We start from the raw sequence: 72,089 nt of genomic DNA, 5'->3' as shown, positions 1-72,089 counted from the left end.
AGATATTGATTAGGGTTAGAGAGTGATTGAGTTGAGTTCTTTACCCAGAGTTACATATTTATACTAACTTACCTTGGGTGTGAATTAACCCAAAACATGAGAATAGAAATATGGATGTCCACACTTATAGAACGTGAGACTTTACATATAGGACATATTCTAATACTCCCTCTCAAGTTGTAATGTCGCAAACTATGCAAATTACAGCTTGAATGGCAGAAATAAAAGATAAGAATACAGTTACTCCTTTTGCATATAACTGCCTTTAGTTGAAGAACTCAAACAACTATTGAGACGAGACGTTCTGAAAAGTGAAACTATCGGTGTAGACTAGGGGTGGGAATTTGGCCCTAACGACCCTAGCCCGGCCCTGACCGACCCGACCCTAAGCCCTATAAAGCCCTCACAGAGTTTAGTTTAGGGCAGGGCCGACCCGACCCTAAGGCCTTCTAGGGCAGGGTTAGGGCTAAGGTTCTGAAACATAGGCCCGACCCTAATTCAGCCCTAACCAAGCCCTAGTTATAGTTTCACATTTTCACTATAAATACACGTACCATAATTGTCCAACTCTTTGTTAAATATTTTAAATTAAAATAACATTGTCCTTTGTAATTTATCACTTACACCTAAGGGTACTTTCAATAACTTGTCTTATATAACAAAAACTTGTCAACCTATCTAGCAGCCATGAAGAACAATGAGCACTAGCCTAATAAAAAAATAAGACTTTATTCCTTTGATCATCAAATCAAAGTCTAGAACTTATTATTCTCAATTTATTTTCCCACTTACTTCTTATAAATTATATTTTTATTCTCATCCAAGCCAAGTCTAGAACTAAAGGTTTCCGTCCACACCATTAAAGCGAAATCTGAGTGAAATTTGTAAACACGTAAAACCAAAAAAATAATCTTTGTCTGAAAAATGGCATTTGTAAAACGAAGAAAATATATAGGCCCGGCCCTAAAACCCGATCCTAAAACCCGACCCTAAATCCTTTAAAGAGGGCTTAGGGTAGGGTCAGGGCTTGAGATTTAGACTTGTGACCCAGCCCGACCCGACCCTATGCTGACTTTAGGGCCGGGCCGACCCAGCCTTAATATCTAAAGGGTTTTTAAATGTTTAGGGCCGGGCTAGCCCGACCTGGCCCATTGCCCACCCCTAGTGTAGACAATGGCCTAACCTGAATATTGAAATTGTACCACAGGCACAAACTAGAAACAGAACACCTATGTGATGACTGCAACCTGAGAGATGGATGTCCACACTTATAGAACGTGGGACTTTACATATATGACATATTCTAATATTAATTTCATTAGGTGGAGCCCTCATAGTAGGGAGAAAAAAAATGTAAATAAAAAGTCTCTCTCTCTCTCTTTGTCTGTGTGTGTGGTGTGCGTGTTGTGTGAAGTATGTAAATTTAAGAGCTGAATTTGCAGGCATTGATTTTTAGTGGAAGTAAATAATAGAGTGTGTGTACAACACCTAAGGGAGATGTCTTCATTTCTTAGCATTTCTCAGCTTATATTTAAACTTACACTTACTCCTACTCTGTTTTTTGTATATTCTACTTTATCCGGTCCTAATTCTACCTTATTAGATGTCACTAGCATGTGTCCTGTGCTACGCATCAGTTCGCCAAGTTGTAAAGAACTAAAATGAAAATTGTTAAAAAAACTAAAGAGAGACAATTTTTTGTGAATCTCTCACTAAGAAAAGATAAACAATTTTCTAAAAATGGGAAAGATATACAATTCCTATACATAAATTTTAGCTTTTAAATTAAGACGACTATCCTACAATTATTGAAGAAGGAGGTGGTTCAATTTTAATAGAGATCAGGGAGCCAATTGTAATTATTAATAAATAGGAGAGATGTAATTTAAATAAACGTAGGGAGGTGGTTCTAAAATCTTAAAATTGAGAGATTAGAAATACACTGTTCGGTTGAGAAGTGTGGTTCCTACAAACTCGGCTATCATATAGTGTAGAGATATTTAGATGAGATTGGATAGATGATATGGTACCATTGTTGAAGGCGCAACAGCATAAGTGGAGTCTGATTCAATCTATACACCCCCTATCTCTCACTTCCAAGTTCTGTCCCTTCCAAGATGGCATTAACACATTCAGCTAAATTGCTAGAACCAATGCCTAATTAAGCTCTTGTAATACACTAATAGAAATTGGGTATAGTAATGTAGTGGCAGCTAGCAACACATGGTAAGGCTGACTATAACTCCATTGCATACATTGAATTACAAGGGGTAGAACAAGGTATGAGGCTTGCAAGAAGGAAGAACATCAAGAATGGGATAGGGAAAGCTTCATGGCTGCTAAGGTACATGTTGAACAATATTAGGACTATGAGAGACCAGATGGAGGAGTTTGAGGTAGAGCACACTTACAGGGAAGCGAATCAACTAGCTGATGTACGCACATGACATACCAACACAACCTTGTGTTGATATTGACCCTACATCTTTTAATGACGACATTAGGAAAATTGTAAACAATGATGCAGATGGTATTCTATACCTTAGAATGTAACCAGTTTTCATTTCAAATAAAAAGGGGTGAGGGACCTGACCTCTATAAAAACCCTGCTTTCTGACCTAAAAAAAAAGAAAGATTGATAAAAATTCACCCAAGAGTTTGTGTAGGTAGCACCAAAGCCTAATGGTCCTCAATTCTCCAAAAGATGCTCCATTAGTATTGAACTTGATGGCGTTGTTTTCTGGCCAATTACAGCTTTTGATCTTTGGCGCTTGTTTAAACTTGATATTCAAACTCCAACTTGTCAGAAACTTGTTACAATCTAGGCTTTACACTGCTGAATCTCAGATATGGCAACCATTATCAACAACTCTTGTTGCCTTCCAAAGTGTTTCAGGAGGGAAAGGTGTATATTGAACGAGACTTTGTTCCAATTCCGAACATGTACCACAAAAGCAGAGTACTAGCATTTCCTCACTCCCTCTACAGAGTATTTCTTGTTACAAGTCACGCATCTGTTGTTAGGTGGCCGCTAAATTTTGGAGTACTTTCAAGCTACAAATTTCACTTTTAGTTTATGGAACTGATGCACTTTCATGTAATTTCACTTTGATATCCAACTGATGCACTTTCGTCTAATTGAATGATATCTACTATCTACTATCAATATACTAAAGTAGTGACTTTTAAATGAGGATTTTCTCTCTCCTATGTGGCACTCTAATATGAGAGTTAGAATTTTCTCTTTTCTATGTGACACTCTAATATGAAATATAGTCTTTTTTAATAGCCTACAATCCCACAGAACCTCTTTGGAGAGTTTGAGTGTATTTCTAATTTTTATATTTGGAGAGTTGGTGTATTTCCAATTCTTATATATTTGATCAAATAAAAAAAAATTGCTAAAAAATAGGTGATTTGTAGAAGGTAATTTCCTATTACGAATCAAACACTTTTAGTGTTCCAATTCTTATATATTTGATCAAATAAAAAAAATTGCTAAAATAGGTGATTTGTATAAACTAATTTTCTATTACAAATCATACAATTTTAGTGTCTATGATAAAGAATTGACTTATTTCGAATATATCATTAACACGGCCTCAAAACATAGTTAAAAATAATTATACAAAAAATAACATCACAAAATATATAATAGAAAATGAAAAAAAAATAAAATAATGGCAAAGCAATAATGACAAATATTTTAAAATATGTATAATACTAATTGAAACTAACGTCAAAAAACAATTAATGGGGAACCGAAACTCACCTCAAAGAATAATTTACAAAAAATTAAAGATGCAAATACATTAAAAAATAATTGTCGGAAAATCAGAAATTGGATACAAATGCATTGAGCTAACCCTCAAAGATTAAATTAACGGAAAATCATAAACTGGATGCAACTGCATTGAACTAATCTCAAAGAAAAATTAATTATAAATTGGAAACATAATGCAAATGTGTGGAACTAATCTTAAAACATAATTAACGGGAAATCGGAAACCGGATGCAACTGCACTGAACTAATCTCAAAAAATACACTGGATGCAAAACCTCAAGAAATAATTAACGGGAAATCGAAAACTGGTTGCAAATTCATTTAACTAACCTCAAACAATGATTAACGGAAAATCGAAAACTAGATACAAATGCAACTTTATCAAATAATAAACGAGAAATCGGAAACTGGATGTAAATGCATTAAACTAATCTCACAGAATAATTAACGGGAAATCAGAAACTGGATGCAAATGTATTATATTGAACTGACATTAAAGAACAATTAACAGGAAATTGGATGCAAATGTATTGAACTAATCGAAAAGAATAATTAACGAGAAATCAGAAACTGGATGCAATTGCATTGAACTGATCTCAAAAAATAAATAACGGGAATTGGAAATTAGATGCAACTGCATTGAAGTAACCTCAAAATATAAATAACGGAAAATCAGAAACTGGATGTGAATGCATTGAACTAACCTAAAAACATAGTTGGGTTATATGTTGTGGAAATGTCTTGATAAGTATAGTTTTGCATTTAAAATGGTGTTTATCTTATCTCTTTCCGTATGATTGGAAACTCCTTGCTATTCAAGTAGCTTCAATATATATGAACTTCGCCTTATTAGGCAATCCCACAAAACTTCAATTAAACTTCTATTATTAAACAACAAAATGAAGTTGAAGGGTTTTATCAAAGGTGAGTTATTTTTTTTTAATGGAGAGTGAGGTTTTAACGTTATAAGAAATTTGGTTGAGTGATCAATATAATATTAATATATAATAGTTCTGCATATTTGTAAATATTTTTCAGAATAATTAATATAACAACACCCGTTTGTATATAATCTTTGAAGATTCCACATAGTGAGTCATGCATAATTTAAAGAATAATTAACAGGAAATTGGGAACTGGATAATCTTCGATGATCCAACATAGTAAATTAAACATAATTTACTTTTTATGTCATGTTTATAAGGACACTACAGATGGATCAGTATAAGTTGATATTACACACCATATTGGATAATTATAAAGAAATCAGAAACTGGATTCAAATACATAACTGAGCTCAAAGAGTAATTAAGGGAAAATTGAAAACTTTATGCAAATTACATTAAAATAATGATAGAGAATAACTAATGGGAAATTAGAAATTGGATGCAAGTCTTTGAAAAATATTTAATGGAAAATTGGAAACGGTATGCAAATACATCAAACAAACCAAAAATAATAATTAATGGGAAATCGAAACTGGATGCAAATGCATTGAACTTAACTCAAAAAATAATTAACAGAAAATCAAAAACCGAATGCAACTGCATTGAACTAACCTCATAGAATAATTAGTGGAAAATCGGAAACTAAATGCAAATGCATTGAAATAACCTCAAAGAATAGTTAACAGGAAATCAAAAACCGGATATAATTATATCAAACTAATCTCAAAACATAAATAATCAAAAACTAGATGCAAATGTATTAAACTAACCTTAAAGAGTTATTAACGAGAAATCGGAAACTGGATCCAAATGCAATGAACTAATCTCAAAGACTAATTACCGAAATATTGAAAAATGAATGAAACTGCACTGAACTAATCTAAATGAATAATTAACGGGAAATTATAAATTTGATGTAACTGCATTGAACTAACCTCAAAAAATAATTATCGGGAAATCGAAAACTTGATGCAAATGCATTGAACTAACCTTAAAAAATAATTATCGGGAAATCGAAAACTTGATGCAAATGCATTGAACTAACCTCAAAGAATAATTAACGGAAAACCAAAAACTGGATGCAACTGCATTAAACTAAAATTAGAGATTAACTAACGAGTAATCAGAAAATTGATGCAAATGCATTGAAATAACCTTAAAAAATAGTTAACTAGAAATCGAAAGTCAGATGTAACTGCATCGCATTAACCTCAAAGCATAAATGTCAACTTTTTTAGCGTTCTCACATGAGTAATTATGAGTAATTAGGAACCCAAAATGAAAGTGAGTTTATAAAAATAGACTCTTACATGTATGCAAATTGTATAGAAATTGTAAACTATCGAACTAATCTAGAAAAATAATTAACGAAAAATCAGAAACTGGATGCAGATCTATTAAACTAACCTCAAATAGTAATTAACGGGAGATTGGAACCTGGATGCAAATACAATGAACTAATCTCAAAAGCTAATTAATGAAACACCGAAAACTAGATGCAACTGTACTGAATTAACCTTAATGAATAACTAACGAGAAATCATAAAGTGGATGCAATTGCATTGAACTAACCTCAAATAATAATTAACGGGAAATCAGAAACTTGAGGCAACTGCATTGAACTAACCTCAAAGAATAATTAATGAGAAATTAGAAATTGGATGCAATGTACTACATTAAACTAACCTCAAAGAATAATTATTGGAAAATCAGAAACTTGATGCAAATGCATTGAACTAATAGCCCTAAAACATATTTGTATTATATGTAGGGGGAATAAATGTCTCGACAAATATAGTTTTGCATTTTAAATAGTGTTTATTATAATTTTTTTATTGTGATTGGGAATGTCTTGCTATTCAAGTAGCTTCAATATTATCTTCGCTGCATTGCCCATTCTCATAAAACTAGCTTCAATCAAAATTCTATTATTAAACCTAACAATAAAAAGAAGTCGATGAGTTTTATCAAAGTTTGGTGCTTTCTTTTTATAGAGAGTGGTGCAAGAAATTTAAATGAGTAATTAATATAATTTTTATATCTCATAGCTATGCATAGTTGCTAATATTTTTTAGAATAATTTAATATAATGGCACCAGTTCGTAGGACACGTTTATGTGATAAATCTTTTCAAGTAGGAGTAGTGTATTCTTTGAGGATATGGAAACAATCAATCTATTTTAGTGATTTGTACACATTACTACGTAAGCCGAACGGTGATGATTTACCGCTAAATCACCATAAATCTAATAAAACTATTATACAAGCTAGATTGAGTTTAAGATAATTCCATTTGAAAATTACATATTAATATTCTAAACCGGAAAGTGAAGAGGCTATCTCAATTTGATCTCTTAGTTTCCAAGTACTTATGCACTATAATCGTTGCTTGATAAGCACCCAAAAGTGTATTATGAAACCCCATTGAGACATATAAATTTGGTTAATTATGTGTTTAATAATCATGAAATAAATATGTTTTCATACTTTTGCAGGTATTCACAGTAAACATGGAAATATTATTTAAACCTACGATAAAGCACGAGGAACGACATATATATGAATTTTTCCAAATCCGCACAGAAGCATCAAACTTCCGAAGCTCCTACCTCTTGAACCAGGACTCCGAATGCGACAAGTGAGCTGCTCAGACAATCAGGGCGATGAACTCTACGCATAGGTGGGAAGTTGTAAAATTGCCCAAAGACCGGACCGTTTGGGATGCACATAGGACCCACTATCTTGGGCCCACAAGATTGGATGAGTCATCAATCATGGAGCATGTCAAGACAAAAATGACAAATTATTGGTGCAAAGTTGACACCTTGCATGTAATTAATTAGATTAGGTGTTAATAGTGAAAAAAAGGCAAGGTGTCACTTTGTTTTAATGTGATGGATAAAAATGAAGTAAATGTGGTTTGATGTTTCACATGGGAGGAAATGAGATGTCTCTCAAATGGAGAAGAAAACAAAACAAGGGGGGACACTCCATTTACTCCATTGACTTCTTTTTCCTTACCTTGTACTATTTTAGTTCCTTAGTCATTTTGGATTATTTTAGTTTTAGTTTGGTAAGAAAAGCTTGTAATAGTTTTAATGGAGGAAACTTTGGTTTTCTTCTAGTTGAAAATAAATCAAAAGCAAGTGAGTTAGATAATTAGTCTTCTTTTTTCTTTTTTTCTCTCTCTTTTTGTACTTTCTAACTTGTAATCCTTCATCCCAAGGATCATGAGCTAACTTCTCCTTGGGGAGTTAATCAAACTCATGTGAGGGAAAAAGCTTTGTTGTTGGTTTGGTGGGTTGTTTAAAAAGAACAACTAGACCTACACCATATCCCAAAATGATAGTTGGTGTAGTGTCTAGTTAGGGATCAAAGTGATGAGCTTAGAGATAAGTCATTGCTTTGGTTCCACTTGCTAGCATGTATGAGCTTAGAGATGAGCCATACATGTTAGGGATCAAGTTTTCTTCTATTAGACTTGTTTATGAGTTCTAGGAAGAATAAAATAAACTTATTAAAATCAACAACAAAAGTTAACTTCACATGAGGAGGATTAACTCTCCATATTTTCTTTTAGTAAATCGTATTGTGTTTTAGTTGCATTCACTTGAAACTTAATTTTTTTTATGTTTGTGTAAAAAAAGAAACCTAGTATTAGTATTTAAACTTACTCACTAGTTCCCTAAGAGTAAAAACCAAGTTGAAGTTGTCCTAGACTTTAGGTTAGATCGAATCTTTACTCCAACTATATGAACACGAAATTTTGTGAGTAAGGAAACTTTGAATTTGCACTTTTGGCAAATTAGAGAGACAATCTCTAACGTAGTAAAAAGTGGATATCAAAATGGCACCGCTGCTGTTCTAAAGGCATAGGACGAGTGCTACGGTTTGGACTTTACTCCAAGGGGAAACACCCCTTTCATCCTCCCTTGTTTTTCCTATTTTTCCGTTTTTTTTCTTATTTCTTCGTCGTCGAAAACCAAACGAACAGACCTGTCTAAAAATTTATTTTTCTGTACTTCCAGGTATCGAAAATTAGGACTGGGAAAGTACACTGCAGGCGATTCTAAGGGTTCTGTGAAAAGTTGAACTCATTGTGACATCATTGACACGCGTGCGCAGTATTGGGCACGCGTCCGCAGGTTTAACTCGCGTCCGCGGGTGTATTTGTTTTGTTGGTGCTCATAATTTACCTCCAGCATCCCTTGATCTATCTTGATCTATATCCAGGCCTCACTCTCTGGACCTGTAACTGAAAATTCGACTATTCTATTGGGATTAATCACGTCGACGATTTGAAACGTCTGTTTCATTTCTTTGGCAGACTAGCGGGAAGCTACAGGTTCCAAGTTTTTTTTTTTTTTTGCATGAATGCCATGTACGTAGTTATTATAAATTAGTTTATGGATTACTATTTACGTATTAGCCTAGAAATATGCATGTATCATTTTCAAACACCTGTAAATATTTATATACGTTTAACTGGGAATGAATTGCATATCAATGTATATATACATATAAATGGTACTGTTTTGCATGGTTATATGTCTGTCTACGTATAAGTGTCTATTGTTGCATGTTTAGTATTTATCTACGTATAAGTACAAGGTATTGTTTAATAAGTCGATTTTGTCAAGAAAGAGGAGAACATTCCAACGAGGGTTAAAATATGAGTTGGGTAAGTTGTTTCTAAACCCTACGGGGTGAAGATGCTCTCTATATGACACCCCCAATCTCTCAATGAGTATTGTCGAAATCGAATTATTATGCAATACAAGAGTCGTATTTTAGTTTATGTATAATACCTTGCATGTTTAGTTTTGTCATATTTATCTGCGTACGTATACTATATTTGCATGCTAATGTATTTGGATACGTATGAGTGATTCAAATTTGCCTGTTACTGTTGATATACGTCTACGTAATATCGATTTACAAATTAGCATACATATACGTATTACTGATGTATATTTGCCTGTACGTATAGAAGTATTTATCGGTGACACAAGCTTGCCTATTCGTATAGGTATACGTATGAGTAGAGTATCTTCACATGCTACTGCACCTAGTATTGTATGAGTAGATCGTATTTGCATGTTTGTATTTTCACCCTTGCATAAATCTTTAAAAAAAAAAAAATTAAATTAAAATTAATACCGACTTTGCATAAATTTTAATTCCATAAATCTTAATCATATTCCAACGGTGTCTAGGAAACTTGAAAGATTGAGGTTACTTAATTAGAACCGTGCTCGCACGGAAAGCCTCCCTCATATCTCTCTTGTGACCTGGCTGTTGGTTTATGCACACGTATTCCTAGCTTCACTGCTACGTTAGCAGCAGTTTAGGCCTACGTTGTTCAACTATAATGCTTAAAGATAATAATAAAATTCGAGTACTACTAAATTCCTTCTGTAAATTAGATCTAATTTTATGCTTGCATGAGATTAAGGTCTGGTTCCACTAAAGAAATTGAACATACCTATCGTCGAAAAAAATACGATAAGCAATTGCGTAAGTTCTCACCTAAAAATTGTTCTTCTTCTGTTAATTACCTTCATCACGATCCTTCGTCGCCATTAACTTCTGTCGTTATGGCCGACGATCCTCCACCAGCTGAGAAGCCCCTGTCGGACTTCTATCTTGCATTCTGGGAAGGACCTTCTTCCCCGCATCAAACTTGAGGACATTGTCGGTGATTTTTAGTATTCCACCAAACGTTTTTAGTTTGTTACCTATATATCATGGTTTGGATCACGAAAAACCTTACAATCATCTTCGTAGGCTGCAACAAGTGGCCACAACATTTCACCATCCAGCAGTCTCTAAGGAACAACTCTTGCTTCGGCTATTTCCATTCACTTTAGCGGAAAAAGCGTCAATTTGGCTAGCAGGACAACAGCCACAGTCCATAGACACATGGAATAAACTAGTTCAAGTTTTCATGCTTCAATTTTACACTCAGAAGAAAACAACTGAAATGCTTTAGAAAATTCAATTCTTTCGTCAAAATCCTCATGAATCCTTTACGGAAGCATGGAGTCGTTTTACTGATCTTCTGTTAGAATGTCCTCATCACCAACTAGACAAAGCTGTCCTTGTTCGTTCATTCTTTAATGGTCTTTCTGATCATCAAAAAGAAACTCTTGATATAATGAACGGCGGTTACTTCATGGACAAAGGAGCTACTGAAGCATATACTTTTCTTGAAAAACAAGAGAAAAAAGGTACACACTAGGGTAACACTGAGTCGTCTAGGTCATCAAAGGACAATGTTACAAAGGCCACATCTATTTTTGAGGTAAAACCCGATCCCGAATTAAAAAATTTGATAGAATCCCTAACTAAAAAATTAGATGCCCTTGTAGTTCAAGTAAACGATCAACTTCCAAAACAGGTCATGAAGGTTGACACATCCCCATGTGTTCTTTTTCTCAGTCCTGACCATCCTAATGTTTATTGTCCCTTGTTATATGCCTCCCCTTCTCAACAGTTGGAGGAGGCATGTGCATTCAACATTCTTAATGCACCTTGGAGACAACATCCGAATTTCGCTTGGCGCCAAAATAACCAACAGATGGGGGCTCCTCCAGGTTTCGCTAATCCACTTGTTCAACCTACCAACAATTTTATTCCATACCACCAAGGAAATAATCAACAATACCAACAAGGTCAATTTCAAAATAATTCCAATGCTAATTATCAAACCAACCGTAGCCTTATTCCAGCTAATCCAGATCCCAACTATAATCAGCAACTTCTAAGCAATAATCGAGAACTACTACTTTGCACAACTGCGCCACCCCAATTCTACGGATAGGACAAAGCGAGACTTTCTTAGCTTACATGAACCAACAGTCTCAAATTTTAACGTCTATCCAATAATCATTTCAACAATTGGCATAAGAAAAGAGTCAGAAAGGCGTGTTTCCTGCACAAGCAGTTCCAAACCCTAAACTAGCAAACACAGCCTTTGAACTCACCAATGCACCTAGTACAAGCACCCCCAACCAAGGTGAGGTGCATGCAATCACTACTCTACGATCTGGAAAAACTGTAGACAATCAAATACGTATGCTAGATGATCAACCAAAAGAATCCGAAGGATCAAATGAATCTATTTCCAATAATGAACCTACGGTGGATTCACCAGATCCAACAAAGTCAACATCTCCGAATGTAGGAAACAAGCAGGTAGACCCTTTGCCAAATTTCGCCCTAAGGCGTTTTTCTGCGCGCAGCAAAGAATAAACCTGATGAGAATTTTGCTGAAATTCGAGATACTTTTCAAAATTTGACAATCAACTTACCTTTTCTCGATGCCTTAAAACTATTACCAAAACATGCAAAATTTATGAAAGATATGTGCACCACGAAAAGGAGAACTAATGTTCCTCAACAAGCGTTCCTCACCGAACAGTTTCCCTCCATCACCGAACATAATGGTATAGTCAAATACAAGGACCCTAGTAGACCAACAGTTCCATGTACATTAGGTGACAAATATACCGCTACTGCGCTTCTAGACCTAGGAGCTAGTGTGAATTTACTTCCATATTACCTATTTAAACAACTAGGTCTTCATGAGCTCAAACCTACCACCATGACTCTACAGTTAGCCGACCGTTCCATAAAGTATCCAAAAGGAATTGTGGAAAACGTCCTCGTAAAAGTCCAAGACTTTTTCTATCTTGTAGACTTTGTTATTTTAGATACAGAAGTTGCATGTGATTCCATTCCTATCATCTTAAGACGTCCGTTCCTAGCAACTGCTAATGCTCCTATTAACTGTAGGGATGGTTCAATGACCATGTCCTTCGGAAATCTATCGGTCGAGGTGAATGTGTTCAAGTTGATGAAACAAATCCCAGAGCCTGACAATAATGGTGAGGTCAACAGGGTTGATAACATTACACAAGAGTATTTAACAAACTCTTTTCCAAAAGATGAAGTGTACCAATTTCTTTCCTTTAGGGAATCCGAGTTTGAGGACGATGATTATACACAGGAAGTAAATGAGTTATTAGAGTCAATACCATTATTTGACCCTACGACTGTGATGTCCAGTAACTTGGATGAACATCAATCTATTTATTGCATGGATGATGACTTTCCTCAAGAATCTTTAATACCCACTCCGCCCACCCCTGATTTAAAACCTCTTCTTTCGGAATTAAAATACGCATGACTTTGATCAAATGGTTGTCACCCGGTTATCATTTCTTCACAATTAAGCGACGATCGGGGAAGCTCGTTTAATTAATGTCATTCAACAACATCGTTCGCTATTGGATGGTCCCTCGATGACATTAAAGGTATTGAACCTCATTGTGTGCACCCATCGCATACACCTTGAAGAAAATGCTAAGGCGTCCGCGTGAACCGCATGGCGTCGCCTAAACCCTACCATGAAAGATGTGGTGCGAGAGGAAGTTTTAAAATTACTTTCGATCGCGGGTATTATTTACCCTATCTCGATAGTGTTTGGGTGAGTCCAATACACATTGTTCCCAAGAAATCTGGCATTACAGTTGTGCGAAATGATAAAGATGAATGCATTTCCTTTCGTGTCGATGAAATGGCTTAATATGCATTGACTATCGCAAACTTAATGCCATCACTCGTAAGGATCACTTTCCACTTCCATTCATCGATCAGATGCTCGAACGCTTAGCCGGTCATGCATATTACTGTTTTCTTGATGATTATTCAGGTTATTTTTAGATAGTCATAGACCCTGCTGATCAAGAAAAGACCACGTTCACGTGTCCATTTGGTACATTTGCATATAGACGAATGTCTTTCGGCCTTTGCAATGTACCTGGTACTTTCCAACGCTGCATGGTTCACATTTTTAGTGATATGGTTGAACGTTTTATGGAAGTATTCATGGACGACTTCTCAATATATAGAGATTCTTTCGATAGCTGTCTATCAAATCTTGAAAAGGTTTTTACACATTGTGAAGAGAAAAACCTTGTTCTCAATTGGGAAAAATGTCATTTCATGGTTACAAAAGGAATAGTTTTAGGACATATCGTTTCAAAGGACGGAATCGAAGTCGACAAAGCTAAAATAGAAAAAATTGCTTCACTTCCTATACCAAAATCGGTTCGAGACATTCGCGCATTCTTAGGACACGTAGGTTTCTATAGGAGATTTATTCAAGATTTCTCAAAGGTTGCTCGACCTTTAACCAATCTCCTACTTAAAGATGCCATTTTTTACTTCAGTTTCAATTGCAAACAAGCCTTTGAGATTTTAAAAACCACATTAACTACCGCTCCCATAATTCAACCACCTGATCGGTCTAAACCTTTTGAATTAATGTGTGGCGCGAGCGACTATGCTATTGGAGTTGTACTAGGGCAATGCCAAGAAGATAAGCCAGTTGTCATTTACTATGCGAGTAAAATCCTTAATGAAGCTCAACATAACTATACCACCACTGAGAAAGAGTTTCTCGCCGTTGTATATGCTTTGGATAAGTTTTGTCCTTACCTAGTGGGTTCTCCAACTATTGTCTACACTCGACCGACGCTGAACGGAACCGTTATCTATTAGCGAAAAAGATGTAAAACAAAGGTTGATCTGATGGATTCTCCTTTTGCAAGAGTTTACTCTAGAAATTAGAGATAAAAAAGGTTGCAAAAATGTGGTTGCAGATCATTTATCACGACTTGTCAGTGATGTTGATACTGATACCGAACCTATCTGTGATTCCTTTCCAGATGAACACTTGTACTCTATTTTTTCGTCCCCTTGGTGCGCTGACATAGTAAATTACTTAGTTACCGAAGAAGTCCCTTCATCTTGGTCTCGTAATGACCGGAAAAAGTTCTTATCCACTGTGAAATTTTATTTTTGGGATGATCCCTACCTCTTCAAGTATTGTTCCGACCAACTAATCCGCCGTTGCATTCCCGATTAGGAACACAATGATGTGTTATCCTTCTGTCATGAACAATCTTGTGGTGGTCATTTTAGTGGTAAGAAAACTGCGGCCAAGGTCCTACAATGTGGATTCTATTGGCCAACACTATTTAGAGATGCACATGAGCATTGCAAAGCATGCAATTACTGCCAGCAACTAGGACGCATTACTCAACGCAATATGATGCCCTTAAATCCCATTTTAATTGTGGAAATCTTTGATGTATGGGGCATCGACTTCATGGGTCCATTTCCAAATTCATATGGCTTCCTATACATACTAGTAGCAGCTGACTATGTGTCAAAATGGATTGAGACATTGGCATGTCGTGCTAATGATAAAAAAACGGTAGTTTTGTTCGTAAAAGAAAATATTTTCTCTCGATTTGGTGTTCCAAAAGCTATAATTAGTGATGGGGGAAAACATTTCTACAATAAATTTTTTGAATCTTTAGTAAAAAAATATGGAGTCACGCACAGAGTGGCAACGCCGTATCATCCTCAAACCAATGGTCAAATAGAAGTCTCTAATAGAGAGATCAAATCCATTTTGGAAAAAACTGTCAATCCATCTAGAAAAGACTGGTCTCTACGATTATCTGATGCCTTGTGGGCATACAGAACAGCTTTTAAGACACCTATAGGGATGTCTCCTTATCGCCTCGTTTTTGGAAAACCTTGTCATCTGTAGGTTGAACTTGAGCACAGTGCTCTATGGGCCATCAAAAGCCTCAATTATAATACTAACGCGGCAGGCGCGAAGAGAAAATTGCAGTTAAATGAGCTTGAGAAAATTCGGAGTGATGCCTATGATCTCTCGAAATCCTATAAAGCCAACATGAAAAGAGTGCATGACAATGATAGGATCTAGATCCTATATAGAACAATTGATCGCTTGATTGGTCGATCCACCACCTTTGATCTTTTGATTAGAAGATCTAACTACCAAACCTTAAGGCTTAAAAGAGATATATTTATTATCCTTCGTATTACAACCTAAAGCAACCTTATATAATGGTTGAGATATGCTAAATAAGGAATCCTACTATATTAGGAATCTAATAATAAGAAACTACTAAAATAAATATATGCCTATAGAACACGGTTTGCATGCATAGACCTAGTGGTCATGGTGCGTGTTGCACTGGCTGAGTTAGGGTTCCCAACATCCCCTCGCCCTTGAGAAGAGGCTTGTCCGCAAGCCTTAAACGATGGATAACGGTTCTGAATAGTAGCATCATCTTCCCAAGTAGCTTCTTCAACTGAAAAACCGTCCCACTGAATTAACCACTGTAACTCGGAGCCTTGGTATCTTGAGTCCAATACTGTCATTGGTACCCAGCTAAATTCATCTGCATGTACTGGTAACTCTGTAGAAACAATTGTTCTTGCTCCCAATGATTGCTTTAATGCCGAAACATGGAACACGGGGTGTATTTTGCATGTAGTAGGTAGATCCAATTTGTAGGCAACTGTACCAATTCTGCTTACTATTGGAAATGGCCCATAGAACTTTGGAGAAAGTTTTGAATACGATTGCATTGCTGCGGTGCTTTGTCGATATGGCTGGAGGCGTAAATATACCCAATCATTCACTGCAAACTCCCTTTCTGTTCTTTTAGCATCTGTATAAATCTTCATTCTATTTTGAGCTTCAGCCATGTTGGACTTGAGTAGTTGAAGTGTGCGGTCTCTATCTCTTAGAGTAATATCGACTGCATGAACTGCTGTTGAGCCTGGTATATGGGCTAAAATGGAGGGAGGTACACGGCTGTAGACTGCTTCAAATGGAGTCATTTTAATTGCTGAGTGATACGTGGTATTATACCACCATTCGGCCCAAGGAAGGCAATTCACCCAAGTGCTTGGACGTTCGCCTGCAAAGCATCTCAAATAACATTCTAATGTGCGATTTGTGACTTCAGTTTGTCCATCCGATTGAGGGTGATAGGCGGAACTGTGACACAGTTGTGTTCCTTGTGAACAGAAAAAAGCTTCCCGAAGGTCCGATGAAAATCGGATCTCTATCAGCGACTATTGAGCGAGGTGGCCCGTGCGGTTTAACTATGTCTCGGATGAAAACATTAGCAATAGAGCTTGCAAAGTGTAAGGATGTGCTAGAATTTGAAATGCGATATATTTTGAGTCCGTCTACTACCACAAGAATAACTGTTTTGTTGAGGGGCCGTGGAAGGCCTTCAATAAAATCCATGGATATATCGAGCCAAACGTCATCGGGGAATAGGTAATGGGTTGGGGGTGCGGGAGGAGAGATTGCTTGACTTTATTCTTTTGACATGTTACACATTGTGCTACAAAATTCTTCACTGCTTTGCTTTCATTCCTTGCCGGTAGAAACATGTTTGCGATCGTTTTAAATGCGTAAAATCACGAGTGTCCCATTTCTTTGGGGTAGCATGAAACTCAAAGAGAATGTTGTCGCACCATGCAGAGTTAGGGGCAACCACTATGCGTCCTTTATAACGCAAGATGCTTTGATCAAACGTAAAAAACTTACGTGCTGAGGAGTTGGCTTGGATAGCGATAATGATTTTTTTTCATTCTTTGGATCGTTGGTGCATTCTTTCGATGTCGACAATGCCTTCAAAGTTTGGAGTAGATAGCGCCAAATAGAGTATTTTCGAGAGAGGAGTCTTGAGAGAGGATGTTTGCTTTATTGAGGCTGCACGAGCGATTGCAGATTTAAATGTCGTAGCCAAGTAACTTTGAAACCCATTTTCTTTGCTCTAATGTAGAAAGCGGCGCTCTTGAAAATATTTTAAGGTACGATGATCTGTGAAAACTTTGAAATGTCTGCCAAGTAAGTAAGGTCTCCACTTGTGGACTGAAGCGATTATTGCCATCATCTCTTTATCATAGATAGGTAGATTAAGATTTTTCCCTGCCAGAGCTTTACTAAAATATGCTAAGGGTCGGCCTTGTTGCATAAGGACTGCGCCTAAGCCAGAGCCACAAGCATCACATTCAATAGAGAATTCGAGTGAGAAATCAGGGAGTGCTAAGACTGGTGTTGTGGTCATTGCGACTTTGAGAGTGTTGAACGCTTCTGTAGCTTCAACCGTCCACTTGTACGAGTCTTTCTTGAGTAACTGTGTTAACGGTGCGCTTATTTTACCATAATCTTTAACAAATTTCCTGTAATAACCTGTCAAGCCAAGAAATCCCCGTAATCCTTTGAGAGATGTAGGTACTGGCCAGTTTGTCACAGCGCTGATTTTGTCATTGTCAACTGATACACCTGAGGCCCCAATGATATGTCCTAGGTACGAAATTGAGGTTTGAGCAAACGAGCATTTAGAAGCCTTAACAAACAACGCATGTTTGCGTAGAATTTCCATGACCGCAGTGAGGTGCTGCAAGTGAGTCTCAAGGGATTTGCTGTAGACCAATATATCATCGAAAAAGACTAGAACAAACTTCCGTAAATAAGGTCGAAACAACTCGTTCATTAAGCTTTGGAAGGTCGATGGTGCATTTGAAAGTCCGAAGGGCATCACAAGGAATTCATAGTGTCCATCGTGTGTACGAAAGGTTGTCTTATGTATATCTCCCTCATGGACCCTTATTAGGTGATATCCAGCCCGAAGATCTAATTTGGAGAATATTGTTGCACCGTTGAGCTCATCTAATAGTTCATCCACGATAGGAATAGGAAATTTATCTTTAATGGTTATGTTGTTTAAAGCTCGATAATCAACACAAAGTCTCCAAGATCCATCTTTCTTCTTAACTAGTAACACTGGAGATGAAAACGGGCTAACGCTCGGGCGAATGAATCCTGTATCTCACAGTTCTAGCTTGCACTATCTTCTCGATTTCTGTCTTTTGAAAATGTGGATATCTATAAGGTCTAACACTAACAGGATTGGAATTATCTATCAGTGGAATTCTATGGTCGTGTGAACGTGAAGGTGACAGTGCTGGAGGAATACCAAATATGTCTTGAAAACATAATAAAACTACCCTGATAGCCTCGTGTTCTGAATGTGGTAATGTCACCTCTGTGTTCTTCGACTCAGCTGCATGTAGTGATAGTAGAAATCCATGTTGTTCCTGCTGTAAAGCCTTGCGCATATTTGGGCCATCGATCAAATGGGCTATTGGAGATCCCGTCCCAATAACTGTGTAGAACTGGTCCTTGCTGGTAAACTGCATGACGAGTTGTTTGAAGTCCCAAGTGATTCGACATAGTGAGCATAACCACTGTGTGCCCAATACAACGTCACATCCTTTAATGTCTAAAACACAGAAATTTGTAGTGAATATGTAACCTTGAAGGTTGAGCGTGACGTTCAAACGCGAGCCATGGCATTGTAAAAATCCTCCATTAGCAATTAATACAGCAAACGTCTGTTTTTGTGTGATAGAAAGTCCGCAGCTGCGAACTATGCTTGGGTGTATGAAATTGTGGGTAGACCCTGAGTCCATGAGGACTGATAAGGGCTTACTTTTGCAGTAAACTATAGCACGCATCGTAGTTGAGCTCATGGTGCCTGTGAGAGCATATAGTGAGATTTCTACTGCTCCATCATCTTGTGGCTCGTTTGTGGTTGCATCATGATATTCTTCATCATAGACTTGGTATGCAGCGTCCATAAGTAAGAGTTGAGGCTTTTGACAGATGTGACCCGGCTTGTATATTTTATCACAGTTAAAACAGAGGCCTTTAGCACGCCTTTCTTGTTGTTCTGCCCAAGAGAGTCTTTTAACCCCTGTAGGAAGTAAACTTGTAGTGGCATTAGTTTTAGTGGATGGCTGTGGAATAGGGGGTCGATGGTACAGACGGTTAGGAGGTCTGTTGGTGCTGTGAGATAGTGATGTGTTTGTGGTCTTGATTGCATCCTCGTGTTTGAGTGCAAGGTCAATACCATGACTAAGGCTTAAAGGATTGTGAATACGAACTCCAGCTTGAATCTCAGCTTTTAACCCGGACACAAAAAGGCTAACCTGATGTTGATCTTGAATACCAGGTACAAGGTTTATGAGAGTCTCAAAACTGGTAATATATTCGGGAACGGTACCTTGCTGAGTTAGTTTTGACAAAGAGCTCATGGGATCAATATGCTTCCTGGAGCCAAATCGTTTGCACAGAGACGTAGAAAACTGTCTCCAAGTAAGTTCGCCGAGGGACTGATTTAGCCACCGATACCATGCTATTGCGTCTCCCTTAAGATGGATAGACGCCATTATCACTTTCTGCTCCTCAGAAATAGGGTTTAAAATGAAGAATTGCTCCGCCTGGAATAGCCAACTCTCTGGGTCTTCTCCCTCAAATCGGGGAAAATCAAGGCGTAACGGTCGACCTTGGATGATGGGTTGCTGGTGTTGTCTTTGCTGAATTGGATTAGTGTTAGATGAATTTGGGTTGAAGGAGTTCTGGTTGGGGTCATCTAACTTTGCTAAGAGCCGCTGCATGTTGGTGGTTAGGTCGTTGAGGAGGGTGGTGTGGTTGTTGAGCGTGGTGGTGTTGTTGTCAATAGCAGTGGTATGATTTGCGAGAGTGGTGTTATGGCGGCCAGTGAGTTCTTCGAGTTCTTTCACTGTCATGATGAAACCCGAAAAAAAAAATCGAACCTTGCTCTGAAACTAGATGATAGGATCTAGATCCTATATAGAACAATTGATCGCTTGATTGGTCGATCCACCACCTTTGATCTTTTGATTAGAAGATCTAACTACCAAACCTTAAGGCTTAAAAGAGATATATTTATTATCCTTCGTATTACAACCTAAAGCAACCTTATATAATGGTTGAGATATGCTAAATAAGGAATCCTACTATATTAGGAATCTAATAATAAGAAACTACTAAAATAAATATATGCCTATAGAACACGGTTTGCATGCATAGACCTAGTGGTCATGGTGCGTGTCACACTGGCTGAGTTAGGGTTCCCAACAGCATGACAAGCATATATTGAGAAAAGATTTCAAAGTGGGTCAAAAAGTTTTGTTATACAACTCAAGATTACACATTTTTCTAGGAAAATCAAAAACTCGATGGTCTGGTCCTTTCACCGTCTCTGCTGTCACCCCTTATGGGGCTATTTTTTGAAAAACGTAAATGATGACAGCGAATTTCAAGTAAATGGCCAATGCCTTAAACATTATCATGAGTTGCACTCTCCAGATGTCGAAGAGACTCTTCTCAATGATCCAGTCTACATAGACTAATAGATTCGATGGTGTACTTCTTTCCATGTGTTTAAACAGAGAAAGTATGCCATTTGGGTAGCCGGGCCCTCTTCTATTTTCTTTTCTAAAAATCCCTAGAGTGTGTGGTTGCAAGCGCCGGGACCATAGTTCACAAAAACTCTACTTCATAATTGAGTATAAATGTTTTCTGATAATCGAGCAAACGTGCCTTCCGGAAAACAATGGGTACCAAAAATTTCAACTCCTTCGTTCTCCTCCCTTTTCTATTCTCTTCCTCGCGAACTCCAACTCATCATTTGGTGCAAATCTCACCCATCTCGAATAGGTAATGGTCGTAGTACTTTTGCTCGAAAGCGATGGGCGAAAAGGATGGGGTGGTGTATGAACTGTTCAACTCCTTTCTGTCCAGGTCTTGATCTTCTATCCGAGATGAGCCAGTATAAGGTATATTATTGTCTGACACCAGCTCAGCAGGATAAACTTCGTCGTCGTCCCATTGTTCCAAGTCTTAAGGATCTGACGTTAAAAGACTCACATTCGTCTTGAGGATCTAACGTTAAAAGACTCACATTCGTCTTGAGGATCTGACGTAAAAAGACTCAACATGTATATACTCGTTTTTTATTTTTCCCTTAGCACCAAGCATGGTGCCCAAAGAGAGTCGTGATATGCAACATTGGACATTTCCTAGTTCGTGCGGGCAATGGATTCCACCAGGCCAACCTCGATCGGTTTTCTATGTGACTGTATTAAGGGGCGGTTTGAGGCTATACCATATGTACTAAGGGTAATATTATTATTAGACCATTGCACATTGGTGGGGGATGGTACCGATCCCGAACCCTAGGCCCCAAAACATAAAAGGTTAAGCCACAATCGGCTAGATTGGGTTTGCCCGAGCCGACATGAAAGTTGCTCGAGTTAAATTTCATTTGTGATGTGTTGTTTTATTTGGACTTCTGGTGTTGTTGATACGTTCCTTTCGTCTTGTACATTTGTATATAAAAATTGTAAATAAATAAAAAATATATAATATATAATATATAATAATAAATAAATAAAATAAATAAATAAATAACTAAATAAATAACTAAATAAAAATAAATAAATAAAAAGGTTTGAATGTGATTTTGTCATATTACAGTGAATGACATTTTTAATGCCGATCGTTTTGATATATCATTGTTTCAATTTGGAGTTAAAACGAATCGAAATACTACATTTGAAATTTCGGAACACTTCGGGACATAAGGGGAATTTTTGGAATTCATTTGGGTTTGGGCCAAAAATTGGACCTGACCCAAAATCACAGACCCGTTTACAAAAACCCACACGCGGGGCACCCACGCGTCCATCCCTCACATTTCTTCCCCCTCAAAATCCGGATCTTGGTCTCCCTCACACTCACCTCGCGCACGCGACTAGACAGACCTGAATTCAACCCGCGCACGTGGGCTAAACTCCACCAATTCGAACTCCCTTCCTCCAACACCATCTCCTCCATCACTCCTAGCAATTTCCACCCTCAAAAATTCATCTAGACCTTCCTATGGCAGCACGAAGGAGAATCACAGTTGAGAGAAATTTTGAAAATCTCTACAATTTCGGGATGTTTCATCCATTTTTTGATGAAGAAATTGCTAGTAGAGAGTGGGAATATCTCTTGCATCGAACTCCAGCTGATTATTCCGAAGATTTGGTGTTGAAATTTTACGACAATGGAGGTTTCCGGGGTGATGAATTTTGGATTACGGCGGATGGGTTGGAACGTTAACTCACGATGGAGTTAATATCGAATACAGCACATATTCCAATAAACTCTGATAGTCCGACCCTGTTGTTGTCAGAGTATCCGACTACGAAGGACTTAATGTTTGACACGCTTCTCGAGGGAGAGTACAATAATGGCTCGAACTGGGTGTACCAGCACTCGCTCAGACAAAACCAACTAGCCGTCACTCAATGGCTGGCGTACAACGTCATTGGAACTTCAAAGACGTCTGACGTGAACAAGACATTCTTGCACCTGCTGTGGATCCTCCAGGAGAAGAAGAACACTTTCTGTATGGTCCATAACCTGGGCCATATTCTTACGACCGCGTCAAACAAGTCAGCTCCTCTTGTTGTACTTGTTACTCAGCTTATGCTTAACTTAGGGTTCCAGTCCGCTACTCCTTTCATTCCAACAAGGTCTTTCGAGAATTTTGGAATTTTCGAGACTTGTGTTCTGGACCACTGGGACCTAGTAGCTAGAGATGATATTGAGCGTGATAACGAACCTCCTCCTCCCCCTTCACCACCCGACTGTTTTAATGAGGCTACCATGCGCCGAATCAACACTCCCATGGAAGCCTTGAGACACATGAACACAAGTATCCGCAGGATGTTTCTTCGTCAGGAAGAGATGCTTACTTCCTAAAATGACTTCCAGCAAGAAATGCGCAATCACCAAGGCCATTTCTAGAGAATGATGATGGCAAATCAGCGGCAATTCCAAGATCAATTGCTACAGTCTATAGGCCACATTCCAGACCAGTTAGCTCAGCCAGAAGTTCGTCGGGGGACGACGTAGAAACCCGAGTTCATCTTCTGCTAACCCGGAGGATTCCCAGTAGCTGTTTATTTCCCTTGGCTTATAAATGACTATGTCATTTATTTCCTTTATGCATTGCATTTTTAGTTTTCTTGTGATAAAAATATTATATATCTGTTGTTCTCATAATTTTGTATCTCCAGATGGTTTGAATGAGAAATTATTTATGTTATGCAATTATTGTACTTTCTAATATGTGAGTTTGTTCCTTGATGCATTGGGCCTACTCTCAAAGCCAAACGGTCAGAAGCCCAACGGTCAGATGCCCAACGGTCAGAAATCTAATTATAAATACAACTCTCATTTTCCACCTTCACTCATCCCTTTCTCTCACTTTTCACACTTCACACACAAATTCTCATTTTCTTGATCATAATGAATCCAATCAAGCAATGGAAAAGGAGCAACGCGAATGGGCTATCACAGTATTCGTGATAACAGTGTTTATCATTATTCTCCTGTCACTCATGCATAACATGATCCAGAACATCTAGATCTATGTAACCATTTTTTTTTCTGACTTTCATTTTGTATATTGGTATGGTGTGTTAAATAATTCTCACACATTTTTCGGGTTACGTATTAAATAGAGAAGTTTCGTATTAAATATTTGTGTATATTAGTTGTCTTTTCCTCTCTAAAAAAAATAAAAAATAATAATAATAATAATAAATAAATAAATAAACAAACCATAACAAAGAAAGACCATCCAAAACTCACCAAATTAATTAATTGATACTTATGCTGTTCAGAGAAGACTGCGCACGCTACAAGGTACGCATAACACTTGTCACACATGCAGCTCGATTATTCTATCCATAGGCTATTACTGAGGTCTGATAATCATTTCTGAAATTACGTGTAAGTCTAACTACCCTGTGAAACTTTCCTCCATATTTTCTAACATTGAAACATCTCATTAATTGTTTTTGGAAATCTAACATAACAAGACTTACTATGGATCCCCATTGTTGCTGTTCATAATCACATGGGTCATTAACTACACTTGGAATCCAGATTGGTACAGACTCATAGATTGGCTATAAATCTCTTCTTTTTCAGCCATTCTCATTCAAACAATTCTCACTATCCTTCCCTCAGTAATACTACCAATGGATCAACCAAGAAAAATAATGCCCGAGAAAGACTACCTAAAAGTTTTGGAAGATGGCCGGTTTTATCCTTATTTTGATATTGAAATAATACGTCGGGGATGGACGCCTCTTCTATATCATTCAGCAGCTTGTTATTCCCAAGAATTGGTTTTGATGTTCTACCAATTTATAGAACCTGAGAATGGAAAATTCTACTTCAATGCTTATGGACGACGATTGGAATTGACTAGGGAAATTATCTCCGACATACTTCAAATTAGGGGTGTAAAAACGGCCCTCAAGCCCTCGGCCCGCCCGACCCGACCCGGCCCATAGACAAAAAAAGCCCTCAAATTTAAGCCCGCATGCAATTTGAGGGCAGGGCTGGCCCGACCCTCATGTTTTGAGGGGAGGGTAAGGGCCTAGATATGGAAACATGAGGGCCCCCTCACCGACCCTCTAAAGCCCCTCACAAAGCCCGTATTAAGGCCCCATTGATATTTAGATTTTCTAAACAAAATTACGATAATAATACCCTTAGTTGTACGTATAATGTCCTTGATGGAGGTTCTCTCTCTTGTAATGAATATATTGTTAGAATATGTGAAAATATTCTATAGGATACAGCTGTATTATATGGATATATCTCTATCCTATAGAATATATTGTATATGTTAATGAAGTTTGATAGGTTTTCAATAATTTTTGTAATGAATATGTTAATCAGTTAATGAAATCTGATAAAAACCAAATATGTTAATGAAGTCTAAACAAGTTGTATTCAAGAGTTTTGAATAATTGACAAGTTGTACAGCTCGGCCCATAGACCCGGCCCTCAGGCCCAGCCCACAGTTTTCTAAAGGGGGCTGAGGTGAGGGCAATGGCTGTATAATTCAAGTGTTGGCCCTCACAGGCCCGGCCCTCATAGCATAAGGGGGCTGGGCCAGTCCGTCCCTCAAATCATATGGGCTTTATGATTTGAGGGCTGGGCTGGCCCGGCCCGACCCATTTTACACCCCTACTTCAAATACCAATGAATACCCAGGACTGCCTTTTTCCAGAGTCATCATTTGATTCTGTCAAAAGTTTACTAAGACCTACCATATCTTATGGCGAAGTGGGAAATAAACATCACGTTGTTCTTCATCGCTCTTTGAAACAGAATCAACGAGTCGTACTCCACTGGTTGGGACACAATGTGATCGGTACATCTCACCAATCAGAAGTCACAAAGACTCAACTTCACCTACTTTGGATTTTGCAGACTCAAAGAGATGATTTTTGTCTAATCCAACAACTGTGGAATGTGATCACCAGGAAAACAAGAAAGTCAGCACCTCTACCTCTATCCACTTTAGTCACGCAAATTATGATGCGTTGGGGTTATCCAGTCATTTCTCCAGAAACACCACTTCAAAGAGCACATATCAGCGTACTCCAAACAGATTACTTCATTGGTTTTTGGACTCCTGATACTCTGACAGATGAACAGAACGACCCAAGCTCAAATCCTGACCGTTTCTTTGATGAAAATGCCATGCTAAAGTTTTTTAACCCCATGGAAGGCATTCAATTTCTTCATCACAGCATGCGGGAACTACACGCTCGTCAGAATATCATCATTACAACTCTTAAGGATTTCCAAGAATGTCAAGCAAAGCATGATGTTGAACAGGAGGAAATCTTGGAAAATCATTCTCGGTCCTTGCAGAATCACGCTCTCCTTATGGAAAATCAAACTACACTCTCTGCCAGCCAAGAGGACATTTAGATGCAGCTCGGCCAACAAATGGAAGAACTAAACAGTCTGGTGCACGATATGCGTCTCCAAGATCAACATAATAATCCATAATTTTCTAATATTACTAAGTCAATAAATAAATAATCGTATATGTTATTACATTTTTCATCGTATTATGAATTTTGTCTTACCTTTGTGTCTTCTTCTGTATGAAATGCTTAATAGGATTGTCATCATTTGCGTTGTGATAGGAAGATGGGATAGTGCTAAAAATAAATTTTCAAAATCTATGCTCATTCTGAGTGCAAGAAAATGTGATAGTGCTAAAAGATATAGGTCATGATGCTTATAGAATGTCCATATCATGGAGTAGGATCCTACCAAGTATGTTTCACCTCTCTAACTTCATAAATGGGTGTGGATGCTTATAGAATGTCCATATCATCATGGAGTAAGATCTTGCCAAGTTGTATAATAATATGATGTCCTAAATAAATTTCATGAGTGCTGTTTGGGGGTAGTGTGATAAGCACCCAAAAGTGTATTATGAAACCCCATTGAGACATATAAATTTAGTTAATTATGTGTTTAATAATCATGAAATAAATATGTTTTCATACTTTTGCAGGTATTCGCAGTAAACATGGAAATATTATTTAAACCTGCGATAAAGCACGAGGAACGACATATATATGAATTTTTCCAAATCCACACAGAAGCATCAAACTTCCGAAGCTCCTACCTCTTGAACCAGGACTCCGAATGCGACAAGTGAGCTGCTCAGACAATCAGGGCGATGAACTCTACGCATAGGCGGGAAGTTGTAAAATTGCCCAAAGACCGGACCGCCACTGGATTGCACATAGGACCCACTATGCGGGCCTGCAAGATTGGATGAGTCATCAATCATGGAGCATGTCAAGACAAAAATGACAAATTATTGGTGCAAAGTTGACACCTTGCATGTAATTAATTAGATTAGGTGTTAATAGTGAAAAAAAGGCAAGGTGTCACTTTGTTTTAATGTGGTGGATAAAAATGAAGTAAATGTGGTTTGATGTTTCACATGGGAGGAAATGAGATGTCTCTCAAATGGAGAAGAAAACAAAACAAGGGGGGACACTCCATTTACTCCATTGACTTCTTTTTCCTTACCTTGTACTATTTTAGTTCCTTAGTCATTTTGGATTATTTTAGTTTTAGTTTGGTAAGAAAAGCTTGTAATAGTTTTAATGGAGGAAACTTTGGTTTTATTCTAGTTGAAAATAAATCAAAAGCAAGTGAGTTAGATAATTAGTCTTCTTTTTCCTTTTTCTCTCTCTTTTTTTGTACTTTCTAACTTGTAATCCTTCATCCCAAGGATCATGAGCTAACTTCTCCTTGGGGAGTTAATCAAACTCATGTGAGGGAAAAAGCTTTGTTGTTGGTTTGGTGGGTTGTTTAGGAAGAACAACTAGACCTACACCCTATCCCAAAATGATAGTTGGTGTAGTGTCTAGTTAGGGATCAAAGTGATGAGCTTAGAGATAAGTCATTGCTTTGGTTCCACTTGCTAGCATGTATGAGCTTAGAGATGAGCCATACATGTTAGGGATCAAGTTTTCTTCTATTAGACTTGTCTATGAGTTCTAGGAAGAATAAAATAAACTTATTAAAATCAACAACAAAAGTTAACGTCACATGAGGAGGATTAACTCTCCATATTTTCTTTTAGTAAATCGTATTGTGTTTTAGTTGCATTCACTTGAAACTTAATTTTTTTTATGTTTGTGTAGAAAAGAAACCTAGTATTAGTATTTAAACTTACTCACTAGTTCCCTAAGAGTAAAAACCAAGTTGAAGTTGTCCTAGACTTTAGGTTAGATCGAATCTTTACTCCAACTATATGAACAGGAAATTTTGTGAGTAAGGAAACTTTGAAATTGCACTTTTGTCAAATTAGAGAGACAATCTCTAACGTAGTAAAAAGTGGATATCACTGCTCATTAACGTATTTTGGTTTATTTTCAATAAAAATATATTCTGATTTGAAAATCCGCTAAATCACCATAAATCTAAGAAAACTATTATACAAGCTAGATCGAGTTTAACATAATTCTATTTGAAAATTACGGATTAATATCCTAAACCACAAAGTGAATAGGCTATCTCAATTTGATCTCTTAGTTTTCAAGTACTTATGCACCATAACCGCTGCTCATTAACGTATTTCGGTTTATTTTTAATAAAAATATATTCTGATTCGAAAATTTGCAACTAAATCACCATAAATCTAAGAAAACTATTATATAAGCTAGATCGAGTTTAAAATAATTCTATTTGAAAATTACGGATTAATATCCTAAACCACAAAGTGAAGAGACTATCTCAATTTGATCTCTTAGTTTCCAAGTACTTATGCACCATAATCGCTGGTCATTAAAATATTTTGGTTTATTTTCAATAAAAATATATTCTAATTCGAAAATTTGTGTGAGACATTTTGTAAAGCTTTTTCAACACACAAAATATTTAATAGATCCCGGGCGTATGCCCGGGACCAAAATCTAGTCTATATACTAAAGCAGAGACCTCTAAAAAAGATTTTTCTCTATCCTATATAGCACTCTAATATGAAAGATAGTATTTTCTCTCTCCTATGTGGCACTCTAATATGAAAGATAGTATTTTATAAATAGCCTACAATCCCACGTATATGGAACCTCTTTGGAGATTTTGAGTGTATTTCTAATTCTTATATTTGGAGAGTTTGAGTGTATTTCCAATTCTTATATATTTGATCAAATAAAAAAATTGTTAAAAAATAGGTGATTTGTAGAAGGTAATTTCCTATTACGAATCAAACTATTTGGAGAGTTTGAGTGTATTTCTAATTTTTATATTTGGAGAGTTTAAGTGTATTTCCAATTTTTATATATTTGATCAAATAAAAAAAATTGCTAAAAAATATGTGATTTGTAGAAGGTAATTTTCTATTACAAATCAAACATTTTTAGTGTTCCAATTCTTATATATTTGATCAAATAAAAAAAAATTGCTAAAAAATAAGTGATTTGTATAAGTTAATTCTCTATTACAAATCATACACTTTTCGTGTATATGATAAAGCACCGACTTATTTCGAATATATCTTTAACGAGGCCTAAAAAATACTATATATTCTTTAGTTAATAACTTATTATAGGGTGTAAAATCATTTCCGACGGTTCCCCACATTCTCTAAGGATTATGTGAGATATACCGAATTAGAACACTCAAAATGTTATTCGCATAACCCTGTCATATACCTAGAATTTGCATTTGTTGTTGGTTATTAACTTCTTAAGAATTAGACCAATATACTTCCCGAGTAAGTCCCCGAATACCCATTACGCACTCTCACATTTTTAACATATGCACTTTTCTTCATTTTCGTTTTTCTTTCTTGGATCTCATTATGATTTTCAAACACATGCATGCTACAATATGATAATACATATTAAAAGTCTAAACCTGTAAAAAGAACATCGGCTTATTATGAAGGGGTACTTTTATTTGCACATTTGATTTATGCTTCTTTGTATGGCATTGTTTCTTTAGACAATCTAATGATATATCTAATAATCATCCAAACACAATCTCTCACATATATACACTCAAACGCTCAATTCAGAAAATGCCAAAATTAACACGAGATCAAATTCCAAGGTGCAAACTCTCCAAAGTTCTTTCTCATTAATGTAGAGAGCTATGGTTCTATATATCTGTTTAAGAACACTATAAAAAGATCGGACGATCACCGATAGTCATATTTGGAAGACAGGTAAATGTAATGCATATAATGTTGTTTTTCTATTCAATGTATATAGAGCAATAGAGTACGTTTACATGTGAATCTATATAGCTTTTTCCATCACAATAAGAGCTGATTATAACAATCTATATTTTGTATTAGGATATCATTAGAAAACACAAATGAACTCAAAAGCAAAATTGTATTTGGCACTTGGGACGGTTTCCTTTAGAGCCCAAATGGTAAGCAAAACCTTAAGTATATGTACTTAACTAATTTCATTTATAAATAATACATTGGCTTTCTTTGAATTGAATATATACAACCTTCTTACATTTCATTTCAGCTCATGGAATAGAAATTGGAGCTGACTCTTATAACAAATACAAGATACGGTGAGTGAAATCACTTCATTCAGGAGTAAGGATTAAATTAACTGGTCGAGGTAGCTGTCTTTGGTTTTCTATATTTTGTCCTTTTTTTTTCCTGAGTACAGGAAGATGGGATAGTGCTAAAAATAAAATTTCAAAATCTGTGCTCATTCTGAGTGCAAGAAGATGTGATAGTGCTAAAAGATATAGGTCATGATGCTTATAGAATGTCCATATCATGGAGTAGGATCCTACCAAGTATGTTTCACCTCTCTAACTTCATAAATGGGTGTGGATGCTTATAGAATGTCCATATCATCATGGAGTAAGATCTTGCCAAGTTGTATAATAATATGATGTCTTATATGAGCTATTCTTGGTATTGCATAAGAAAACTATTATTGAATTTGTATTGTGCTGAACATTTCAAAGCGATGGAACTACATACAGTTGAACTTGCAATTGCTCAACAACCTTTATTCGATACGCAACAAATTTTGGTTGCAAAGAGAGCCACCTAAACATTTTTTGGTTGTAGAAATTTTAATAATTTTGGAGTAAAATATATCGAAGCTTAAAAAATTTTACGAGTGTTCTACTGATAATTGATAGATAATAATTCTTTGGTCCAAAAGAGTGAAGAGTGTTTGTGTGAATTCTTTTTATACTTGTCTTTGTGGCACTTTATTAATACCATCAAACTTAACCCTTTCAACATTAGTGCAAATATTGGAAGAACTTTGTGGTACTATTTCTTCATCCGAACTTTGTTTTGCAATGTGCTTGCAGAAACATTGAGAATAGATAAATCTACTATAAGAAATAAGAAAAAATGTGGAATAAGATGGAATATTTGAGCATTTTATTGTAAGTTCAAAGTGTATGTTAGAAGCTTCAAGTTTGGAAATTAAGAAAATGTTATTTGAAAGGCACACTCTTCTTCTATCCATTTGATTATTAGATTGTTCAAATCTGAAAATTAATGGCCATTACTCATTTTATCTATCCAATCTTACGTTAACACTTTGACATGTTCACATTGACGAAAGATATAGAATGACATGATCTTCTCTGTTATTCATGTTAGAATTGAATAAGTATATTTTGCATGTATACAAACAATTACGTAGAAAAAGAGAAAATATTTGGGGGAGTATTCTAAGTAAGTGAACGCATTTTCTTGAAAGAGAATTTTTTATTGTATTCATCAATTCATCGTAGAACACGTTCATATGATAAATCTTTTCAAGTGGGAGTAATGTACTCTTTGATGATATGGAAACAATCAATCTATTTTAGTTATTTGATAGATATTTCAGTCATTTGTATACATTAGTACGTAAGCCGAGCGGCGATGATTTACCACTAAATCACCATAAATCTAAGAAAACTATTATACAAGCTAGATTGAGTTTAAGATAATTCTATTTGAAAATTACAGATTAATATCCTAAACTACAAAGTGAAGAGGCTATCTCAATTTGATCCCTTAGTTTCCAAATACTTATGCACCATAATCGCTGCTCATTTACATATTTCGGTTTATTTTCAATAAAAATATATTCTTATTCGAAAATTTGCTGCTAAATCATCATAAATCTAAGAAAACAATTATACAAGTTAGATCGAGTTTAAGATAATTCTATTTGAAAATTACGGATTAATATCCTAAACCACAAAGTGAAGAGACTATCTCAATTTGATCTCTTAGTTTCCAAGTAATTATGCACCATAATCACTGCTCATTAACGTATTTCAGTTTATTTTCAATAAAAATATATTTTGATTCGAAAATTTAGGTGAGACATTTTGTAAAGCCTTTTCAGTACACAAAATATTTAATATATCCCGAGCTTATGCCTGAAGCCTAAAAATAGCACAAGTACTTGTTGTGAACCACTCTGTGTGTTGTGCACGGCACGACCACTGGACTCGAGATTCAGAATCTAAGAAAGGGATGATTGATTCTCCTTTGTAATCATCTTGGAAATAAACAATCAACTAAACACACACAAAAGAGAAAACTCTCCTCTCCTTTGTTTCATTCTGGTTACCGTATTAGTAGCATATTGAACGCCTTATAGTATAGTAGAAGATGCTGAACACCATAATCAGTTAAACGTGCTAACACACACGGGGTTACAGGATTCATGGTTAGTCCTAGCGTCATGATGCAATCCGAATTAAAGTTACACAACCTCATTACCTCAATAATACTAGGAATCAAAATTTTAACAGTTTGTACAGATACACTTCGCAACCAAACTTGTTATGGGTCTATTATTATGTGATATTCTATTGTCGAAAACATACACACTAATCATCTGATATGATTTGGCGAAAAAAGAGGATTAATGCATGCTTACAGACAACATACAACCGAACAGGTCGGAACAGCAACATCAGTTGCTATGAGGTTATATCGTTGGGTAGCAGGAGTAGATGTCCTCTTTTAGCTTGGTCACATCCAACAAAGCAACCGCTATGACAACTCATTAATGTTGAACCGGTTACAGTAAGACAATGAGGCATGCAGATTTCTTTGATACATTGATCATACGTTGGTTTAGTCTCCTCGTGATCACCCAATGTTGATTCCATGAACATAAATATTAGCAGTAGCATCAGAATCACACCCATTTTCTTCAAACTCATTTTTATTCAAGTATCTCACCAAAATAAGTGATTGAGATAGAAAGGTGAATTTTGGATGACTTCAGGTGATACAATTTTAAGTGGCAGTCCTTGAAGTTAGGCAAACTCATGGTGTTCATTTTTATGTTTTATTTTTTATTTTTTGCATTTCTATTTTTAGGATACGACTAGTAAAATTTTCAAATTAAATTGTGAATGCGAGATAATGGACCTACAAACGATAAATACAAATGAATGGTGATCTGTACCATAAAAATACACCTCAATAGTTCTACAACAAACTGTTATAATGTCAACGATTAAAACCATTGTGTTAGATTGTTCAAAACGTTTTATGCTTGGTATGATTTAGTTTTGGGATCGAGGAAATGACGAGTCAAACTATTTCGTGTTTTTATTGATTAAAAAGGGAACCTCTAGATTTTTATTTTTCAATGTTAGTCAATCGAGAGCTTGTTGAAAACTTGAAATTAAGGAGATAGATGAACGCACACATATTCAATATATTTCGGCAACCTCCAAGTCTTACGTCTTCATGTGCTACAGACTTATTTTCGTATCTCTGTTTATTACTATGGTTCTTAATCTTTATACAAAACCACAGTGTAGGACTGTAGATTTGTAGTTTTCTGTAGACATAAAGTCGCACTAAATCCTTCATATACACAGAGACTTGCGTAAACATTAGATATTTATCTACTGTTTTAATATCATATATCAGCCACCACCATTCCCGTCGTTGCTACCATCTCCTTTGCCCCAGTACTACCTAGGTATGGTGTGATGGTTATTGGAACTAGTACTGCTTTCAGGAAAGGTATCCTTGCTCATCATCCTCTTTCCTTGAAATCCTTCCTGTAGTGCATATTCCAGTATTCACCCATGTTTTTTCACGTCTTTGTTACGGTCCATGGACGTGCAAAAAGTAACCATTACCAAAACTAGAATAAGCACCACCCCCTTCATTTTTTTTGTGAGCAACCACCCCCTTCAATTTTTTTTGTGAGCAACCACCCCCTTCATAGAGTCAGCTCCTCATGGCAAAAGAAAATTTTGAGGAGGAAAAAATTGCATGAAACCAAATAATATTTTGAAGAAAACACTAGAATGTACCGAAGTATGAGATTATTACTATACCCTGTATCATTATTAAGCATGGAAGATCTACTAATATTTGGGAAGATAACCGGGTTCCTAACCTCCCTTTTAAAAAACCCTTTGGCCTCGGCCTCATAATAATAATATCACTTATTTTTCTGACTTAATCACAAATAATCAATGGAATCTTTTTTTTTTTTTGCAAAAATGCAAACGGTATTGTATTAAGTTGAATAAATCTTTACAAGTACATATGAAACCCTCAGGCTTTCCCAGGTGATCCCCTCCTTAGAAGCACTTCTACCAACGGCTTTATAACCGTAGCCTTACATATTGTACTCCATTCCTATCCTCTTCAAGAATTTTGTCTAGTTCCTTCGTTTGAGGGTTAGTAAAGTTGTAACTACGCTGTGGCCCTCTTAAAGATGCCAAGTAATCCGCCGCTCTGTTGGCCTCCCTATAAACATGGGTGATAGTTACTTCTTCGAGTTGTTGTTTCAAATCCCATATTTCTCTAACCTCATCTTCAACAGTCTATGGAATATCTTCTATTGCATCAGAATTTGAGCAGCTCTTCTAGAATCTGCGGCTAACCTGATCTTCATGTAGCCTTCTCTAACACATATCCTCAGCCCTTGCAGAATTGCATTTATCTCTTGCGCTAAAACAGATCTTGTTCCTCCTATCGTTATATAGCTTAGCCTTGTGTCCCTATTATGATCTCTAATAATGCCACCTGAACTAGCCCCATCATGAAGTATAAGCCATCCTACAGATCGATAAATTCTCTATCTGAAACTGAAACTGAAAAATTCCTTTGGTCTATTGAAAAAACCGGAAAATTCAGTGTCAAATCTATGTATACTTGGTTTGCTCAAACTAATATCAATCTCAACTACGCTGACACCAATAAAAGTATAGGGAATAAAATCTGGAAGATTTCATCACCTTCAAGAATCAAAATCTTTGCCTGGAAAGTTCTTAATAATATTCTCCCAACCAATGCTCTCCTTTACAAGCGCCATATCCAAAACTATGATACTTGTCCTAGATGCAACAACACTCTGAAACCATTGAACATGCTCTCCTCACTTGCCCTGAACTAAAATGGATTTGGTTCTCCAGCCCTCTTTACTTACTATCTGAAACTTGGACTCATGTCCTAGATTTTAAATCCCTCAGAACACAGCCTCATACTAAAGATACAACTCTCCAAAACCTCACACATCTACTGAATATCTCCTACTTCATCTGGTTTGATCGCAATAACCTTGTTCATCAATCAAACTATGAAGTCTTCTCGAGAGTAGGTATTGATGTGAATTCGCTTCTTCTACCATCTGAAGAGGAGAGGGACACTAGGATATGGATGCCGGCTAGAGGTGGGGTCTTCTCTGTTACTGACGCTTTTGAAGTTATCAGAAAGAAGGAAACGAAGGTCAACTGGCATAAATGGGTGTGGAATAGGCATATACATCGGAGAAAAGCAGGACTTGTGTGGAAAATAATTCAGAATATTCCTACTGGTGATAGGATCAGAAAGAAGGGCATTCAGATCGTTTCTAAATGCAGGTTATGTGGCAAAGAGGAGGAAAGTTCAAGCCATATGATGTGGGAATGTGAGTTCACGAACTTTGGCATTGCTGGCTTTCTCAGATTTTCAAAGTGGCATTGCCTCTACTGGAACTTCAAGCGGTAAGAAAAGCAAGCAATCATCAGAGTCCAATTAAACAAGAACTTTGGAATGCAGCATCAGTGGAACTAATAGTGGTGGTCTGGAAATCAAGGAACAGGATTTTCTCCGATGAACAAACTCTCAACCTAGTGGTGATTAAGAAAGACATTCTGCGAGGAACTAGTAAGGCGGGTCTGCTAGCCACAGGAACAATGTTTAATACAGTGGATGACCTGAGTTTACTCTCTCAACTGAATGTGAGAGGCAGAGCTAAACCCGCAGTCAGAATTCGGGAGTATCATGGATACCACCTGACAAGGATGTGGTAAAAGCCAACACAGACGGTGCATCTATTGGGAACCCAGGCAATGGTGGAGCAGGGGCAATATTTAAAGACGCAAATGCAGCATTTCTAGGGGTTCTTGATCAAGGTTTGGAGAAAGCAGTTCATATGATCTGGAAGAAATTGTGGATTGAGTGTGATTCAATGACAGTTGTACTAGCAATCAAGGGTGAACACCTTCCATGGTCAGAGCAATTCAAAAGCTTGAACACTGGAGGATAACACACACTAAGAGAAGCAAATTTTGGTGCAGATGCTGCAGCAAAGAAGGATCTCATTTGAGTCATAGAGAAACACTTTGGAGCTTAAACAGGCCTTCCTTTATCACATCTGTTGAATGCCCGCTTAGGACATACTATCGATTTGACTAGGAACCTTCTGTAGCTAGATGAATAGTTGTAATTCACATCTCTCGGCTGTAACATTCTTTATATTATAGATTAATAATATATCCTTACTTGTGTGTGAAAAAAATATAAAGCTTTACCTATCTTGAGTATTCTATACAATGCCAAACAATCCTTTATACCAAAACAACCTACTGCTCCTATCAAATATTTCATACCTTTACAACACATTCCAGATTTGTACCTTGTTGTCTCGGATGGAGGGTACAGTCCAGAAAATAACGCATCAGGAATTGGTTATGCAATTAACAAGTGGAATGACAACTTATTGTTTGTAGGAAGCAAGCAATGCGTAGCAAGTGGAGTTTCTTGCCATAAAGTGGGCACAACAAAAAGCCTCTCAGGAAGGAATTAAGAAAGTCTTGGTCTGTTCTGATTGTAGAAGTCTAGTCAAGTGCTTGAATGGCTGCACTGAAGATCTATAGTGGCAGTTGGAGTTCATATCATCCTTTTAGAGTTGTTGCAGCTGAAGAAGTCTTGCTGTATGTCATGTTGTCTTTTGCCCCAGGGATGTTATCCAGCATGCTCATTTGCTGGCCGATTTAGGGAAATCTAATACTGACCTGGGTTGTAATAATTCTATTCCAGTGTCTGTTAGTCTTTCGTTTAGTAGAGTCAGAGACAAACTGTACTTATGAACTCTTTGCAGTATGTTAATAAATATGTTTGGTTTTAAAAAAAAAGAAAAAAAAAGTACAGAATGAACACTTCAACGGGAAATGGGATCATTTGTGTGTGAATTCAGGGATTAACAAGGTCAACTCCATATATATACAGATCGACAGGATATAAGATGTTGGTATTGATGGTTGTGTTGAAACTTTTGCTAATGGAGCATCCACCAAATTGAGGCAAACCTCAGTGACCACGGAGATTATGTTGGACTATATTGGTTTTCAGCCCCCACTGGAGTCACGTCTTGCGGGATTTATTTGCACACTTACACAGTGGTTTCCTGTTGCAATTTGCGTGATGATGCTCATAAAGAATCTGAAATAGCTGTCTCCAAAACCCATTATCTGTGAAGACGCGGCAGAACTGCGTGCATCTAATGATTACTTGCCTGTTACATCGTTTGTTTTGTTCAAACTTCAAACCACATTAGACTCATAACCCTTTACTTACCAGACTGAATTATTAAGGTTGTAACAACAGTTGCAAACTAGTTACACTGTTTTACTGATGTTAAGAATGCTCAACTGGTCCGGCAACAAGATGTTCAGTCTGCAGTAGACCTAAATCTATTGGTTCACAGGTAGAAAAACATTTGGTTACAAGCAAAGAGTACTATGGTCTGACTGGTATTACAGTTGGTACTTCAACAAAGGATACATCCCCATACACTATGGTACTTCAACAAAGGGATACAACTCCATAATTAATGGAATCAGTTACAACGCATTCTACTGCTAATTCTTCATCTGCAGGTTGCAACAAACAGTGCCTGAAGAATTGTGAAAGAGGATGCAACGATAAGTTGCCTCCTTCCGTCCTTTGAAGCCACCATGAGATTGACAGGTTTTCTTTTAGAACTTTCATATCTACACTTCGAAATTCTAATGTTTCAGTAATACCTTGTAAGTCTGACAATGACCATCACGCAAGGTAGATACTGATGTCTGTAAGCTTAAAAGCAAGAACTTTCCAAATACTGCGAGTGCAATATCAAATGCAATGAAATCAGCACCTGAATCTAAACTTGTCTGCATCAACTGAATTTGCCATATAGTAAAGAATTAGACCAACTAATGCTATCACGGTGCAGTACAAGCATGGGACACAAAACATCTCAAAAGAAATATATGCGTAGGAAAGTGCCACTAGCATGGTGAAGTCTGCAGTTCACCAGCAACTTTGCCCACTCACCATTTAAACGAACACCAAAATAGTAATCGTAAACCAACATTTCAACGGTGTTCGAGGCGACTAAGTGACTAACCAAAGATTTCGATATAATCCTGCTTCATTGCTATACAAGCATGATCTCTTCTTTGATGTAAATTACTGCATCTATGATAAATTTACACATGGGTCCAACGGGGTTCAAAAAAATTGACATCAGTAGTTGTTATAATCATAACTACATTCTCATCTGCTTATCCCAAAACTTCTGGATAGTTCAACCAAATTCAACAATGTTTAAGGTGACTAAATGTAAAGCACGAGGAAACAAAGACAACCTAGCTCCATTCACTAGACAGCATGATATATCCTCTGGCACAGTGTAGCACACAAATCTAATGGATTCTGAAAGTCCCCAAATAATTAAAACTAGCGTAATAGATCTCCATGCAGACACCACCATTGCTAGCCGAACATCCAAGGTCCTTCTATTCTTTGGCATCTCATAACTTGCTTCCTCAAGTTATACTTTTCAGTGATATAGATCTCACCCTTTAACAACCTGCCCACAGACCTGCAACTTTTTTTTCGTTTTCTTTTTTTTTGGAACAGTAAAACAAAGGTTATATATAATAATGAGAAAACAGTACATCACACTATGACTTCCCGAGAGACTAAGTCGAATACCTCAAATTCATCATGCCTTCAAAAGGCTTTCCTACAATCCCACCCAAATATCAATTGATCAAAAGTCAAAACACATCCCTCTAATCCTAGTATCAGGCTGAACCCACTCTCAAAGACAATATTTCATGCTGCACATGACCCTGGTAATATAATTTTCATGTACCATGGAAACATTGCACATAATGTTCAGAGCTGGCTATCAGGATGAATTAAAAGCTCAAGCTGCCCATTAATCATGAAAACCTGTCATCTCTTTGGTCGATATAATAAGTATCTACAGCTTACATCTTACCGCTTCAACTGTTCTAAATTGTTTGAATACAGCTTTCAACAATCTGGAAATTCAGTTGTTTTAAAACTGCAACAGTGAGCCTGTGCCTTTTCCAATAATATCCGTCATACATAACAGATTAAAAGTCATAACAGTAAAAATGATACAGTAATTAACAGTAATCAATGTTTAAAACTTCAAGAGTCTTCTGCACTTCCGTAGTCGATGGTGTTATCCAGCTTAACCCCATATTTATTAGTGTTATCTGGCTGAATCTGGAAAAAAAAGATTAATGCCCTCCAACTTTCCACGTGGCCCATCCCACACAATTTGGGATAACAAATGATCTTTACTTACACCACCAACCACACCCCACTCCCCCCCCCCAACTCCCCAACACACACACACCACCACCACCAAAGGATATGATTGGTGTGAGAGATGGAAAACACCACCTGTGATGGTGTACCGGCCCACGCATATTGTGCAAGTAAAAAAGGTAAACAGCAGTTGAGTATATTTTAGTTAGTAGGGCATTCATGTATTTGTCAGAAATTACTTACTAACTTATTTTTACATCTGTTTTCAGTACCCTATCTTCTACAGACATAAGTTTAACTAGTGTTATAGATATAAGCTAATTACAACGTTTTCTGACTTGTAAGAGGAAGAAAGATCTCAGTTGTTTGAGTTCAGTTAGCAATAAGATAACTCCAGCCTCCAACAAAAAGCAGTTCTGGATATTCTCAGTCAACAGGAAGGTAATGAGGAAGCAGTACGTTATGTGAAATTTGAATGAGTTTACATGTTACAAGTTTACGACTCACCTGTTGGGTTGGATAGATATCTCATACAATATGCATCTTTGAGACTCACTCTCTTTCAAGAATATGTGTGTGTGTTCTACAACAAAGGAAGACACTACCTAGGTCTCTATTTAAAAGACCATATCCAATGCAACCTACGAAATTTACCACCTAGAATCTGGAGGGGTAAATGAAGTAGCGACCAAATAGAGGTCAAAAGATGCCAAAATGCTATTTAAAGAAATAGGTACGTCCCTCATTTCTTATGGAGCACGGCAGAAGAAACTCTAGCGTGTACGTCTATAACTTCCCTCATTTCTTATGTTCTATCAATTTTATTGAAATTCTCACCTCTTATATCAGTTTTCTTTCTGCTCTCATCAAAATATTATTAAGTGCTCACAAAAGCTTTGCGGTTGAGCCCAAGGCTTGTTGAAGGATGAATGCAAAATCTCCCAAATGCTAAATGAAAGCGAGTAAGAGTTGAGAAGGGTGATCCACATCTTCTTCCACCCAATTGCAAACATTCAATCATTTCAATTCTTCTAGGGTAAGACGTCTAACAAAAAAAAAGCAGAAGAATATCATCCGGTTTTTTCTTCTTCTACTCTAAGCCCCTCTCACAAACACCCAAAGTAGCTGCCCCTACCACAAAAACCTAACCCCCCCACCCAAAAAAAACCTCTACTTACAAGCTGCAACATATGCCTCTCGACCCAACTTTAGCACCTAGGGTCCTCCATATACCCATCCCAGTCGTTCACTAGATCTTCAAATTCCTTAGACTCCTACCACCTCCGAAATTCAGCCTCATTTTTGCCGCTTGGTACTGCAATCATAGACCTAATTCTCCCTTTCAAAATCATTTCCCTACCCTTTAATGGCCCAGAATTATTGTTGAATGAGATTTACAGAGATTAGCTTTCCGTTTTTCCGACAACTAAAATATAGAAAAGTGTTTCGAGGGAAATGCTGCCAAACCCACACTAAGGAAAGAGCATAATTACGTACAGGGCACTATGCATCTATAAATGGCTATAGATCTCGAGCTGAAGCATCCCAGATCCTAAGTAGCCATATGAGTGGAAACACCCAAGGTGTAGTCACAGCTGATGATTATGATCCAAATAACTTCAAGACCTCCCAGTTTAAGACCTGAATGAATCTAAGAACTTGGTGCAATTAATCATCTGGTCATAAAGCTAGAAGAGCTGTTATGGCTGAGGATAGCTTCAGTTTATGAATGTTCGCAACTTTATCACAAATTCACAACCTAATTTTCATATGTAATACACTAATACCTTGTACGTAGTTTCTACTTATGAGTATCTTAATAGTTAGATCACTAATAATTGATGCATTTATGGACAAAAGAATGTATAATTACTTGTTTAGATTGGCTTGGTATTAATTAGGTGATATACATCAAAATACACTTCTTTCGTTTGCATGATTAAAAGTTATAGCAAGAAAGGGGAAAAAATTGGTATTATTATAGAGAGGGGGTGGGGGGCTAGGAGATAGCCTGGCTCTAGACTATGCATATAGGCTTTAATCTAATTATAGGCTGAGCCTGTAACTGCATAGGGCCCACAACAAACACAGACATGAAATGACCTGCTCAAATGCATATATTTCCATAAGACATATATTGGATACTGTTAAGGTTATGCATATAAAATACATCAAATGATTCAATCTAAGAAATATAAGTGACAATGTAGCTCGGAAAAAGAAAAACTGGTCAATGGAAAAGGATATTACAGATCACAAAACACAAAGACCTACTTGACCATTCAGTCAAGCAAAGCATAGTTGTTCAGGGTTTCATAACACTATCACCAGTCTACAAAAAAAAATCCCTATGACCGAGATATTAAACACTACATCTACAAAAGAAAATATACACAAGTTAATCGGATTCCCTTACTGATTAAGTACACGTAGAAGGCCTTGGCTCCTACTCCAAATCTGGAGAGTCGGATAATGTGGAGTCTCAACATTGGCATACCCCAAAGCTTCAATATCTCAAGCATAACATTTACATTCCGAGTCTGAGTGAACAACACCTGCTGATGTCTCATCTTAGACCATCGATATAATCCTCCAAATCTTTCCTCTCAAACCTCCTTCCATCTGCACTTGCATCCTTACTCTTGGCAGAAAAGTAGTATATTAACCAAACAACCATAAAGTAAACCTCCACAACTGATTGAAACATAGAAGCAAACAAATTTCCAAATATCTGAGTAAGAACCCATCTCACATACGAACTACAAAAAAAAGCTTCATATCCTTTAAGTGATATTGCTTGGCTCATCATTGTAGACAGCAAATAAAACCCTTCTTTCAATATCTCTCTGCCCCTTCTAGCATCCATAATAGCAACCCAATAATCCACGGCAAAAACAAGTCCCACAACCGTATCCGATAAAATCCACGTAAACAAAAACCTTGATATCTCTAACTCATACCCGCGTATCCAAGGAAACGTAATAGAAAACGGCATCAACTTCAATCTAACAAATATCTTAAAAAACGAATGTTGATCCTCAATTTCCCCGAAAAAACAGACACCAATTATCTGAGTCATTGCATCTCTAATTGCCCATCTCATTAATATAAACCCTGATAATCTCCGAGCCCCCAATCTACAACCCGCCCATACCGTTCCAACAAACGAATTATCATATCTTCCTAAATAACTATTACTAACAACACTATAAAACACAACACCAACAACACAAGTATTAACAATAACAAATCCTAATATCACCCAACCATAAACAGCTGATAAAAAACTCACCAAAAACACCAACATCGCCGCGTCCCTCCTTCCCAACTCCACTCCCTCCGAAACCCGGTCCTCATTTCCTTCCACACTCTCCACTACATCATTCAACTCCTCCACCTCAAATTGAAAACCATAAAACCCCAACTTCCCAAAATTACTTAAATTCACTGTACTAGCATTTACTGCAAACTTTTTACCAATCCCCAATAACTGCCTATCATCATTTTCTTCACTAGAAAAAAAGTCATCATCTAATGTCCCCACACGACTTAACTGAAGAAATGGCCGGCCCCCACGACGTGTGTGATGGTTACTTAAAGATGATGATGATGATGCCTTGGCATTTTTTCCAGAAAGGTCTAGATGAGTTAATAGTGATTTTAAAGATGGGTCTTCATCTATGAAAGTAGTAATGGTTAAAGTAGATGTTTCTACTATTGTTCGGAAGGTAAAAAGAAGGAGAGATAGGAAAAGGTATGTAGGGAGGTTTTTTAAGAAAGTTGATGATGACTGTGTGATGATTTGAGATGTTGTGCGTAAGTTTAGTGAAGGTTCATTCATGGCTTCGTTTTTTTTTTTTCTGAATTTTTTTCTTAGTCCTATTTTTTCGGGGTTATTAACGAGAAGGACACGTATGTGGATTGTATTTGTATACAGAAAATTGGATATAGACATACGCAAATTTCGTCAGTTTGGAGGAAATAGCAAACCTTTTTTTTGTTTTTCTTCCATAAAAACTGAAATTTGACATCTGTTTCAAATTTCATACTGACTTTTACAATTTTGACCTCTTTTATTAGTCCCAACTAAATAAGCCATCTAGAAGCCAACTACTAACAAAAAAAAATAGCTACGAACTAAATCAATTACCAAAATAGTAGTGAGTTAATCAAAATAACTAAAATTCATTCGAAATCTACAAAATTCCAATTAAAAGTGAGATGAATTTCTAGAGAGACCAAAACAATGTGGAAAACATCAACTTCAAAAACGGAAAAAATGTATGTTGACATAACTAATTTCAATACTGAACTTTAACAATTTAAAATCGTCTCGATAATTTTGAATAACATGTTTAAAGCTTTGTTTGATCTAATTCAAATTGTGAAAGAAAGCAAATGGTTTTTTTTTTATAAGACAATTGTATTATTTGATTGCAAAGATACATCTTGGAAAGCAATACACACGACTTTTTGCCACGATGAGTGGCCTCGATTGGCACACACACACCTCTGATGCACATTAGATTTTAGTATTATTTATTTGTGAAAAAAATTGGCAGTTACAAATAAAAGGGTAAAAAAGAGAAATAAGAAATTTTAAAAACAGTTAATACACCCAAAAAGTAACGTGTTGTTAAAATGGGAGTATAATCAAAATATAATATTGGTCTTTCTCTAGACAAAAAACACACTAAAGAAAGTGTCTGGAGCCCAATTTTTAGATTTGTATAGGTATCTTGTACACTGACTTGACTTATGGCCTTAGGCCCATGACTTATGACACGCACTTTTTCCTTTTGCCAACAAAATTAGATTTTTTCTTTGTTCTATAAACGACCAAACCATGTGGGTGCGCGCAGGCCTCAAACCGGTTCGTGTTTACTGTACGTCAATGTCCCAGGTTCCACATTTAGTTCATGGGATATGCCAAGAAGCCCAAGATCTAATTTGAGTGGGATATGCACATGGTTAGGTAAGGACTTGGGAAGTGGGAAGTGGGAAGTGGGAAGTGGGAACTAACCTTCCGTAGCCCTGGCAATTGCATTCAATCGACAGGTTTGTGAGCCGTGACTTTCTGTTAGAGGTAATTAAGTAGGCTGCATGGTTGGCAGGAAACAAAATAATATGGAAGAAGTTATGGGGATGGACTGAATTACAAAGCTGTGATTACTAATTATATACAGATATCCCAATTATAATTCAAAAGATAATAATTAGGGGTGATTTCGGATCGGATCGGATAAAGGGTTTTCGGAAAAATTTCCAATTTTTTTTGGATAGCAATATCTTTTCCAAATCAGATCCAATTATTTTTCAGATGGTAATTTTTTTTTTCTGAATTCGGAAAGTTTGGAAAATCGGAAAATTTTCAAAAATTTCAGAATTTGCAAAATATGGAAGTAATTGGAAATTTGAATTATATAATCAGATTCTCTTTTAGAATAACTATTTTTTATCCAGTTAATACATTCATTTTTAGCAATTATTTTGAAATGTATTAATTCAATAAACAACGTAGATCTTTTAACACGTTCATTCAGCAAATTTTTTTTATTCATGTTAATGCATTAATTCAATAAATAAGAATATGAGATAAATTGAAATATGTACTAAATGACAATATTGATTTCTTGAAGTTGTGAGAGAGACAGTGTTCTACTTCTCTAGGATTTTTATTTAGTTTGTAAACTATATGTAGTTTTAATTCAAGACCTCTTTTAATTTAGCAACTATATGAAATAGACCGCTATATTTTAAAAATTCAAAAATTAATAAAAAATCGGATCGGATCGAATTTTGAAAACACATCCAATTCCAATTCAATTATTTTGAAAAAAACGGAATACAAATATCCATTGCCAAAAAAACAATGAATTCGAAAAAACTGGATTTTTAGTGGAGATAATTTTTTTTTTTTTTTATGAAATTATACAAGGTTAAAGAAACTCCATTATGAAAAACAATGAATTAAAAACTAATTTTTAGTGGAGATGTTTTTTTTTTAGAAATAAAGATTGATGATCACATTTTTTCTTACATACTTTTGTCCACTCACATCATCATTTACAATACTCTGCAGTACATGATCTAGTGGAGGGACAAATTGAATTGAAAGATTACAACCAGGGCCGAAAATATCGGTTGAAAATTTGATTTTTTATCGATATTTATCATTTTTTTAGCCTACCGACTTTGAAATATCGGCTTTGAAAATTAAATTAATTTTAAACCGATATATATATCAGTAAAACCCATATAAAGATATATATCGGTGACATATTCGATATATATCGTTTGATTTGGTTGGACAGTTTGACTTTTGACCGATTTTGTTGACTGTTGACTGATATATCCGATATATATATCGTTATATATCGGCAATATTTCCGATATATCCCGATTTATTTTTATTTTTTTGAATATTATCACCAAAATGGGCAAAAATGATATATCGATCCGATTTTCCAATTTTTTCGATATATATCGGTTTTGGGAGGGTCCGAAATATATTCAAATCCCGAAACTTTCGGCATTAATTATAGCTACCCAGAATTAGAGATGCTAGGTAATCTGCCGCTCTGTTTACTTCTCTGTACACATGTGAGAAAGAAACAGAGAAACTTTTCCTTTTTCTTTTCAATGGCTTCCAGAATATCCCAAGAGTATCAAGGTGGCTTCTCCAGCATATTGATAGCCTTTACTGCCCTCAAGGAATCAGTTTCCATCTCTATTTCCTTATATTCCTTTGACAGGCATCTCTATAGACATACATCAATGGCTTTTAATTCTTGAAAGAGTTCTTTCCATAATATAGATCATTGTTAGAAAAAATAAACACATTTGAAGATGTCTAGACATATCAAAATTTGTTTATAGTATTATAAAATTATCCAACGGTCCAGATTTTTCAAATTTCAAAACAACTTTTAACAATGTTAAACATTTTCGTTTGGGCTGAATTTTTGTAGGAAGATTCTCTATTATGAGAAGACTATCTTCACCAAAAATCAGCCCTCAATTCATCTTATAAATCCATTTTTTTTATGGTGGAGTTCATTTGGATTTCATATAACCGGCACGACAATTTAATAACGTTTTGACAAACTTAGAAGCTGATGATTCTAATCAGCTGTGTTTTTGGAGCTGATTCTAATCATCTCGTCTTACTACTTTGTACGAACTCTACTAATCAGATTTCTTGTTGGAAACAATAATGGATACTATATCAATCTTTTCTTTATGGGTGAGTGAAAAAACTGAAAGTTTCAGCCTCAGAGTCAACTGTTACCACCACTAAATATGAGTGGTAATCAATCGATTACACTTGGAACCTGTTGGAGTGTGGACCAAAAAAGAACTTCATCTTATCTTATGTGATCCGATCGACTTAACAGTATAAAGCTTCAAATGTGTTTCGCACTTTGCTTTTGAGATATTGTGAATGTTGGGTGACAAATTTAACAAGACGTTTGGAAGTTAGAACAGCACAGCATGCTCGGTCCGTATATTTATGTGAATGTGATCAGATTTCGTGGAAGACAATGAGGGCGGCCCCTGTGAATGACTATACTCGGGTATCTTTTGTTTTCTTGATTTAAAGTCAACATCATTAAGGTTACTTACGCACAAAACACTGAGCTAGATTTGTACATATGTAGCATTTGATCGTGATTCTATGAAACAAGGCATACTTCAAATTTTCCACTCTTTCCTTGATATTTTGAACTTATTCAATAATTAAAGATATTCTTTGTCAGGTGTGTCTTATTCATAATGAATTTGATCGAGTTTACTACTGGTTTTAATTTGTCACACAGATACGCAACTACTCATGTAATTGCAATTGCAATTGCAACAACCTTGCTTAAATTGTTGTTAGTGCATTCAGTTGTAAGTGGCATGATGTTCTTCGATTCCATTGTCGACAAACAAGAAATGGTATGCCCGCCGCACAACTCATGAAAGACACACTTTGTCTTCGTACGGAATCTGCGTAACTAAGATTCCCAAACGAAAGTGTCTCTAGGTGAGGTATTTACGCCATCAATGGGAGGTCCCCGTCTGGTGTGATGGAGCCAGCGAAACTCGATGGACAATTAACATTTGTTGCATCTTGCATGTCAGTTGTCCACTGAGCTATTTTTGTCAAGTAAACATTAAGTTGTTATTGTATTCTAAAGGGTGGAAGAAGTAAAGAACAGAAGAATCTGCAAACGAGAACTTTACATTTCTTTATGAACCAGTACAAATAAAGACTAAATAAGCATCTTCAAGTGCCCAAAATAACAGTTTTTCCCTTTCCTAGATATGGACACGGGACACCAGTACAAAATACATAACAAAATTCAGAAACCTCAAAACAAAGAAACATAAGTGGGATGAAATTATTTGGGGCTGTAATTAACATATTGGAATAGGGGCACCATTCCACTCTTTGAGACAGTCTAGAAGTGGATCAATCAACTTCCCTTCGCATATTGCTGAAAATACCTTGTCGAACTCCTCACCTGGTGACTGAATCTTCTCACCAGTCAAGTACCCAGCACCTAGTTCTTCCCTCACAAATTTGTATATAGGGTATGACCTGCAGTCCTTAATTCTGTTTGGGATAGCTGGATTTCCGCTCTCACATGCCAATCTCGCACTTTCGACATCCTTTGGCAATGTAGCTTTCAGTTCTTCCTCAAAAGTGCTAATCTTTTGGAAGATTGAAGTGTTGAAATCCTTCTCTTTTCCATTATTTATCAATGCATGATCCACAAGAACTTGTCTCAGCTTCTGCATCAAAGGGTAGGTACCGCTGCATGGGTCGTCAATGTAGGCGAAAACGTATTCTCGGTCAACTACCTTCAGCAAATCTTTCTCACAGAACCGCGAAGGATGAAGCTCACCATTGACACCCGTTGTAAGCACCCTCTTGGCTACATGGCTAACTGTGTTCTTAACAGTGTTTCTCAAATTCTCCTCCAAATGCCTTAAATCAATTGCTTGACAAAGTCCAACCAAGAAAGTTGAGGACATGAGCTTCAAGATATCAACAGCTTCAGCAGTTTTTCTTGAAGAAATCAAACCCAAGGAGTTCACATCTTGGTTATGTTGTTCCGCACTTTGGACATGGTTAGTAACTGGATTTCCCAAGAATTGGAGTTCAGAACAATAGGATGCCATCGCAATCTCTGCACCCTTGAAGCCATAATCCAAACTAGGATTCCTTCCACCGGATAGATTTGAAGGCAAGCCATTATTGTAGAAATCATTAACAAGCTCGGAGAATTGTGCGAACAAGAGCTTTCCAATTGCTGCAATAGCCAACCTAGTGTTGTCCATTGAGACTCCAATTGGAGTCCCTTGGAAGTTTCCACCATGAATGGCCTTGTTTCTCGACACGTCGATCAAAGGATTATCGTTAACAGAATTGATCTCACGTTCAATGGATTTGGTTGAAGATCGAATAACTTCAATCTGAGGTCCTAGCCATTGGGGAGAAGTACGGAGGGCATAACGATCTTGCTTTGGTTTCTGGAGAGGATCAGTTTCATGCAACTTCTGAGCTGCCTTAACATAAGAACTCCCATTTAGAATATGTTCCATAATGGCTGCAGCCTCAATTTGGCCAGGGTGATGCTTCAACTTGTGTGTCAAATGGTCTGTGAACTCTGGTTTGCCTTGCATTACTTCAGCAAAGATGGCTGAAATGACTACTGATAGAACTGCAAGGACGTTGGCGTCAAATAGAACCATTGAAGCCAAACCAGACCCAACTGCAGTACCGTTAACAAGTGCAAGTCCCTCTTTGGGTTGTAACTCAAAGAATCCACCATTTATCCCAGCACGGCTAAATGCTTCTGCTGCATCAAAGGATTCTCCCTTAGGTCCAACGGCCTTCGAATTAGGCCTACCAGTTAAGAGCCCAGCAATGTAGGATAAAGGGACAAGATCACCAGATGCTGTGATTGTGCCCCTTAAAGGCAAGCATGGAGTGATGTTATTGTTGAGGAACTTAGTGATGGCTTCTAAGATTTCGAACCGAATGCCAGAGTAACCTTGAAGGAGTGTATTGATCCTCACAAGCATTGCTGCCCTTGTTGCAGAATGAGGCAAAGTATGACCAGATTCTGTTCCATTTCCAAAGATTCCAGCATTTAAGAATCTGTTGCATGAATATCGCCACAAAGGATTAGCAGACATGATCAACTGCCAGGCTAATTATACAACAATCACAAAAGTTATTTTCAAAGTAAATCAAATAGGTAATTTCAAATGCGGAAGTACAGCATTACAACTAATTTGCCTAGCAAATAAACACTCCCGAAGGACAATCTTATGCAGTTATGTGGCCCCCTAGATCATACTACTCAATACTCGTGAGAGTTTTTCACCTCAATATGACATTTATGTTGTACCCGAGATTCCGTGAAGATTCCTGATGCAATCAAACATCAAAACAATCTAGTGACTTCAAGGGTTAAAATTGTCCTCGAGACTATCACATCAGCAAAATCGTGGGCACCTAACCTCCGTCCAAAATGCAATGACTTGTGTAACTGTTCTTTGTGGCACGCACTATCTACTTTTCTAAGCCCTACTTTTCTAAGCCTTCCGTAACAATGTTCCTTGTTTTAGTTTTAGTTACCCAAATCAATTGACTTGGGAAAGTATTTCTGCTTTCCTTGACTTGCCCCACGACAGACACATATAGCTATAAGAGGCCTAGCTATAATAGGAAGACAGTCAATAAAGTGCAAAAGAAAATGATAATAAATAGAAAAATGAGTAAAATGGGAAAACTTTGACAAAATCCTGTACGTGGAGTGTAGTGTAACCACCAGGTTGCACCATTCGAATATACTACAAAAAAGCGTCAGATAATATAGAATGAAACAACCACATGGCATCTTTCACTGAAAAAAATACTCTGGGACAGTGGGATTGTGGGAATGACTAATTTAGTCCATAACTTCATGTGCCTGAAAATGATAAGCTGATAAATCCACCAACCCTTTTTTTTTTATGACAGTGAAATCTAATTGGATCTCACTCTAGTCTTTCCTTTTTCTACTACTACTACTAAGGTATGTCCGTATATACGGCCCGCGAGACCTCGATGAGCTTGTAGTGCTACCCCAATAGCTCGTCGCACCTTCGGCACGAAACAACTCGTCGCGTCAGGTCAGCCCAATTGTTCATTATCTATAAACTCAATTGATCTATAGCATCAATTGGTCCAACCAATTGTGCAGTACCATATCAAATTTAGAGGCCCAACAGTTTATAAATCCAGCTGCAATTGTTAATTTTTGGATAGATTCTATGATATTAATTGCACTCAACAAAATTGCACAAATCTTCCAAACACTTGGATAGGCCAAGTCATATTTTTATAAAAATGATTATCTACCATTGGATGGGGCTTTTTGGACCCTATATTTTTCTATTTTGTTAAATAGATTACATTATTTACCCTGGGACTTGTGGCAAATATAATTTAAAATGAAGGCAGTGATTAAATTGTGTTTTTCACGTTTTTGTAGACATTAAACCCGACTTGTATTTAAGATGCCACGTCAATCACAAGTACTGAACAATATTACCACATCAATCCAAGTATCCAACAAGTTAAATTATATATATGCAAGTTAAATTAATATTTTCTTCGATTACCATAAACTTTTTCCTTTTTTTCAATAAAAGACAAAAAGTATCTTCCTGTGCTAAAAAATCCAAAATTAAATAGTTTTATCTCAATATTCATTCAATCATTCACCTTAGTCCCATACCCTTTTCACAGTTTCATTTACTATGCGTTCACGGATTTCATGCATATATGTAATTATGTGCATGAAATAATTTAATAACAAATAATAATTTGTCTCTGGAATTGCAATATAAGATCAAAAGTTCCATTCTTCTCTTTTTTCAGGGATTTAAAATTTATGAGGATCACTGTCATATCGATCATGTAGGTCTAGCTCAGAGGCAGCTACGAGCCCGGGACAATTACTTATTTCAGATCATAGCCGTGCATATATTCAAATTTATTTAGTCACGGGCATGATATTATGGTCCTCTTCACAAAACTTGTTCATGCAACCCATGATTTGGAGAGGAGAAAAAAAAAATGACAAAACAAAATAAAGAAGCAAAAACAGGAAGCGTACACTATCAAGATGATCAGGCTTATTTAAGGCCATAAAGTATAAATGTGGTCAGTAGGACATATTACCGACATATTAATGGTAAGTTTCTTACTTGAACCACCAACTATGAATAAAATATGGTAGCTAGTCATAAAAATGTGACATGATCGTTACTAAATATTTACCTGATGAGCTCTGTCTGAAGTGCACCACCTTGTTTAGTTCTTCTGTGTGAAGTAGCACCAAAACCAGTTGTAACGCCATAGCTATCAGTGCCTTTGTTCATGCTTTCCATAACCCAATCACTACTAGCTTTTACACCAGCTCTTGCTGACTCAGATAGTTCAACCTTAATACCACTGTCATGAGATCCAATTGCAGCCACTTGTGAAATGGTTAAGGTCTCACCACCTAGTTTAACAACTGGCTTCCTAAATTCTTCAACCATTCTCTTAACTTCATCAAAATGACTCCCTTTTAGTCCCTCAGCTGCTAGACCCCAGTTTAATGGATCTTTGTTGATACATATATTTTCTAATGACGACCCATTGGTAGAATTGTCATCAACTAGGCTGCCCATTCTTTTTTGAGAAATAAGTTGAAAGAGAGGAGGAGAGCGAAATATGTAATGAGTATTAGAGAGGAAAATTCTTGTTTAGATTGAATTTCCCTGAGTTTTAGTTCACCAGCATTTGGTTGTTTAAATAGAGGGGGTTAGTATGTCTCATGGTGTGTTTGGTGGGGAGGCTAAGCTAGTTGGTTGGTTGAATGTTGTAGCTAACCGTAGGATTGATTGTAATCTCATGGATAAGAATGCATACACATGGCGAACATTGGTAGGCATGACTAGTGCATGAGGTTTTCTCACTGGTCAATTGGGGAAATAGTGCGTGGTTGGTAAGAAGTGGGCGTGTAGAGGTGACGTCAATAAAAGTTGTTGGGAAACTTTTTCTTCCAAAAAGTAATATTAAAAAAAAAAGAAAAAAAATCTAAACATTGGACTTGAAATTTCTTATTCTTACTACCTCCCGTGTAGTTGAGCTGAAGATTACTTCAATTTCCTCCATTTTGTATTCTTGGTTAGGTAAAACGAGGCAATCCCCAATAAATGTCTCTGATCGTATGTATGAGTTGATCCCCCAACTGTTTTTGAACGTATGTTGGCCGGATTTATTTCGACCATGCGTTAGAATGTACCTAATCATATAACAAACTCGTGCAAAAAGTAAGGCATCTACACTTGCAACGAAAATCAATTGGCATGAAATATGTTTATGTCGCTCGATTTATTCCCACTGTGCATATATAAAGTCATGCAAAAAAAAAAAATATGGCGATCAGAAATCTGAACATGCCGTGCCGGGATAATAGGGTGGATGGTGCCTACACTTGCAATGAAAATGATCACATTATTGGACAAAATAATATAAGTTTATGTCTTTCGGTTTATTCCGACCATACATGGATTAGAATGTACCTAATCAAATAAGAAACTCATGCGAAAAAACATGCATGGCAATCGGAAATATGAACAAGCCGGAATAGATAGTTGTCTACAATTACAACAAAAATCACTGTATGAACAAGTTGTTGTCGCTCATAAATGCCGTACGTGTTCTCCATTGGCATATTTTAAACGGCAGTCAAGTATTCGATCAAGAGTCCGGCTAGGCCGGTTACTGGGATCAAATCCCAACAACCATTACAAGTTGCCGTTAGATTGTCTTGGTTACGGATCTCGGCACAAACACACAAGTCTCGGCGCACACATCTCGGATCTAAATCAACGGTGACTTGTAACGGTTGCTGGGATTTGATCTCAGTAACCGGTTACTGGAAAATCGAATCCTTCGACAGGCAGATAGTACAAAAAAAAAAATGTAAACTTTCTTATACTTATCGCTGTCTGAATCTCAGGGTCGGGTCTATTCTAATCAAGGCCCAAAATTTCGATATCGGTTAATATATCGGTGTACCCAAAAACCGAGATATATCAGATATATCGGATATATCGGATATCTCGGTTTTTTTGGTGACCAGTCCAAAATTTCTAAAATATCGGATATCTCACCGATATATCTCGGATATCTCGCCGATATATCGAGGATATATCGGATATTTCGGAAATTTTAATATTAAATTATTAACAATTGGTCAAAAAGTCAACTGATATATATCGATTATCTCGAAAATATCGATTATCTCGGCGATATAAACTTTCATATCGGAAATTCCGATATATCTCGGAAAAAAAGGGGTTTAATATTCGGTGGATATATGTCGGAAATATCGATATCGGTGTACTAATTTACCGAGATATATCGGCGAGATATCGGATATCTCTGAGATATTTTGGGCCATGATTCTAATTACCATTTCCCTCCTTCATGGTTAGGTAAATGGAAATGATGAAGTCATGAAGACTATCAGCCTCACAAGTTCACAATCATGTATGATGTATCAAAGTGTAACAAAACACATAACTACATAAGAAACCCAAATGTACGTGCTAAACCTGAAGTCGGTATGCCAAGTTAGATAGTCTTTTTACTATTTCTCAGTGAGCTGTGATGGATCCCCAACCCACAACCCACAAACTCATGGTCACACTACATCCTTAATTTAGTGGGTGATGATCAAGATCCCAATTGCCCATAGATTTCAATCACATATAGTTAAATATTTCAAAAAAATATGAACTTCAACTGGAACCTAGCTGTTAATTTAAACTGTTGGAGTTCATTTGTAACAAATTCTTGAAAATCCAAATAAATAAGGGTTATTTAGAGATACCCTCCCCCCATTTATAATTGTGAATTAGACATAACCCGCCACTCTAATTTTCTTTAGACATGCTCTCCTCCTTGGCGCTTGATGTCAATCAATTAGGTTTGACTCTCATTAACCATTAGTTTAGGTTTTTATTTTCTTCCAATAAAATAATAATAATAATAATTTAAAACTCCTATGATGAAATGTCGAATATGCTTTCAATGACCATCAAATATATAAATTAAAACTTTAAACACCCGTTGAGTGCGATCATTGGTTCATGCTTGTTAAATAGTAGAATATAAATACTTGATTTTAAATAGCAAATTGCATACGAAATAGAAATTATTGAGGACATATTCGGCATTTCATTATGAGAGTTTTAGATTATTATTATTTTTTTATTAGAAGAAAATTAAAAACATGTACTAACGGTCAATGAAAGTCAAATCTAGTTGACTGGCATCAAACGTTAAAGTGGGTGGGGGTGGGGAGAGTATGTCTAAAAAAAATTAGAATAAGGGAATATGTCTAATTCATAATTATAAATTTGTGGTGGGGGGGGGGGGAGGTATGTCTTAAAAACCCAATAAATAAAGGGACTATATATGTTCTAAATTAGCTATCATATATATAAATGCATTATGAAAAGTGAGAGAAAAGTTTTCGATCCTTGGGCTAACGAGGAAAAGGTCTCCTAACAGTCTTAACCGATTTCAAATTTCGACTCAAGTCCATTTTGTTGTTCCAAAATTGTATGTCTAACTATCCTGGAACCTTGTAACCGTAGATTTGTATTGACATACACACTGGTAGGTGGGTGTATAATCTCGAAGCATAACATTAATGGTTGTAATTGTTGGGGTCTCTCACCATATCTGGAACGACCTGGTGGCATCGCATATGTAGCTTGAACGACCCTATGACATCGTTTGAAGGGAATACTTCTGGAATTCGAGCCTCCGAACGATCTGCTCACATCGAACCAAAGGTTAGCAACGATCTCGTCATGTCGTTTGGACATGATATCTTGTCATTGGCATGTTGGATGAAATCGAAATTTCGCAGCTTGCCAAAATTTCAGAATACTATAAAACCAAAGTTAGGTTTTTGAGCAACATTACAAGTTTTTTAGAGAAACCAATTTTGAGTGCAACCAAAATTGAGATAAAACTCTTAGCTGCGCTTGCAAAGAGAAAAGGCTTGTAAGGAGAGATATAATTGATGAGAGATCTAGTAAGCGTTGGAGATATTTCGGAGAAGTGATTGTAATATTCCTTCCCATACTTATAAATAGGGTCGAGTCGACCCAACTTGAGGCTTAAGACGGAAACTCAAAATATGGCATTCGTTAACTATAAAAAAAACCCCTACAAAGTGAAAGTTATTAACTAAAATAAAAAAGAAAGGTTTTTTTTAGGAATAGTATAAAAGGAGGCCTATTTGTTAAGAATATACTAGCTGTAAGCCAAATATTTATGAATAGTTCATAAGATTATGTCCACTTGAGAGTCCTATCTTTGGTAATTTCTTTGGGTTCATAATATGAGTAAATTGAGGCCTATTTTTAAGGAAGTTTTTGGAGATTTTGTAAAGTTATAGGAGATTATGAGGCCTTCCTTAAAGTGAGGCCTTAGGCGGTTGCATTTTTGGCCTTCAAGATGAGCCGACACTACTTATTAAAGGATTGACTCTTGTGGACATAGACATAATTGGCCGAACCACGGTAAATTTTGTTTCATTGTGTTATGTTTTTACTTTACATTGTTATATTGCTTATTTGTGATAGTTAATTTCATTGCTTAGACTAGAGGTTGTTGGTTATAGTAAAAGCTTAGATTTCGATTGGAGTTTAGAATGTCCATATGCAAACTATCTTAGTGGGGTTTGATTGGTATTGTTTTCCCCAACAAGTGATATCAAAGCCGTGCTGGTTAGATCAATCACAAATGTTGTTGTTCCAAACTTTGCTCGAAAGGTATTTGATTAAATTCCTAAAAGGAGATTTGAGTTGAAATAGTTTGTTGAGATGGATCATTCTATAAACACCCGCATGACTAGTCTAAATAGAAGTAACTACATCATTTGGAAAGCTAAGATAGACGATTTGCTTTATTGCGAGGACTTGACACAACCCATTGAGAATGGAGAGGTAAAACCGGATACAGTATCCGATGCCGATTGGAAGATGTTTGATGGAAACACAATAAGGTGCATTAGACAATGGATTGACGACAATGTAATTCATCTTGTATCCCAAGAGACCACCACTTTTAGCTTGTGGAAGAAATTAGAAGACCTCTATGACAAGACAAGAAAGGACGCACATAGTAGCTCCAGTCACTCAGAAATCCTTGTCACAGAAATGCAAGAGAGAGGCGGATGTAGAGAGCCATCTCATTCTAGAGGCGATGACAAAAGAAAAACTAAAAGTATTAGTAGACCTCTGATAAGAGCCCAAAACTATAGTCTTAATCCCTTAATAATATTATATTTAGACCAATTATGTTTATAATAAATAAGAGTTAGTACTGTTTATGTGTTTTTGTGTATTTCAGGTATTGGAGTCAAATATGTGAAGAAATATATCACTTTTGCAAGAGAAAGGAGAAAATGTTGGTTGCTAAGAATTTCTATGGTTAAAGCCCAAGTTTCAAGGAGAAAAAACATTTTTAAAACCCAGTCAAAGATGAAAAGTCAAAGTTAATGCGGGCAGAAATAGAGCATAAAAGTCAACAGAACTTCCACAGGCCGTATCTTTGGATTCAGACCTCGGAATTGGGCCTACGATATGTCAAAACGACCGACTCGGAAAGAGATTTCTAACGGTCTAGGCCTTGATCCAATTAGAAGAGTAAAAGTGGACGAAATAGTTGTTGCAGTAAATTCGTGCAGAGAAACCCTTTTTAGACTAAAGTAATTAGGTTTTGGGCTTAATTTAGTGGCCCAAAACATAGCTCCAAAGCCCATGCACGAAATTGTAAACCTAGCCCTCTCTTATATAAAGAGGACTAAGGCTAAACTCTATTCTCTAATCCTATCATTAGATAATAAATTAGTTTTCTTCTTAGTTTTAAACCTAATTATTGTTTTCTAGCCTATACACCATTAATAGGGCCAAGTTATTTATATTGTTTCAATTATGTCTTATTCTTATTATTTTAATTATGATATTCTAATGAATCTTAGCTAAACCTTCATTAGAGGGGTTTGATTAAAGCTTTGATGAAGACTTGATGTGTTAGTATAGAATAGTTGTAGTAATCTATTCCACTCTATAAGATAATTAATTCACCATGAGAATGGGATTCAATTGCCTCACATGCTAATTATTAGTTGGTAGAGATTACCATGAATAATTAGGGATTAAAAAGACCTAACCTTTATATGAAAACATAAATATTAGGATTACAACAAATCTATGATAACATATTAAGAATTAATCAAGGTGGAATCAAACCCCCCTAATTTCTTCTTCTTATTCACATCTTCTAATTAAATTGCCATAATATAAATTTGCATATCTTAATTAGCTATTTTCACCATATTAGTATAATTTAATTATTGCTCTAATTGATATTATAGAATTGTTAACTTAGAGAAATTATTACGTTTAAGAAACTAGGAGTGGAAGGAATTTTGACTCCCTTTTATTATAAGATAATTGAGAGTAGAACTTTGATAAACAACTAGAGTAAATCCATGTTTTTACTTCTTCTTAGCATAATTAGTTAAGATATAGTAAAAGTTAGTTTTTATAATTATCAAATGGCGCCACTGCCATCTTAGTTTTGTTAGATTAGTTTCCCATTGTGTTTCCGATTCTTCCAATATCCCATTTCACCCACCCACCCGATTGTTTAGTTTCTAACTGTGGTTGTTGTTTTTCATATTTTTTTCTTTGGAATAGTACCTTGAGCGCGCACGCGCCCTCTTAACTCTATTATTTAAGCATGCCCACCCTCTTGTTACTGGAAAAAAAATTCTTCGAACAGTTCCTTGATGCGCCCTTGCCCTTGGGTACCCTATTTCTAAGCGCGCCGCGCCCTTTCTGAAGAAGCTCGATTTTCACAAGTTAGTCACCGGCTCTCATTTTGTTCAAGTTATTTTTACTATTCAGTGTTCCAAACTTCTTCAATACATTAAGATCGCGTATCAAAGACGCTATTCATACACGTAGCAAGGAGGCATTTAGGTACTCCTTCTTTCACTCCTCGTTTCTACTGTCAGAGGAGTTTTAATTCTAGCATATCATGTTGTTGTTTGACTGCTGCTAGTGGTTTTTTCATATTGGCCTTAGCCTTGCATGAGATTAAGGTCCAGTAAGAGTAAACTATCTAACGTTATCTACCGTAAACGTCAACGCACATGCCTATCTAGAATATCATACATTACACCTTCACCAATGGCTTAAGAAACTTAGACTCCTCTCTCTGATTTTTACAAAGCCCTAAACAATAGCCTTAAGTCATGCATCGTTCTTGCAGACCCAGTGGGGGATTTTCGAATTCCCCCGAATATATTTAATTTGTTATCGGTTTTTCATGGGTTAGACCACGAGAAGCCTTATCAGCATATGTGTAAGATAGAACAAGTTTTTACCACATTTCATCATCCTACCGTAGGTTCGGAACAAATTAAACTAAGGGTGTTTCCTTTCACCCAAGCCGATAAGGCGACATCTTAGTTAACTGCCCAAACGCCTAATTCTGTGAACTCATGGGGCAAACTTGTTCAATTGTTCATGGAACATTTTTACCCACCACTAAAGACAGATGAAATGCTTCAAAAGATTTATTTTTTCTGTCAGAATCCTCATGAATCCTTTTTAGAGGTCTGGAATCGTTTCACTGATCTTCTTATCGAATGTCTGCATCATAACCTTGCGAAAGACACGCTTGTTCGTGCCTTTTTCAAAGGGATTTTACATCACCATAAAGAGGTTCTTGATATAATGACTGGGGGTAGTTTCCTTAGTAAAGTAGCCTCAAAGGCTTATAGGTTTTTAGAAGATCAATCTAAGTGTAATAATAACTGGGGGGGGGGGGGGGGTCATGACATCCCCTGCTCCACTAATTCTTCTTCCACAGTTAAGGCTGCCAGTATGTTTGAGGTTAAATATGATCTAGAGCTTAGAACTTTAATCGAATCTCTCACAAAAAAGGTAGAAGCTATTTCTGTTCAATAAAAGCCTCTCCTGTCATAAACATCAACTTTATTCCATGTAATTTCTGTTTGAATCCGGAGCATCCCAACTCCTATTGTACTCTCGTCTATGAACAACCATCCGCACAGTCGGACAATGTTTGTTCCATTAATAGCGAACCTAACGCACCTTGGAGACAAAACCCCAACTTCGGTTGGTGAAATAATCAATAAGTTACACCTTTGGGATTTAATAATCAAAATATTAGACCAACGAACAACTACAACCAAGCTCCACCGAGATAAGGAAAAGGACAAGGTAATTATAATAATTATAATAATAATAGAGGTATCGTTCTTGTTAATAACAACTATCGTAACCCACCCGTTAATAATCAATGTGAGATAGTTCCTGTCACACCACCTGTGGCCACTACACCTTCACAACTGGATAGTTTCGAAGCCTACATGCAAGCTAACAAACAGATTTTACAATCCATACAACAGTTAACCCAAGAGAAAGCCCAACTAACATGTATGTTTCCAAGTCAAGCTATACCAAATCCGAAAACGCCAAATGCAGCATTTGAAGTAACCGGTAATACTAGTAATGATAATTTTAACGTAGGTGAGTTAAATGCCATCACCACTCTTCGTTCTGGCAGAGTGGTTGATAACGCCGTAATTATGCCCATTAATACACTACCAGTGGTCATTGAACATGAAAAATTACTAGATACCGATATAGAAACTGAAGATCCTACTCCTGTAGACATACCAGTTAAACCACAACCCAAGAGAAAAGTGGCCAAGGTTAAAACTCCCATTGATCCATATGCTAAATATAGAGAGAAACCATCGTTTTTCCAGAGACTAGCCATGTTAAACAAGGATACAAATTTTGACGAGATTAGGGAAGTTTTTAAAAATCTAACGATAAACCTACCTTTTTTTGAAGCTATTAAAAAATTACCACAACATGTTAAGTTTCTAAAAGAGTTGTGCACTACTAGGCAGAAAACAAACATTCCAAAAGATGCCTTTTTAATCGAACAGTTTCCCACTCTTTCTGAACATAATGGAATCGTTAAGTACAAGGACCTTGGTCGTTCTACTATACAATTCACCTTAGGGGATACCCACACGACGACTGCGCTATTAGACCTGAAGGCGAGTGTTAACTTACTCCCTTATTATCTATATAAACATATAGGTCTACAAGAGATGCAACTAACTAAAATGAAATTGCAATTAGCTGATCATTCTATTAAGTATCCTAAGAGTGTGGTCGAAAATGTGCTGGTTAAAGTTCAAGATTTTTACTACCCAACAGACTTCTTATCCTCGACACAGAAGTCGCAAACGACTCTGTTCCTATCATCTTAGGGCATCATTTCTTAGCAACTGCCAACATACTCATAAACTTCCGCGATAGTTCGATGTCCATTGATAAAGTTATATATTAAAAGCATTACTTTTGTATTAACTCTAATTCTTTATATTTTGAATGAGAATCATATGGGCAAATGTTATGCATATTATATATGTTATTAGTTATATGCATGTGTCTAATACTTTATGTTGTAGATGATATGGTGTGTGGTGACACACAGAAGATCATATCATCAGTACCTTATAAAGTATAAGTAAACGTTCACAACCTAAATGGATTTGGACAAACCATTGGTACGGTTGTAGTATAATCTGGTATTAGTCTATCTTAACTACAGGATTACACTAGTACACTCTGTGTGTATTGGACATGATCAAGTGAGGTTGTTTCTTTTTATACTTACTATATAAGAGAACAAACACCTCTGTTATTATGGATGCTTGTCCTCTTAATCCAGATATAATAACGGGCACTTACGTGCATTGTACATTGCTTTAAATCATCAATGAGTGAGATTCATTTGTGAATCAACAAACTCGATGGATTGGGTAATGACATTGTATGTAAGGTGTGTTGTTGATTATAGAAGGAATCTGTGACCCGCAAGAAGTCGGGTTGATGATGTCCCCTTGAGGAGCTCATAAGGATTGTCATGTAAACCCTGCATGTGGATTTAATCCGACATGACAATGAGGTTGAGTGGTACTACTCAAGGATATAAGAAGTTGATTAATGTAGTTATCATTAACTTGACTTAATCAACGGACATTCGATATTTTAAACACGGGGATATCAACAAGCATATAATATGGAGCCTATAAACGTAACACGTAATTTGGGATTAGGGTGGTAGTGCAACAATGACCTTTAGTGGAATAAGCCATTTGTTGACGGATTTGGGCCGTGTGTTCTGGGCGAACATGGGAAGCCCAAGCTCGTCAGGAGGCCCAACCCTAATTTCTCCTCATGGTCCCTGTTGTAGCCTATAAATAGAAACCTCTTTCTCTGGCCGTTTTTTACCAAGGTTTTGTCCAAGAAAAGTAGATCTAAAATCGGTTCCAAATTCTGTGAGTGAGAGAGGCCAAGGGAGAAAGAAGAGGGTGGTAGATCGTTGCCCACACAACGTCCATTCCATTGATGGGAATACAATAGAAGATCAAGAGGTTGATTCAGATTTGTAGTCTTGGATTCTCAGAGTTATCTTAGCCAATTTAAAGGTATGATTTCTATCCAAAACCGTGGACACCCCTTATTCCTATGCGCATGGGTTTTCGTGGTTTGTAATAATTCAGTGCAACCATAACGGTTCCTATAGTCCATGTCCTTTGGCCATCTTTCTGTTGAGGTAAATGTTTTCAAAATGATGCAACAGTTATCCGATACAACTATCGATGGAGAATTTAACATGATCGAGAGCTTAGCTCAAGATTATTTTAATAACACGTTTCCAGAGAATCAGATGCACCAATTCCTTTCTTTCGAAAGTTCCGACTTCGACGATGACTCCTACTTAGAGAAAGTCAACGCCCTTTCTGAGTCTACTCCTATCTTAGATCCTTCTATAGCTCCATCTTCCGAGTTTGAAGACCTTTTACCTAAACAAGTCTTCACTACTCAAGACGAGGACTCTCTGGAAGCCTTTCTACCCATTCCTCCCACCCCTATGCTTAAATCTCTTCCTGCTGAGTTGAAATATATCCAGTTTGATCCGGATGGTAATCATCTGGTGATCATATCTTCTCAGTTATCTGTTGATGAAGAGGCACATTTGATTAGGGTGATTAGGGAACATCGTTCTGCGATCGGTTGGTCCCTAGACGACATTAATGGGATTGACCTTAGTGTATGCACACATCGCATACATTTGGAGGATAATGCGAAGACTTCATGCGAACCTTAGCGTCGCTTGAACCCTGTCATGAAAAAGGTGGTCAGGGAAGAAGTTTTACGGTTACTCGATGTGGGTATCATATATCCCATCTCTGATAGCGAATGGGTAAGTCCCATTCACGTAGTTCCTAAGAAATCGGGGGTTGCTAGTGTGCATAATACTATAGGTGAATATGTTTCCACACGAGTTCCTATGAAATGGAGGATCTGTATTGACTACAGATGCTTAAACGTCCTGACACAAAAGGATCACTTTCCTTTACCCTTTATAGATTAAATGCTCGAGCGTCTAGCTAGTCATGCTTATTATTGTTTTTTAGATGGCTACTCTGGCTATTTTCAGATCATTATCGATCCTGACGACCAAGACAAGACTACCTTCACATGTTCTTTTGGAACATATGCCTATAAACGAATGCCTTTCGGCTTTTGTAATGCTCCTGGTACCTTCCAGTGGTGTATGTTTCATATCTTTAGTGACATGGTGGAGCACTTCATGGATGATTTTTCTATCTATGAAGACTCTTTCAGTGAATGCCTGTCTAACTTTTCCAAGGTGTTGACACGGTGTGCGGAGAAGAATCTGGTTTTAAATTGGGAAAAATGTTATTTTATGGTCAAAAAAGGAACAATACTAGGTCATATTGTATCTAGTGACAGCATAGAAGTATATAAGGCCAAATTAGATAAAATAGTATCTTTACCTATACCATAGACTATCCGTGACATTAGAGTCTTTTTAGGCCATGCAGGTTTCTATAGGTGTTTTATCAAGGATTTTTCGAAAATACTAGGCCTTTAACTAATCTGCTTTTAAAATATGCTATCTTTGATTTCAATTATGATTGCAAACAGGCTTTTGAAACTTTAAAAGGTGCTTTAACATCTGCATCGATTATACAACCTCCTGATTAGTCTAAACCTTCCGAACTTATGTGTGACGCTAGCGATTATGCTGTTAGTGCTGTGTTAGGCCAAAAACTAGATGATAAGTCCACCGTTATTTATTATGCTAATAAGACTTTAAATTATGCTTAAAGAAATTACACTACTACGAAAAATGAATTTTTAGCTGTGGTTTATGCTTTAGTTAAGTTCCGTCCTTATTTGGTTGGTACAAAGACCGTAGTCTACACGGACCATGCAGCTCTTATGTACCTTCTAGCCAAGAAGGATGCTAAACAAAGATTGATTTGATGGATTCTTCTCCAGCAAGAGTTTATCCTAGAAATTAAGGATAAATGAGGGGTCGAAAATGTAGTTGCCGATCACTTATCTAGACTAACAAATGACAGTAATAGTGACTCTGAGTCCATACCTGATTCTTTTCCTGATGAGCATCTTTATTCTATCTTTTATGCACCTTGGTATGCCGACATTGTGAATTATTTAGCTTCTGATATTATTCCTGATGTTTGGTCAAAGAATGAACGTAAATTTTTTTTAGCCAGAGTTAAGCTATACTACTGGGATGAGCCCTACCTTTTTAAGTATTGTGCGGATCAGATTATTAGTCGTTGTATTCCCAAGTGGGAATATAATGAGGTTTTATCCTTCTGCCATGACAAAGAGTGTGGTGGCCATTTTAGTGGTATGAAAACGGCAGCTAAAGTTCTTCAATATGGTTTTTATTGGCCTACCCTTTTTAAAGATGCCCAAGTTCATTGCAAGACGTGTGTTCGTTGCCAACAACTTGGGTGTATCACTAAACGTAATATGATGCCTTTAAATCCCATTATGGTAGTGGAATTTTTTGATGTATGGGGCATTGATTTCATGGGTCCTTTTCCTGTTTCTCACGGTTTTATTTATATTCTTGTTGTCGTGGACTACGTTTCCAAATGGATAGAGACCATGGCTTGCCGTAGCAATGACCATAAGAAAGTTGTGTTTTTTGTTATGGAATATATTTTTTGTCAGTTTGGCATCCCTAAAGCCATCATCAGTGATGGCGGAATGCATTTTTGCAATAAAGTTGTTGCTTCTTTAGTTAAGAAGTACGGAGTTACCCATAAGGTGGCAACTCCCTATCATCCAAAAACTAGTGGCCAAGTAGAAGTCTTTAATAGGGAAATTAAAAAAGCTATTAGAAACGACAGTAAATCTTTATCGGAAAGATTGGTCTAAGCGTCTAACAGATGCCTTATGGGCATATTGGACAACTTTCAAAACTCCTATAGGAATGTCTCCCTTTAGATTTGTGTTTGGAAAACATGTCACTTGCCCGTTGAATTGGAGCACCATGCTATGTGGGCTATAAAAAGCCTGAACTTCAATTTTGATGAGGTGGGTGTCAAATGCAAATTGCAATTAAATAAGCTTGAAGAAATCCGTAGCGATTCTTATGATCTCGCGAAAAATTATAAAGCTAACTGATAAACACGTATTTTATTTCACATTTATTGGTTTTCTTGATTAATTAAGTCCGAGGTCCACAGTCCGAAGTCCAAAGACCAAAGTTCCAAGTCCAAAGTCCGTATAGTCGTACGTTTTCGTCAAATTACCTTACTCACGTGGGTTTGGTTGGATAGGTCGAGTAAGGGATCGTCCAAACCTTAGGGCTCAGAAAAGGTTCACAACTGGAATTACAACTTTTGGTGAGTAGGATTTTTAGGGTTTTTTTAGTTGGTTTAATTAATTTTATGGTAATGCAATTAATGTAAATAACTACGGTGATTTTGATGTAGGTAAACAAAGATGGAGAAACAGGGAGAGAGTTAATCATGCTCATGCAAGAATCATTTTTCAACAGTTTACTACCACATCACTACATCTCTAATTGCCTCGCGGTTGGAGACGACGCCGAGTATTGATCCCTAGCGATGCCCACATCTCTAGGCCGAATTGCACTAGCATAAGGAGTTTAACTAATATCTCATCTCTGGTATATTATTTCAGCTCCTGGCTCGATTTCACATCAGCTGGACAAATTGGAGAGTCGTTCGACACTGCAGAGTCGCTACATGACATTTTTTGGTCGCGACGAGACTGCTCGAGCATCAACATTCCAAATTGGTACGCCTCGATCATTTTGGGACCGGATGTCTAATCTATGCCTAAATCCTAAGTAGTGATTCTAGAATATTAAAGAGTCAATCCGATTTTCACACGAAGTAAAGATAACCCTCCCCCGGAGGGGATTAGCTCATGGTCATAGAAGGAATAATAAAACTTGTTGTATACATTAAGTAAATAAAATGCAGGACAGAATTAAACTAGAAAAGAAATGACTGTTATTAAGGGTAAAATAACTTACGAAGATTTAAGCTGCTTTGGAATGAAAAAATGACGTAATGTAAACCGAAAAGAAAACTAACTAAAGCTAAAGCGGATGCTAAAGCATGAAAATGCTGAAGGGGAAATAATGAAGGCGACCCCCTCATATATATAGGCGGATGTCTTGTGAAGCCTTAATTGAGTTTTGTTCGTTAGCTAATTAAATTGTTCAAAACTTTGATTGTTTTCATATGTTATAACTTTTGTTTTTTACTTATTAAGTTTTCGTCCTTTTATGGTTTGTTTTCGTCTTTTTGCCCAATTCAATTCAAACATTGAATTGGTATGTGTCTTTCCTCTTGCAAGGTGGCACCAAATTGAACCCATCACTTGCCACCTGCCTATGCTGACTCGTCATGCCTTTGGTCCCACAGAGTGGGTCCACTTAGTGTGTCCAAGCATGCAAGACCGATTTTGGCGCTTTTACGACTTTCGTCTTCTAAGAGAGTTCATCGCCTCGGTCACTATGGCAGCTTCACTAGCCAACGCCGGCATCTAGATTTATCCAATTTGAGCTTCGAAGTTTGTCGCTTCTTTTTATATGTGGACCCGATTCTATTAATTGGTTTTGTTCTTTTGGAAACTTCGCTCTAGTCAGGGCTTTGTTGGGCTTCACGGGGTTGAGTGGGAAACTTCAAATATTCCAAAGATTCTCGCGTTCTCGATGCATTATTTATCATTATATTTATTTTAATTCAAGTAAAACCTGCAAAAGCACGTAAAATATAATTATTACATGATTATTAAACACATAATCAACCAAAATGTTATGTCTCTCGGGTTTAATATTACACTTTTGGGTGATTATCACACCACCCCTTAAACAAAGACTTCGCTTGTCCTCAAGCAAAGAAGAGACATTAAAACGATAAGTGGTAAAAAATGTGTTGTCCTAAGCTAAATCTCATTTCGCAGAGTGCGGTTGCATTGACCGTATGCAACAAGGCCTTGAACCACTAGGAATTCCCTAGTGGACGAGTTATAGCCTCGTGAGAGTTTTCCAGAGAAGATACTCACAAACTTCATTTATACTACAACGACTCAGTAACAAAGGCTTGTTTCCTTAATTAATCTTAGGTATCTAGACATCTCACTAGCAGGGAAAAAAGGATTTTATTCTTTCGAAATTCAAGTTAATATACATACAATAATCTAAAACATCTACGCATGAGCATGCATGCAGTGATCTTATAATGAAATGTACGAAAGCAGGGCGTTTCGGATCCTTTGGATAGCGCCCTTAAGTAAGGTTCTCACAGGTATGTGTCGAAACACAATTTCTCTCTTATTTTTCCACTCAAGCTTTTTGCTATCTCCTCCAGGGTGGGCACGTTTCCTCACATACTTAATGACAAATGAGGAGCCGAGAGGTCGAGAAGTCACAACTACTACTTATTATCATACTATCCTATTCCTAATTGAGCTAGAGGTCTTTATTAGGTGTTATGGGGCTTAGGTGGTAGTGTAAAAGAAACTTGAATGGAAAATTCAAAAATGATAAGTATGAGAGAATAAGGTCTTCGAGATATTTATACTAGAGAATCCTTATTTTCTTTCCTGCTTCTAACATGGGTTTCCATACTTGGATTTTTCAAGCTTTTGTATTCCATTTTGATTTGATTTTTGGGGGGAATTCTAACCTTGATATTTCTTTTGATTTTTGGAAACATATTTCTATTCTCTTTTTTCTTTTTCTTTTCTTCTGAAACAGGTAACTGATTTTGATTTGTGACAAGGTTTTTCTCTTCATTTTTCTGCACTTCATCCTATTTCTCATACTCATCATCTAGGTAGGCTTATTTATTTGTGGTTACTAGATGAGTGATGATTTTTTTGCTGAAGTAGAAAGGATTAATGAAAGGTTCAATGGGGCGACTAGCGGTAATTTTTTTTTACAGGTGTGAATTTTTGGCTATATCGATCCAAAGAAGGCCTAAATTCTCACCTAGGATTTGGGTAGTGATCAAGTAAGTAGACGTGTGAACTTCTCTATTCGGAAGAACTACTCCTCTGTGTCATTACTCATATATCACACATTTTGAGGCTTTTGGTTAGATTCTTACAGAATATGAAAACTAAGTTGTCTAACCGTGGGTCCCAGAAACTTACTGCTGTGTACATTAAATGATAGTCAGTGCATGAATGCTCATGAAAAGATGTAAAAACTATTGCATACGTATTAAATTAAGTTTCTAAGAACAAGTCCTAATTCTGATGCTAGGGGTGAGATTTCTAAATATTTTTCATCATAGAAAGGGAAGCGAGAATTTGTCACTAAATACGTTTATTTAGATATCAAGTAAACTATATACAACTATGCATGCCTAATTTTTACGAAAGGTTCCCACTACCCCCAAATAGTCGGACGCTGTGTCCTCAAAGTGTTAAGAGGAAGAAAGAGTATACCAGAGAGGCTTTGAGCAAAAATATAGCTGACATCGTCTACCAAAATTTATTGTAACACACTATATATATCATAAAAGTAGAAGCACATTGTTATTAGAGTAGCACACTGTTAGGTTATTTATTTATTTTACATCAAAACGTAAAACAAATATGTACATTCATCAACTCACATTGCCCCAACCTTGAACTGGGGGATAGTCCATCCTTGCCTCGTCCCTGTAGAAATGTCATTCCTTTGCATCCTGCCAATCTATCATAGCTTTCCAGACTTCACTCCACTTCCTCTTCTTTGCATTGTCTAGATGAGCTATCATTTTATCATCATTAGGGAAAGAACGAACTTTCTTAAGATACCTTGCAGGGCGTCGCCATGTCCGAAATCGCAAAGAACGAATTATCTTGTTTGTTGGACATATAGAGTTGACCTTTACCCAGTCCTGAAAGGTGGCCGCAAACTGAGGGAAGTACGTCCTCACTATCCCGCATGCAGAATCGGGTGGTGGTGATATAGTGTTTGCCGAAAAGACCGAGCCTTCTTAAGATTCTCAATTACTAGGTCTGTAATGTCGAAGGCGGTATGTTATTGGGCCAATGCATGGAATGTCTTACACGCTGACTTTGATGCAGTGGAAAAATGTCAATCCCCCATGATGTTCAGAAGAATAAATAACATGGCAGTTCCAACATTCATGGTCATACTGGCTAGTGGAATAGTGAAGTCCGGCCATCGGCCAGCTTCGGCACGTTCTTTGATGTGGGCAAGGCCATCGCCATACCGGGCAGCAAAATCTTCCCTAGAATAGTCATTAAAGTCATTCTCTATCATGTATTGAATGGGGAGAACTGGCTGAAGAGGAGGAAGGTCTAGAGCCATAGTCACTATTGGCTCATAAAAAGCGTGTCGGGTGTTACCAATACATAATGTAAAACCATTCAAAGGGAAACCCTAGACAGCTGGTAGATCTTCCATGTGATCATAAAAATAAGTTGCCAAACCTGGGGAGTATGTCTGCTCCGGGTGTAGAATAAGAGAGTTCCAACCAACTTGAGTGATGTAGTCTCTGAAAAGATGTCCATATCTTGGGAGAATTCAAAGAACGAATGGAAAGATTGTTCGAATCATCTTTGGAGCTTCCATTGTAGAAGATGTGAAAAAAAATGTGACCTGTTTTAGACAAGGATAAACAAATATTAGAGTATGATGAGAATAATTAAGTAAAAACAAATTACCATCTAAAATTAAAAACTAAAAAGAAAATGATAAATAATATAAAATTGCAAAATTTAAATGGTTTCATTGGCCCAAGTAACGGCGCAAGGATCCTTTTGTGGGAGGGATCCATTTATAAGATTTTCTATGTCATTAATCCGCGCAATGACTGTTGTTGCAACATTTTGCTTTCTCATTCCGTAAATCTCGCTGGTTCTCCATTATGAGAGTGTGATTTGCCAAGAATTGGTTGTGGTCGTGAAAGAATTGTGCTTGTTCCTCTTCGTTTATTGTCCGCAGGTCCCAAATTCAAGAAGGTCGGTGATGATAATGTTCGACGTTTGAATAATGTCATCAGTCCTTGTTGAATTAAGTTTAAGCCCTTCCATGGGATTAAATACGTTGCATAATGCATTTTCAATGAAGATGTTGTCGGCGGAACAATCTTCGTCGGTTTTTGCACCGACATGGTTCTTTGCAACGTCGGGGTTCCAGAATAAGAAGTGTAGAGGAAAAATATGAAATGAGTGAATGTGGAGGAAGAGTTGAACTTATTTATAGAAAGAAAATTGCCGTTTTCTGACCGTTTTCTGAACGTTTTTTAGATGTGGTTCATGACCGTTTTCTGTCCGTTTTTTATGCGTTTTCATTATCGTTTTCTGAACGTTTTATAAAACGTTAGTTTACGTTAAAATTTATTGTTTAAGTATGACATTTAAAATATATATTTATATATATGTATATAATTTATTATTACCAATATATGTTCCTACCTATATACTATAATATTAGATATAGCTAATATATCAAGATAGAAATTTTAGGAAACAATCTACTATTATTTTGGAAAATGCAAACACGTAAATAAAATATCTGATATAAATATTATACAAGACCTGAAAAATAAATCTAGCTACCGATGATCCTCGTGTCAGAAAGCGTAATCCTCGGGGTCGCAGAAGAAGAACCAGAGTCCCGCGACGCCGCGGCAAGACGAGCTCCCCGTGGAGGCTAATCGCCCCCGGATATCACCCGTGCAGTATCCATCACCGAAGCTTGAAATCGATCTTTGGCTCACCATGAACATTCACTGAACTGGTTATGGCGAAGTAAGCATATGGTCCTGAAATGTAGTCATTGAAGCTCTCATTTCTCTTTGAATTAAGCCCCATGCCATTCATCCATCGACTCGCGTGGCGAAAGTGGTCATATCGTCCTTAATTCGCCCAAGGTACGCCTCATCGAGCACCGGGCGAAAGTGTAGATGTCTCTCAAACTATCGCTCACAAAGACGAAGGCCTCTATGGGATGGGTCATCTTACTCATCATAGCCTCATCAAAGTAGGGTAGGTGAGATGAGCCTACGCTTATCGCGGCTTTCGCGCAGCTCTAGGTGCCGTGGGTTCCCAAGGGTCCCAAGATGCATTTCTTGAAGACAAGCATATTCTCATATTGTGGTATGGGGAGTAGTGGGGTGGCGGACGTAAAACCCAGATTAATCATAACTTGGCGTTACTAGAACGGCAAGAGGGGCTGACCCAAGAGTGGCATGTGTGATAATATCAAAAAGAAAGGTAACGATGCAGAAGTTACCCTTTCGCCCCGGAGGATCCAGAGAAGGTGGAGGAAGGTCTTGTTGATGTCCGGCGCTTCGAGGTGCCAATGACGCTCAGGCCCCAACCATTGAGTCACAACCACCGGTTCCATCGCGACCGAAATACCGATACGGCGCAAGATTTCCTCGTCGATGTTGTACTCTCTCTCGATTAGCGTGTTGAGCATTAGGTCGAAGTCCGCGGGTACACGGACTCGCTGCCGAAGTCAAGACGCGGGTCGCACTGAGGAATGCCCGCGGATCTCGAGAGCAACATAGGTGTGACTTTCGCGGGCGCACACCCTCGACGGTGACTCCAAAAATGGTCGCCATTAAAGCTCCCATTGTCGTAGAATTTCGTCACCAAATCCTTGGAATAAAGCCCTCCATTGGCATATAACAAACTCTCCCATCCTCTAGAGTGAATTTCATGATCAAAGAATGGAGCAAACATCCCGTTTTCAAACAAATTTCCAAAATTTTTTTCCACACAAATCTGCATGTTTCCGACCATTACTGGTCTTAGGGAGAGGATGGCTATTGATTACTG

The 72,089-nt window shown here is 36.9% G+C and overlaps 3 protein-coding genes and 1 non-coding gene across 4 annotated transcripts; all 4 read right to left on the bottom strand.

Moving 5' to 3' along the window:
- Positions 1 to 17,414: 17,414 nt before the first annotated feature.
- LOC147482226 (uncharacterized) lies at positions 17,415 to 20,583 on the bottom strand. The gene is given in 2 exon segments (XM_086579243.1): positions 17,415 to 18,497; positions 18,499 to 20,583. Coding segments are annotated over 2 exon segments (2,820 nt in total). The 5' UTR covers positions 20,236 to 20,583.
- A 21,224-nt stretch (positions 20,584 to 41,807) lies between these two features.
- Positions 41,808 to 43,720, bottom strand: LOC147482225 (uncharacterized). The gene has a single exon (XM_086575467.1). It carries the CDS (start codon positions 43,666 to 43,668, stop codon positions 42,280 to 42,282), a length of 1,389 nt encoding a protein of 462 aa, XP_086431593.1. The 5' UTR covers positions 43,669 to 43,720; the 3' UTR covers positions 41,808 to 42,279.
- A 4,204-nt stretch (positions 43,721 to 47,924) lies between these two features.
- Positions 47,925 to 52,855, bottom strand: LOC147482224 (phenylalanine ammonia-lyase 1). The gene is made up of 2 exons (XM_086575466.1): positions 52,039 to 52,855; positions 47,925 to 49,866 (listed from the first exon to the last, which is right to left on the bottom strand). The coding sequence occupies exons 1-2, from the start codon at positions 52,431 to 52,433 to the stop codon at positions 48,117 to 48,119; spliced, it is 2,145 nt and encodes a 714-aa protein (XP_086431592.1). The 5' UTR covers positions 52,434 to 52,855; the 3' UTR covers positions 47,925 to 48,116.
- Positions 52,856 to 59,405: 6,550 nt separating this feature from the next.
- Positions 59,406 to 59,509, bottom strand: LOC147482223 (small nucleolar RNA R71). Its single transcript, XR_015207106.1, has one exon. It is a non-coding gene; the product is annotated as a small nucleolar RNA R71 (small nucleolar RNA).
- Positions 59,510 to 72,089: the final 12,580 nt, after the last annotated feature.

This window comes from Coptis chinensis, chromosome 8, assembly GCF_015680905.1.
Source record: "Coptis chinensis isolate HL-2020 chromosome 8, ASM1568090v1, whole genome shotgun sequence".
Lineage (NCBI taxonomy): Eukaryota > Viridiplantae > Streptophyta > Magnoliopsida > Ranunculales > Ranunculaceae > Coptis > Coptis chinensis.
This window is presented reverse-complemented; position numbering and strand designations above follow the sequence as displayed.

Excerpts from the sequence above, each read along its gene's own strand:
- LOC147482225 (XM_086575467.1), bottom strand. The coding sequence starts at position 43,668 with ATGTCTATATCCAATTTTCTGTATACAAATACAATCCACATACGTGTC.
- LOC147482224 (XM_086575466.1), bottom strand. The coding sequence starts at position 52,433 with ATGGGCAGCCTAGTTGATGACAATTCTACCAATGGGTCGTCATTAGAA. Across the intron at positions 49,867-52,038 it reads CTTCAGACAGAGCTCATCAG|ATTCTTAAATGCTGGAATCT; the intron begins GTAAATATTTAG and ends TTCATGCAACAG.